General features: G+C 32.6%; 1 protein-coding gene across 1 annotated transcript; it reads right to left on the reverse strand.

The window, feature by feature from the left end:
• Positions 1-8,348: 8,348 nt before the first annotated feature.
• On the reverse strand, positions 8,349-43,891 carry LOC136222526 (fatty acyl-CoA reductase 3-like). Its single transcript, XM_066010300.1, has 10 exons — positions 43,807-43,891; positions 42,702-42,805; positions 39,704-39,906; positions 31,757-31,857; positions 30,288-30,480; positions 25,727-25,888; positions 13,647-13,728; positions 11,616-11,885; positions 10,294-10,421; positions 8,349-8,502 (listed from the first exon to the last, which is right to left on the reverse strand). The coding sequence occupies exons 1-10, from the start codon at positions 43,883-43,885 to the stop codon at positions 8,349-8,351; spliced, it is 1,476 nt and encodes a 491-aa protein (XP_065866372.1). The 5' UTR covers positions 43,886-43,891.
• Between the last annotated feature and the right edge of the window lie 28,198 nt (positions 43,892-72,089).

The raw sequence follows: 72,089 nt of genomic DNA on the forward strand, positions 1-72,089 counted from the left end.
ATATCAAATTCCACCAGGTATGAATATCGTCACAAATTCAATTTGCTGACGAAATTCCGTAAATATAATGTTTTTTAGTATTAAATAATGCATTTAAATGAATATTAGTGTATGATTAGTGTTTTTAAAAAACCGATTAAATAGTTAACTGACCGAATCAACCTTAATGAACTGGTTAATCCACTATATGCACCCCTAATCAAAACCTCTCTCATTTTGGCACATCAATTTATGAAATCTCCGATTATTAATGTTGCTTTTCTTACTCATTATATGTAATATAATAAATATTAATTTTTATTATAAATAATGTTTTTTAAAGAATTTTTACAATTTTTTTTATTTTAGTGTTAAAAATTAAATTTCTTATATTTATTTTATAAACCCATGCCTATATATGTTTGGTTTTATTTTTATTTTTTTTAAATCAGTTTTATTTAATATTTGAGATAAAATAAAATTGTAAAATTATTTTTTCCATTGTGACGGAATGGAAAACGTCTCAAAAAACGTCACCACATTGTGACGGAATAATTTTCGTCGCACATTCCGTCACGCATGACCGCACGAATTCTCCCGCCAATTCGTTGTGAAGAAAAATTTCATTCCGTCTTAAATTCCCCTCAAGCTTTGACGGAACAGTTAGTGACGGAAATCCGTTTGAAATTTGTGACGGAAATAATTCCGTCATAATATTCCATCACAGTTCTGCAATTTTCTATTAGTGGGTTAATCTAACTTGATTAATATATGATAGACGATACATTTCTCTAAGTTTGTTCAAAACGATCCAATGTTACTTTTGTAATACAAATTTAGCTTAATTTTGAGAAGTTTTACATTTGTACCTAAAAATTGGTTATGTATCACTTAGATGGTAACATGTATATATATACGAAAAAAATTGAGCAAGTTCGATTTAGCATTTTTTTACGCATACATGTATACAATTAGCATCCCAATAGACCAATCCTGTATTTTCTCCACTAAAATTAATTTTCGAAGGAACTATTACATAATTACACGGGTGAAAACACAGTTTAATAAGTTAGCTCTTATAGTGCATATTACAATTGAGTAGTAATGGAAGAAATGAACCACGATTTGATATTACTCGTCACACATCACGACGTATATAAAACTTTTTATACCGCTGTCACAGGGGACAATTTTCATTTGTTCAATCAATTGTTGTATTTGGGGATAAATATCAATGTTAAGAGTAACATCTTTAGACATTGGGCTATCTATATGCTTGCAGTTGCGCATATTGAATCGCTTGCATACGAAAAGTAAAAAGTTTGATTCCGCAAAGGTAAGGGAGAACTGAAAGTTTGTTGGCGTATGTCTATTAAGACAAAGCCAACATTTTTTTTAGAACGATTTGATCTTTTGAAATCTTAACTCTAAGAATATATGTTGCTTCACCCATATCTTTCATTTCAAAACTTGAGATAAGTCAAGATTTGACTTGATTTACATATCCAACGTCGTTTCTAGCTATGAGAATTTGATCAACACAATGACAAAATGACAAACTTACTTCTAGAGCGTTTTGTATAGATACAATAGTCTTCCTCAATTAGATTGAAGTTGTATGATATCATTGCATTTTGAACTCAAATATAGCATTGTTTCGAAAACTGTTTACGGCCGTAAATTAATTTGATCAACTTGCAAGCCTTTTGTTCGTATCCTTATTTGATGAAACCTACATGTTGTTCCATGTAGATTTCTTCGACTAATTTTCGACTGAGAAAAACACTCTTTACATCCATTTGATGTAGTTGTAGGTCTAAACTTGCCACAATAGCTAGAATTAGTCTAATTGATGTAAATCTCACAACATCTTAGAAAGTTTCCTCGAAATCTATCCTTTCATGTTTTGTATAGCCTTTAGCGACTCGGTGAGCTTTATAAGGATCCACTTGCTCCCAATTTCTTTTCATCCCTCTGAGATATATACTAGTTACCAAACTTGATCGATCTCATAGAAGATATTTCTTTTTTCCATTGCTTTAATCAAATTGTCCTTGTTAAGACACAAGAGTGCCTCTTGGATGTTTATAAGCTTTATGTTATATTGAGGAGATACTAAAAAAGTCGGGCCTTCAATATTGAATCGTCTATGTTTTAATTTTTACCTTTTAGTACGACATGATCCCGAATCTTCATAAACAAATTCTATATATTCGTTGTAGTTCAGAATACACCCTCACAGACCATGTTCCATATTCTCATTCGAGTGAGAAATCATACTCCCACTTAAGATAGGATATCTAGATCATTTAAATCGTTTTAAAGTACTTAAATATTTTCTTGTTCCTCAAAATTTATCCTGCTCAAATGGAAAGAGTCGTTTGAATCTAGTTTTCAATTAAAATGAGATTACAGTAAACGTCACCTAATTGGGGGAACTCGTTCTCCTAGAAGATAATGTCTCATGATTTGAATTGATACTCTTCCTTCTTCATTTTCACCCACTAGATTATATCATTTTGATAAGTCGGGGTATCTTATAAAGATACTATTTTTTACCTCTAAAGTCTAGTTTCCCAAAATTACTCGAGGTATCATAAGAAAAAACGGTGCAACCCTGAGGTTTAACATGACTTAAATTGGGTTTACAACCTATCCATAACTCATATGGAGTAGAAGTTAAAGATACGAAGGGTACTCAGTTAACGAATACAGAAATGTGTAAAAAAAATAAAACTGGGATAAAAAGAATAAAGTTAGATAAATTTGAGACCTGCATTAGCAGTCTTGTTAAGATAAATTTTATCAATGTTGACGACCGTCTCCCAAAATACAATAAATTACGTAAGTGAACTCTTATCATGCGTAAATTCGTTATCTCTGAAGTAAAAAAAAACAGGGATAATATGAACGTACAAAGAGTATAAGAGTATTTTGTTTTCAATCTATGAAAATTGATAGCTCCATTCTGTATAAATAAAACTCGAATAGACACGATTGTTCATAAACGGACACGACTGTTAATAAAGAGAGGTGTCTGTTGGAGTTTAAATTAATTTCATATATATATATATATATATATATATATATATATATATTCCAACAAATCTTGTTAAACTAGGTTTAAATTAACATTAATCTAATAGTGTAAAATTTGATCCAACACGCTATGTAGATATTGTCCGTTTCAGTCTAAATTCAACACTATAAATTTCACGGCTTTAAAACGCGTCTACATATATTTGAAACACACCACACTAACAAGGGTTCGCCACTCTCTTGATTTCTGATGTTATTTTCAATTTATTCTTGCCCTATTGCAATCTCTCAGCGCTACCACTCCTTGCATAGTCACCCGTCAAAGCCATCACTCCTTACTCAAATATTCCACCAGCGCCACCCACTCCACACTAGATCGTTACAAACCCACTAGTATCCGTCTAGTTTATGCCTGAACCAGGGGCGTAGACAAGGGGGCACGGGTCCCTCCGGCCGCCCGAACCACCTTGACCCTGGATAGTTTCGGCTCCCCTATCTCAAATTTTTTTATCGGGGTGTTGAACTAGCTCCCCAAGATGGCCCATTAAGTATTAGGCTTGTCCAAAATTCAAATTTTTTATATTTTGGGCCTATTAGGTACTCCCAAAATTTAAATTTCTAATTTTTTGAGTCTGTTAGGCCTCTTTAAATTCAAATTTCTAATTTTTTTAGCCTGTTAGGCCTCTGAAAATCTAAAATTCTAATTTTTTTAGCTTGTTAGATCCTCCTTAAATCCAAATTATTATTTTTTTTGGCCTGGTAGACCCTCTCAAATAAAAAATTTTAATTTTTTTTTACCTATTCAGCCCCTCCCTAAATCCAATTTTTTTTACATGTTAGAAATCTTAAACAAAATCTATCTTAGTTTTGAGAAATTGTGTATTAATACGTAAAATTTGGTTCTTGACCACTCAAATTATAACACGAATATGTACAAAAAAAAAAAAAATTGAGCAAGTTCGATTTAGCAAAATTTTTTTTTTTTTGCTGACGCACGTATAAAATCGGCCCTCCAACCAAGTAATCATGTATTCGCCACTGCCCTGAACTACATGGTACGTAGAGAACCCGATTCTGATACTAATTTGCAACAGTTTGATCCAACGTCATGCATATACTGTTCGTTTTCGCCCAAATTCAATTTATTGGAACACACGGTTTCAAATATGTATTGGAAACATAATACAACAATAAGTTCCAGTCTCTCTATTTCTTACCTCGAATTCAATTCATTCTTATTCTATCGCCATCCTTTAAATCCCTTATTTTTTCAAGTCTTATATTCCAACTCCACCCACTCCGAACCGGTCCTTGGAGATAATATTATTAGGAAAGAGTGGAACTATATAATTATCCAAAATCTAGAAGTTAGAAAAGAAGACAGGAAAATACCAGCTGTGGTTTTGATATATGTCCGATGATGTTGACATATTGACAAATAGAAAAAGACATTTTATTTGCTCAAATTTCCACACAATAATCACGTTTTAAATAAGGCAGGCAATATTTCTTAGGTGTATCTTGCTGTAATTGGCTAAATACTAAGCTTTTATAGTGGTCTATTCATTAATAGCCACTAAATTATACTTTTCAATATCTAAATGATGTAAACTCCATTTAAAAGTAGGGGAGTGATACATATTATATTACTTAGACCATTTTCTTTTAAAAACATGTTATAAAATTAATTATTTAATCTATTCGTCCATAAATTTTATAGAAAATAACAAATTATTTTTTTACATTAATTAATTAAGTCTTATCTAATTTTATTTATTATTTTTTGATAGAAATTGTGACGAGACAGAACTTGGGCAGGGTGAGCGCCCGTGGCCCAAGAACTGACAAACCCGCAATATAAAAAGGAAGTTTATTTATTATATTAATTAAGAATAAAATAATTTTATTTATTATATTAATTAATAATAAAAATAATATTAGTAATAAAATTATATGATTATTTAATATATTTTAAATAAAAATAGATAATTAATTTTATTATAATTTAAATATATCTTTTTATATAATATCTATTTTACATATTATTGGGTTTTTAATTTATTAAATAAAATATAAGTTAAATAGTTATTAATGTTTTCTTTAACTAAAGATAAAATTTATGAAATATTTACTAATTAATTTTATTACACACTATTTTAGTAAAAAATATGTTTTTTATATAATTTATCTGATTGCTCAGTTCAAGATTCGTTTGACACCCTTTAGGTGGATTCTCTTCCAATTATTTTCTATTACATATACTAAGGCTCAAACTCGAGATAGTTTAAGCGACTTGGGTACCAATCAATTTAATATTAACTGATTTAGTAAACATAGTTAAATACAACATTAATTTTTTTTTATATATTGATGTATCGAACATTTTGTTTATAATTATTATTAAAATAATTTTAATTATTGATATAAATAAAATTTGATAAAACTTAATTAAACATAAATGAAAGTTAATTAGTGATAGAAAGGAAAACTTATCATTTTCTACAAAATTTATGGATGGAGGAACTAGGTAGTTAGTTTTGTCAAAATTTAGAGATATTATAGCGTGTTTCTAAAAAAAATGGACTAAATAGCGTAATATGCAAAAACTTAAGGACTAATAAATTATTTACCCTTATTAATATATATATATATATATATATATATATATATATATATATATATATATATATATATATAGGCTTAATACATCCCCAACACGTCCAAATTGTCAAAAATTTGCAACTGACCCCATAAACTTTAAAATGTTACAACTAACTTCTTCAGTTTGTTTATTTGGATCGGATAACTCATTAAATAGGTCAATATCTGTGATTTCGAAAGTTCTTTTTTCTTCTTTTATTAATGTATCAACAGATTAATTAGATGCAACAGCAAATATTTTGGATATATTTTATTTTTGTTATAATGTTATGTTGAATGGTTTTTGGGTTTCAGGGTTATTTGTTCCAAATATGCAACTTGAGGAGTTATTTGTTCCAATTAAGCAAGTTGAGAGGGTTAGTGGTAACATTTTAAAGTTCAGGGAGCCAGTTGCAGTTTTTGGACAACTTTGGAGGGTGTGGATGTATTAGGCCTATATATATAATCTTTTATAAAAAAATAGGATAAATAATTTAGTAGTGTCTATATTTTCACCTAACACATTTTTAGTCCTCATATTTTAATAATACATCGTTTAGTCATTAACTTCTGTCTTTTTAACAATTTAGTTCATTATAGAGGGACTAAACTGTTTAATAATTTAAATATTTAAGGGACTAAATTGTTGAATAAAACAAAAGTTAAGGACTAAACAATGTATTTTTCAATAGTCATCATATTATTTTCATAATACGTTGTTTATCCTTAATTTTTGTTTTATTAAACAGTTAAGTCCCTTATGAGACTAAACGGTTTAATAATTAAAATATTTAAGGACTAAATTGTTGAATAAAATAAAAGTTAAGGCCCAATCAACATATTATTAACATACTAAAATTAAACAGTGTGTTAGATAAAAATGTAGCGATTAATAAATTATTTACACAAAAAAAACTAACTTTTTTCACAGAAATATTATTGTATCACATTTTTTCTAAATATATTTCATCAGCAGCATATTTTTGATTAAATATTATAAATGTTAGTGACAGAGCTAGAGAACTATGGATCAGGGTTTATGAGTGTTAAATTAATATACAGATTCTTTTAAAACAAAAAATGTCTGTAATTCAGAAGTATTTAATTTTTTTTATTATTTTATGGATAGAAGTTGGATTTTTAGTAAATGTTTTTTAAATAAAAACCTGAAAGGTCCAACCCAACCCAACTCATGAACAGGGGTGGAGAGAGCTCGAGGGCTCCGGCCCTCTGATCGTTGGCTCTATCTTTCAATAGTATAGGTTCGGCACTTGATAGTTCCTAATTTTTGTTTATATTGGCGTTTGTTTATTGTAATTTCAATATTTTAAGATGACTGAGTTGGTTAAGAGACATGTTTTATTATATGAGGTATGAGTTCAAACCCATTAAATCTCTTTTTTATTTATAATTGTTAAAAAATTAGTGTTAGATTTATAAAACATTTAATATATCTACTTCTTTTAGACTGAGCATTTTTAATTTTTTTAGCATTCAATATACCAAAACTTTGGGTATTGGAGGCAGTGGCGGAACCAGGACCCCGGATGACCCGGGGCTCAAACATATCATTAAAAAAATTTCAAAACGTAAAAAAAATTCGAAATTAACTGTGCGGTTGACGGTAAATTTTCAAAATCTACCCCGTTAGGGCTGGACAAATTTTTTTTAGCCTCCAACGCATTAAAACTGTAAAAATATTATGATTTTTTTTAGAAACTAGTCTTGAACTAATAGAAAATTAAACATGTTTACTTTTTTTTAATGGTAAAGACATAATAAAAATAAATATTCAATATGCTTACTTTTTTTTAATGGTAAAGTCATAATAAAAATGAATTCAAAAGTGTTATCAAAATAAAAATAAAGAGTCCATTTAAATTAATTAATAATGGTAACATGTTTTTATAATTATTGAAAAATAAAATTAAAATAAATAATTTTTTTTAAAAGAAATTGAGGTTAAAAGGAGTAGAACATATGACATCTCAAATAGAAGTAAGCATCTTTAACCATCTCATATATCTTTAACCATTGAAATAATACTACATAGAGTCAATATAATTCTTTCCAAAATATTACCAGACACCATTACTAATTTTTTTTTTCTCAATTCTCCGGCCGCCTGCCGGGGCTCGAGCCACAACCCCTCTTGGTTCCGCCCCTGATTGGAGTCCAATTTTTTTTTGTTCATAACGGGTTAGACTTCAGAAAATTCCCCCAACTACATAAATCGACTCTACCACCGGTCCCACGGCTAAAATGAACCCCATATATAAATTTAGGGTTAAGGTGTAAAAACACCCTAACGTTTTGGGTCAGGAGCAATTTTATCCCTAACGTTTAAAATGGTGCAATTTTACCCCTAAAACGTTATGAACAGACAAAATTTGAACCTTAACGTTTTAGGTATTTTTGCACCTTAACCCATAAATTTATGATTCCGCCACTACTCATGAACAGACAATTAATTTAAAGATTTATTAGTCGTAAATAGTACAAACTTTTATATAGAGAATTGTAAGTAGTAATTTGGATTTTATTAAATCCTTTAATTACTACATAAATTATTTGCAAATTACAATTTAGAAAGTATAAAACTTCTTCAACACAAAGAATTCTAGAGAAATAAAGTTTACAAAGTTCAGCAAATAAACTATTCTGGATGTCTATAGAAAACACATCACGATTCACACCATGACATATTCTAAAAGTCCGGGAATATGCGTATTCACGAAGTAATCATCCCAATCGATACATTTCACATCAAAGTAAAATGTATCAATTTTCACACCATTTCCTTTTGTTGATTTAAGTAATTTGTTTATATTGGAGTCATCAAACCTGAGAAATTCAATATTAATCTCACATAAATAATAATAAAAAAATAGAAAAAAACATCTTTAAGTTTTTATATTTTCGATTTTTGTTTATTCGGACCATAATTTTGCAATTTGATTCATCTGAATTCTCGATTAATTATAATCGCACATATTAAGTCACCATTTACAAAATTAGGTAGATATAAACATATATAATTTAGTTAAACGAATGCCACTTACTTCATTTGCGTCTGAAATTGTATAATCTATAGTTCTAAAATAAATTTTTACAGTGTTTGAAAGCAGAAAATCCAATAAAGAAAGAGAGAAAGCGGTTCGTATTATGTATAACTACATTAAACATAAAAGGTAAAAGGCTTTATTAGGTCTTTGCTTTTTCATTAAGCCTTTAACTTTTATTTGGATACATTAAGTCATGATGACAAAAAAAAAAAAGTTTTGAACATAAAATTCGGTTAACATAGTGTTTTTCATTTCACGTGCCATTGAAATTTGTACTTTTCATAGTTTGAAAACAGTTTTTAATACATGTAATATGGCAATAGGAAAACTGTTATAAGATATAATTTCAAACACATATAAAATGAATAATATCTTTTTAATTGAACTAAATGTTCACAACTAACTAATTCCGTAAGCAAAGGCTTTAATGTAACAAAAAATAAATGTTCAGATGCTTAATGTGTCCAAATAAATGTTAAGGGCTTAATGAACTAAAAAATAAAATATTAGAGACCCAATGATGCTTTTTGCCTAAAAAACTCGGAAATTTCGAATATAGAAAAAATGAATAATGTTTTGTTAACCAAATTTTATATTTTAAACTGACTTTCATGGTCACGAAAAGTTTGATGTATACAATTATAATTAATCTAGAATTCAATGCGTAAAATTGAAACATCAATAACTTAACTTGATCAATAAAAATAGAAAAAAAGTTGAATTTCAAAAGGCCTTTTTCCCTTAAAAAAAGGTTAATTATATATAGATATCATGTGGTTTCGTCGATATGCAGATATGTACTTGTGATATTTTTTATACAAATGCAACCGTATGGTTTGCAAAATTTTACATTTGGGTTCATTTTGTCATAATTTGACCGATAACAACCTCGAAATGAAAAATTTCAAGAGTTAAATAACTTTAATTCTTTAACTTTTTAGGTTTGAGGTCATTTAAGTGTTGTTTTTTTATGAGAGAGAAATTTAATGTTTAGAGAGAGAAAACTCCAAAAATGATGATTTTAAAAAATTAAAAATATGGCTCTGTAGTAAATATGATACTAAACAACTTTAATTCTTGAATTTTTTTATTTTATTTTGAGGTCGTTATCGGTCAAATTTGGCAAAGTAAAAAAAAAATACAAAATTTTGAAAACCATAGGATTGCGTTTGAAAAAAAATACCACAGATAGCCATTTGTAAATTCGCGAAACCACAAGACATCTATATGTAATTAACCTAAACATTAATATAAATATGTGTAAATAATTTATTAGTCCTATATTTTTACCTAACATACTGTTTAGTCCTTAGCTTTTGTTCCATTCAAAAGTCTAGTCCCTCAAATATTTGAATTATTAAACAGTTTAATCTCTGTATAAGAGACTAAACTATTGAATAAAATAAAAATTAAAGACTAAATATTGTGGTATTAAAATACCAGGACTAAACTGTATATTAAGTAAAAATATATGATTAAAAAAATAAAAACACAGAGAGTAATAAATTATTTACCCTATATATATTAAAATAGAAATTTTGAAACAATTTAAGCAATTAAATTAACATACCTTCCATGGAAAAATAAGTATGGACTGTAGAGGTCAACTAATCTTATCACAAATTTGATCTTTTTATCCAATGTCTTGTACATGTTTTCAAATTGATGGCAGAATATTCTGTTCACCAATTTCAGACCCTGTATTAAAAAATAATATTTTAATAAATAATCAGTAATTGATTGTTTCTTTGGATTTTCAAAGTGTCTCGAACTTTCAAAGTGTCCTGAACTTTCAAACTTGTCGAAAACTTCAATTGTCCTCCGAACTTTCAAAAGTTCTAAATAACCCCATATTCTTGTCCCATTGTATTAAACAAGTCCATATTACTCAATAGAATTTACTGGATGCAGAAATTAGAGTCACGCTCCATCACATGTCAAAGTGGTCACCACGTATCAAACAAAGCATACCAAATAGACAAATAATTAAAAACTTATGAAAATTCAAGGGTCAGTTGAAGTTTTAGGGTTATTGAATCCAATTTGACAAAAATATGAGGTTATTGAATATAATATGACAAGAATATGAAGTTATTCAATGCAATTAAATAAAAATAGAGGGTTATTGAATACAATTGGACAAGAATTGAGAATCATTTAAAACTTTTAAAAGTTCAATAGGACAATTAAAATTTTAAGTCACGTACAGGAAGTGACAAATGTATTAAGCCTTTATTTATGAAAAAATAAATAAAGGAGACAATTATGACAAACCACACGCAGTGTGGGATTTCTTCGCAGCCAAAGAGACATGTCTGCCACCAACCTACTCTAACCTTTGCTGTTTTGCCATCCACTATATTACTATCTCGCCATTGAGTCCTAATTACTGATCTGTCATTAGTTTTCTTTCTTCCCATGTTACCTCTATTATATAAATATAGTTTGTAACCCTAGTAAGAGCTTTTAGGTCTTTCGCTATCTAATTGCGGGAGGTATTTAAGCTCATAGTTTTGTAAGGATGAACAACTTTTATCAATCAAAACTCAAAATTTCTTTGGAAGCAAGGTTTCTAACCTTTTATTTGGGATTAACTCCTACTACTTTATCTAGTGAAGAAATATTTTTATTGGTTTACGATTAAAATCAATTCTATTATCACGAATCTGTATCACTATTGAATGTAATTAGATAAAAATATGGAATTATTCAATAATTGAATAAGAATGTGGGGTTATTGAATGTAATTGGACAAGAATTGAAAGTCATTTAAAACTTTAAAAAAACTCAGTAGAATAATTAAAGTTTTAAGTCAAGTACAGGAAGCAACAGATGTATTAGGCCTTTATCTATAAAAATAAATAAATTGTAAAACATGAGTTAGAGAAATACCTTCAACAATGGCATGTAGTGGATTGCCAAATATCTATGAAATCTAGCTTTGCTATTCAATATGATAGGTTTAGAAAACTTGATTGGCTTCCCATTTTTCCCCAAACATGGTTTGTTTGTGAAGTAATGATAGGTATAGTCTTTAAGATCACAATATCTAACTGGATTTCTTGATGATGATCCCACATGATAAATTCCATTGCTATAAGGTTTATTTGCATTAGCTACCATTGCCACAACTATGGCATTCACCACCATATCAACTGGTATCTGCAAACATTAGCTATTAACACAATTTTTTTTAGGGTAATGTTAAAAAAATAATAATGTGATTTCATGTTTTGTTAAACATATGACTTAGCTTTTTTTATGACATTGAAAGTCTGTTTGGTCCAACTGTTAGCTAATAGATGTTGCAGTTGCTATTAGCTATTCGCGATTGCAGTAAGCTGTTTACTGTTGCTATTAACTGTTTGTTATTAGCTGTTTAATTATTAATGTTTGGTAAAATTATATTGAACTGTTGTTGTTAGTATTTAAAATGTCTAGTATGGACATGTTTTAAATTAATCAACAAATTAATTATAAATTATAAATAAAAAATGTATTACACAAATTAATAAAAATAAAAAAATAAAAAAATATTGAACGCGAAAAAACTATCTTTCGGTAATGATATTATAAAAATAAAATAATGTTAAAGAAGAAACAAATTTTGTAAAAACAATTGTTCATTAAAAACTCCAAAAAGAAGCTTTTCGTGAAATATTCCAACATGCTGTAGTTTCCATAAAAAAATGCTAAATATTGTTGTTATATAAGTCTAACCAAACGTTATATTTTCTGCATTTCGAGTGAAACGCTAAACGCTCATCCGAAAAGCTAAAACAAAACCCCCTAAAATTTTTCGCTTTTCTAAAAAAAGAACCTCAAGATTAAACTGAGCGCTAACGATCTCGAAATTGAAAAATTCAAAGACTTTATGTTATTCTAAAAAATTTTAATTCTTCAACTTTTTAATTTTAATGTCAGTTAGGTGTTGTTTGGTGAGGAGAGAGAAAGTGAATGTTTAGAGAGAGAAATCTTCGAAAATTATGATTTTGGAAAAATAAAAAATATGGTTCCAGATTAAATGTGGTACTAAACAATTTTAATTCTTGGAATTTTCTATTTTGAGGTCATTAATGATCATTTTATAGTGTCAAAATAAAAGATCATCGTTTTTAGCAAAACGAAAACCTCAGTCTCCATTTAGTAAACAAAATAATTTCACAGGTACCTATTTATCAAAACATGAAAATGCAAGTTTTTTTTTTGTAGACTTTATCCTTTTAAGCATATACTACTAGAGCTATTCATAGGTCGAGTGGAACTGGATTCGGGCTGAGTTTCACATACTTACATTTAAAACACTCAGTCGGAACTCATTCTAATCGACTATCAATTTAAACGCTTTTTCGATAAAGCCAGGTAGGATTTAAAAATCAAAATTTGAAGCAAAATTTAGGAGGCTCGTGATGTGTTAAGGCTAAAATAATTTATCTTCCCTTAATAATTCTTTTCCTAAAACTTTATTTTTCATGCCAAATTTCTTTTCTTCTTCTTTTTTTTAAAGGGAGTGGATTTTTCTTAATCTTTAATTAATATGATTATGTGTTGTTTAGTTAGTAAAGAGAGAGAAAATAAATATTTAGAGAGAGAAAGCTCTAAAATAATGATTTTGGAAAATAAAAAAATTTGGTTCCATTTCCAGATTGTGAAACGATCATTTTTATAGTATCAAACTAAAAAATTTGGTTGTTACTTTTTCTCCTCCCGTTTGCCTTTTCAGCTTAAAAGTGAGAGTTTTAGATGTTTGATTAGAAATTCATATTTGCTTTTTATAGTTGAAAAATGATTTTTTTGTTTTTTTTTTTTTTTATAAAAGCAGGGAATCCCCGCTTTTTAGAAAAGCAACATTTTCCAACAATAAACCCTAACAGCAAACAATAAACAATAGCATAATAAAAAATGGAGAGATTTCTTAATTACCACATCAACAATTGCTGCAAGATCAATGGCTACAAATTTCATTTTTCCCTTACCAACACCCACAATAAATGCATCAATAGTCCTGCAATAATAATAATAAATAAATAGTTATTAGTAATTATAATAATAGTTTTAATAAGTAAATTATAAAAATTTGTTATTACTCTCTCTCTATTATTATTATTATTATTATTATTATTATTATTATTATTATTATTATTATTATTATTGTTTTAACTTTATCAAGATATTCATTTTTTACATAACGTTTTGTATTATCTTAATGGAGATTATCTCATAATTAAACTATAATAATTAAGATTTTTTTTTATAGAAAGTAGAATTTTAAAAGAAAAATGTTTGTGTTGTCCCTTGAGTTAAGGCTTAGGCTTTTGTCTGTATGGCTGCACCACCTATTTTCACTCGGCCTAGTCGATTGTCGTCGGTGCCTTCAGACAGGAATGACCAGACTGCTGGGATGAAACCTGCATCTTCGAAGAAACTTGAAAGGACATCACAAAAGCGAAAGGTTTGCTTGTAACGCCTAGGGTCAGAAACGATCCTAACTTGAAAAAGAGTTAGTTATTCCTTGAGAGAATTCCTTGATTGCCAAGCTATTAGGGCATAACCTTGGCTATGTTGCATTGGAACATCAAGCGTCTGAACTTGATATGATGGACTTAGGACACGGTTTGCATTTGGTTCAATTTGAAAATGACATTAACCATGATCATTTGATTAATGATGGATCCTAGCTTATTAAAGGGAATTATTTAATTGTTCGAAGATGGGATGTCGCTTTTTATCCGATTGATGCCTCTATCGATACAACAATGGTATGGACCTAATTCCCTGAGTTTCCCATGTATTGGTATAATGAAGATGTTCTCATTGCGATTGTTGAAGCAGTCGGCAGACCTCTTAGAGTTGATGAAAATATGACCCAGGTTGTCAGGGAAAATTTTTCTCGTGTCTGTGTAGAAATCAACTTGAGTAAGCCAGCTCAGTTTGAGTTGGATGGTCATCAACAAAAGGTTGAGTACGAAGGTCTTCACGTTGCTTGCACTAACTCAGGGCCGACTCATGATCGTCTGAGGCCCTATGCGAGATATGAATTGTAGACTCTTTTTATATAAATACAATTCTAAAACAACACATATATATATAATTTTAATTTGTAAAAAAAAATGTATCTTTTATGGCTATTTTTGCTTTTTATAGTCTTTTTCTACCCTTCGTGAATCATGTATTCGCTCTTAGTTTGTACTTGTATGCAGTTTTATTTCTTATCATTTTCTTGCTTTAGTTGTACTTTTTTTATTTAATGGAATGATATAAGCATTTTGAAAAAAAATCACAAAAAAATACTTTATAACTTTGGTATTTGGAAGAAAAATAGAGGATACATTTCGGTTCCTTGGATTTCCTATCCCAATTTTAAAGGATAAGATGTAAAAATACTTTTAACGTTCACAATCAGGAGCAATTTTATCGGTAACGTTTAAAATGATGTAATTTTACCGATAATATTGGTAGATAAGAGCAACTTTACCCCTAACATTGACAAGTTGGGCCAATTTGAGAAATAGTTCATCAAACTGTTTTCTCAGTCATGAAATTGACCAAACTTGCCAACGTTAGGGGTAAAGTTGCTCTTTAGTGCCACGGTTAAAAGTAAAATTACACCATTTTAGACATTAAGGGTAAAATTGCTCCCGGTTCTAAATGTTGACGATATTTTTGCACCTTATCCCAAATTTTAAAGATGTTCTCAATACTCGCTTGCATGGGTCTGACTTCATCATCGAAGATTTTCAGAGTTTAGCAGGTGCACTTCAAGACGGGAATGAGGCTTCATTTGGCAATATTTTCTTTCAAAAAAGCATATCTATGCTCCTATTTTTGGTGTACAAAAGAATTTAGAAAGCCGAGAGATAAATGGGTTTCTAAAGCTGTAGCGTAAGCTACTTGTGGAGTTGAATGATATTCTTTGTCAAGAAGATTTACGAGCTACAACCCGTATGAATCGAAGATCCTCATTGGTAAAAGGAATGAACCCTAACTCAAAGAGAAAGATAATAATTTGATTAATAAAAAAAAGTTGAGTCTTACAAATGAAATGGATGAATTTATATGATCTCTAATCCAAAAGACGAAATTACATAAAAGGGTAAATACATATAACTAAATATAAAAAGCTTAAAGGGTAAAAAGGTGGCATGAGTTGTAAATAAGGGGTGACATGCGTTGTAAATAAGGGGTGGTAAAGTTGTAATTAGAAGGGAGATGGAGTGAGGGGCAAGATTAATCTTGCAAGGCATTTTAAACGTACATACGACGTGTGAGCTTTTAATTCGAAATTTAACTGGTCAGTTTGTAGGCAACACGATGTGTCGGCTTGCTTCAGACTCTCTGATGTTTATTTCAGCAATCCACACAGTGTGTGGGATCTATTTTCACACAAATAGCCTTTCGTTTGCCTTGGTTTCCCCTTTGACCCGACTTTTTCCACTATTCATCCCCTCTCGTCTAGTCAACTGGATGCCCACATCATACACTCCCTCTTGAAAAAGCATTTGACCTCAAATTACTTTTTGAGTATGGAAGAAACTCGTTAATCTTCAGCGGATTCAAAACTCTCAAATCGAACCAAGGTGTTGTTCGAAATAAGTTCAATAAGCACATTCCACAAGCTTCCGGATTCACCTTCTTCACACGAACTTCACCCTATATTTCAACTTGTGACTTGCCCCAATTCTCCTCCTCATTGACATTCGTCTTCCACTTTCTACCGGTATCAAATGGGATATCTCAGCGAAGCTTGTTGAATCACTCCCTAACAAGATCTTACATTCTCTTCGAACTTCCCACGACATGTCGAACGAACTAGCCCCGGACCTTCTCGGTCTCCATTTCAATAGCTTAAAGATTAGCCACCAATTTTCTCCGTTTATAGCCGACCTCAAATGGAATGTCCTAGCGAAACATATCAACCCAATTCGGAGTGATCCATTGAGCACTCTTCAAAACCCCAACATGCCTTTGAGTTGAATATTCCCAGACTTTTCTATACCTCATGTCATCAACCCGAATGCTATGCTCAACCTCTACTTGTCCATGGCCGACATCAAATGGAATATCCCAGTGGCACTTGTCAACCCACTTCATAGTGATTCCAAGAACACTCGTACTCTCATCTTGAGTTAATAATCTTGGGGCTTCTAGATTCATTTATTCACTAACTTGGGCATTATCCTGCAACTCTAGAATATACCCCATTATCTCTACATCACTTGGGATGTCATTTCCATTCACCAAACACTCCATTACGCCCACACTCTTCACCATAATTTTACATCCCCTAATAGGGTGGATTCTTCCTTAACAAACACAACACAACCCCCAACATATACATTTTAACAAAACATAAAATAATAAGTTCAAGTTTTACCAAGTGGGCGACTTGATTAATTTGCATCATGCATGTACTAGGAGTATTGGTTCTTTCAAGAGGCGTCATAAGGTACCCTTTATCATCCTTCTTAGATCTTAATTTACCACGTGTAAGAATAGGTGTACTATCCCGTGGATCCCATGCTATGTCACATGGTAGCCTTCCTAAAGGTGGGAAGCCCTCGAGGTTGCTCTTTGAAGGATATGTCTTTGTCATCTACGGATATTGGCTCCACTTCCTCCTTTTCAAACTTGCTTTTCCCCTTCTCAACCTTATTCTTCTTTTTGGATCCAACTTCATCATAAGGAAGGCTAGGTAAATAATACCCGGGATCCCATACAATGTCACGCAGTATTTTCTAAAGGTGGAATCCTTCAAGGTGGCTCATTGAAAGACACGTTCTTACTATCCTTGGACATTGGTCCCACTTCATCACTTCCACACTTGCTCCTCAACTTCATTTTTGCCTTCGGAGTGTACTCCATCATGAGAGAGGCTAGATATATGATCCCCCAGATCCAAGTAAATGTGATGCAATGTCTTTTCCCAAGGTGGCAGCTTTTGAGGTTTCTCTTGTAAGGTAGCTTCCTTGTCATATTCGTACATTGGTTCAACTCCCATTGGCTTAATCTCCACCATTTTACCGATGCACCTATTCAAATTCAACTCCCAAGTTGGACAAGCACTCAAGGTTGCCTTCTTTTTCTTAATACAGGAACTCTTCTAGGGTGTAAGAATGTACTTGAATCCATCTTTACATATGGGATATGTGTTTCTTCTTCCTGCATGGGAGGCATGTAATATCCCGCATTTTTGCATTTAAAAAATATATATATATGTAAAAAAAAAGTTTAAAGTTATTATTTTATATATATATATATATATATACTTTTGAGAGATGGTGGTAAATATCAATCTTTTATTAGTTAATAAATGTTTGTTGCTTATGAAATTTTTGACTTTGAAATTAATGATATTATACATATATAGATAAGTACGAAAATGTGAATAGTTAGGTTATTTAATTTTAACTATATTCTATTTATAAAATGAATCCACCAAACTTAAATAACTCATATATTTAAGTTTCAGTTTTCTATTACAATTCTTTAAAAAAAAACCGATTATTTTTTTTAATAATGTAAAGTTAGGTTTATTTTGTACCATCTTCCATCAAACTTTTTGGCAGCCACCGTCCGGAGAAAGAGCTTTTTACATACTGGTTTTCATGGTAATTTATTTATTAGTTATAAATCCACTTACTTTGATCCCTTAATAGTTTAATTTGACTCAGTTTATGATAGAAAATTTTGGAATAATTTTAGTGGGATATGTTGATCGAATAGGAATTTCAACGGTGTTCGAATGGATTGGGAAGATTGATAGATAAGTTTTGGATCTGGCTATTATTCGGAGTTCGAGGTGAGTGGTAATTATGGTTCATGACACTATTTGTTTGATTTTGAAATATCTGGCATGAAATCTGTTTGATAAAGTATTTTGTTTAAAATATCTTTCGGTCCTTTGGTGATTAATATTAAAAAGTTTGATAAAAAAATAGTTCGATCCGATTTTTAAATTTATCTCCTATTTTCGTTCCTTTAAGACAGTTCTGATGAACTTTTCTAAAAATGTTATTTGTTCAAAATAGTGCCTATTCTTTTTAAATGATAAAAGACTTTCTTGAGCTTAAATTTATTTGTCAAATATTCTCTGCATTAGAGCATAGGCTTCTGGGAACAGGCCCTTGGTACATTAGTTTGTCTAATATCATTTATCTTATTTGGAAGTAAAAGTTCTTTGAGATTTTACTTAATTCTGTTAATCGATTGATTTTATCTGTTACTGTTTGTATTGAAAATCTGAAATTTTATTCGAATTCTGTCGTCTGGATATTTAAGAAATTTTATTCGAATTCTGCCGTCTGGATATTTAAGTTATTTGAAAAATATCATGAGATATAAATTATACACTTTGAAACCGGTACATGTGCTCAGTATTATCTGTATCTGTTTTCATGTCTCACTGACCTTCATATTAGGCTTGCATTATTTGTCATTGTTTTATCTGTGTATGTGTTTGTCTTTGTGTCAGTTGTATTAGAATCATGCATAAGGTCGGTGAAGACATTCTGTATCTGAATCTGGTAGCGCTACCATCTGTATCTGTTATCTGGCCTTTGGTGATGTGGAATATCATCACTCTGATGTTACTGTACCGTGGTTTTGATAATTTCTGTAATTTATTATTATTATTCGATTTACTTGATTTGAGTAATTATCGCAATATTATTTGATTTCTCTGCACCATTATGTTTGATAAATTCTGAAAACAAATTTGAAACTTATCTGCATATCTACCTGTTCCCCGTCTGTTGTGCTATGATTATCACTCACTGAGATTTTCGCTCGTATAGACGGAAATCTCATACCACGTTGATTTTATATTTTTCAGATTAAGATCTCTATAGCTGCGCAGACATTTGGGTTCGATATTGAAGGAGGATATTGTTAGCTAGATATTATTATTGTACGTATTTGGAGACTTTTGGATATTTTGTGGTATATATTTTTGTACAGTTTAAGATGTTTAATCATGTTAGAAGGTTTTACTAGTTAGATAAGTATTGTTTTGAAATTAAATTCAAGGCTAGCATAGGTTAAGGTAATCTTAATTTATGCGCCGGTCATGGCCAGGTTCGGGTCGTGACAAGGCATCACAATCAAATTGTCATGGCCTTCCTAAGAGCATGTGACAAGCATCCATCTCTACAACATCACACATAACTTCATCTTGATAAGCCTCAATGGCGAAAGGAACCTTACACCGATGAGTAACTTGCAGCTTCTCCACCTTATTGACCTAACCAATATGAAAGGGCCTAGGATATGGCTCGGGAACCAAACCAAACTTGCTCAAGGCAACTCGACTAATGACATTCACTTGGCTTCCTCCGTCGATTATCACCTCACATTTCTTTCCAAGAACTAAGTACCGAGTTCTAAATAATTGATGTCATGGGTCACACTCTTCTTCACTAGACATTAGCACCCTCATCACAAAATACACAACTTGCTCCTCTCCATCATCACCACCTTCATAGGTATCTCCGTTTTGGCTCCACTCAATGTTCTTTGACTCATCTTCATAATGGAATCTATCTTCATCATCATCTTCATAAGTAGCCCCGTGTTGATTCCACTCAATGTTCTGAAGCTCACTCTTATCATGATAGACCCCATCTTCATCATATTCCGATGCTCATTCTTAATATGGTAAACTCATTGTTAAGCGATTTTCGCAAGTGCACGGTTTCGCTTATAGTAATAAAAAGATATCGAACCCACATGGAATGCTTTTTAACGAAAACTTATTTTAATTCAGTTTGATTCACGTTTTAGGTTTATAATAGGGAAAATCATTTAATTGGATTTGGTTTTGAGATTGAATTAATAAGAGTTAGATTAGAATATGTAGAATGTTTAGAAATCAATTCTGTTTGAATATGAATTACAAAACAGAAACGTTTAGTGTTTAGAAAAAGAGAATAAATGTATTCGTTTTCATTAAGCAAAGAAAACAACTTTAAACTTTGTATAAATTATAAAAATGTAATAACGTAAATTCCTTCAATTGAAAGGCTTTGAACCGCAGACAATCCTCCTACGGTCGGTTTAGATTGCTACCTTAACCAAATTCATTCTTACTTCCGATAAGCCGACTTAACGATACGATCATATCGATTGTAAGAATGAATTTTCCCAAGTGTTCAACAAAGATTCCTTGTAAAGATATTGAATTCAACTACATTTTAATGAAAACACCAGAACTCACTTCGGATCAATTATAGAAGTGCTACATAAAAATCTATTGAATTGCATAAACTTTATTAGATGAAGTATGAATTTGATACAAGTTTACAGAGAACAAGAAGCATGGAAGCTTTCGACGACTTTCAAGTGAACGGATCGTCAATCCTTTCCTTGAACCTCGTTTAGAGTTTGTCAGGCTCCTGGGGCGAATCCTCTACTTAATCTTCTCGCTGAATCTTCGGAATAGAGACTAGTCTATCTACTACCAAAATGTAAACTAATATAAACTGATCTTAATCTAAATCTAAATGCTATTGAGTTTGTAATTATTTGATAAACAACTTGTGTACGGCAAGATGCCTTTTACAAAATCGAACTCTAATCTCTGACTCATTTCTGAGTCAGAGTTTCTGCATAAACTCTGCACTAATCTTACAAATCTCACTCTCTCTTCCAACCCTGAAATCAATACTTTATTTATAGATGTTGAAGAGTCATGATTGAAGGGTCGTATCCGTTGTGAAGAGTCATATCCGCTGGGAAGAGACGTTTCTATCCACCCGAACGAATGCGTTTCTTGGATTTTAAACAAGTGAATGTGGTGCTGCAAGGATTTCTGATCTTACCGAGAATGGAAATTCTCGGCCGAGAATGAGGGAGCAGTTTTTGGTATTCGAAACGAAGGAGAGAGGCGCCGAACTTTAGCATGTCACGACCGAGAATTTAGGATTCTCGGTCGCGACCCATAATTCTCTACCGAGAATTTTGGATTCTCTACCGAAAATTTGGAATATTCTCCCGTTTCTGACTTTGTTCTCGTCTTCCTCGTATCGGTGTGCTGATTTCTTCGTCTTTTGGCTCCTAACTTAGGGGTTTTCCTTCGTTTTTGACCTCTTTTCGTTCCTATTTGGATTTTACCAAATATTTAGGTACCTTGCATGAAAGAAACATATTCGGACATAAAAGTACTCTAAATAGATATAAACAACACGATTTCATAGCAAAACTGATGTAAATATTAATGATAATTTAGGTATATTTTGGGCTTAACACTCATCTTCATCATAATTAGATTCATTCACATTATGATAAAATTCACCATCCTGACATAGCTCATCCTCGAAATCGTTTTCTCTCTCTTCAGCCCTATTCCCGAAATCACTCTCATCCTAGTCAAGTTCATCATTTTTTTCTATCTCATTCTCGGGTTGGTTCTCCTCTTCACCAATCTCCTCTATAGGTTCATCTTCTTCATGATAATATTCAAATTCATTACCCTCTTTGTCAACAACCCATTCTTTCCCACGACTCTCGTTTCCTTCCACTCCTCCCCATAGTTCAAACCGGCCAATCAATTTAACAAGTTACCCAACTCAAATGACATACTACATCCCAATATGCTTGAACCACCAACATCTCTCCCATCACATATAGCCATCAACCTCCACACTATAATTGATTTCCTATTCTCCTCAAAAAAATTATCATCCCAAAGTCACGCTCCCCTTCTTCAAGATAAATACCCTCACTTTCCTCAAGCATACAAATGAAGTTATGCCTAAGGGGCATTTTATTAAACATATGGGGAGCACCCTTTTTAACATGAGTCTCCCCAATATCCTCACATACAAACATTCCTTCCTCCTCATTCATACATGAACTCAAATTCGCATTCACAATTTCATTATCAACAAACTCACAATGTGAATATAATTCACCATCAACATTATAAACACCCAACTTGTCACTAGTAATTTGAATACCTATAACTTCAACATGAGAAGGTGAAAATTTATGATTTACCTCTTGAATGTGTAATGGAGAAAAGATTGGTGATGAATCTTCAGGACGTATCATTGGGTCTCTTTCATTTCTTCGTTAAGGACCCCCAAAGCATTGTTCCATGACGTTTCAGGTTTCTAGCTTGAAGCTCTCCATAGAGGCTCTCAACTTTCTCATCTCCTTGGCACGCGCCCAATTTTGCTCCATAAGAGTCTATCTAAGCCCTTTTATGCTAGCTTCCACATCCTCAAAATGTTTATCTATGGATTCCATCACTTCTTGGGGTAGTCGAGGTTGAACCATTGCCAAAAAGAAGTCTCCAGGAAGGAAAATGATTCGACTTAGATACCAATTGATACAGTTAATAACGAGTGAGTTAGTTTTGATTGTAAACTAACAAAGAGATTCTTCTCTAGCTAAACTAGAATGAGCAACAAGATTTACGACCTAAACCCCGTAGGAATCAAAGATCCCCATTGATAAAAAGGATGAACACTAACACTTCTCAAAGAGAAAGATGATAATTTGATTGAGTAAAAAAGTCGAGTCTTACAAATGAAAGAGATGAATTTCTATCATCTCTAAACCTAAAGATGAAATTACATAAAAGGGTAAATACATATAACTAAATATATAAAGTTTAAAGGGTAAATAGGGTAGGGGTAAAGGGGTGGCATGAGTTATAAATAAGGGATGGTATGGATTGTAAATAGGAGGTGGAAAAGTTGTAATTAGAAGGGATTTGGAGTGAGATTCAAGATTGATCTTGTAAGGAATTTTAAAAGTCTACACGACTTGTGAGCTTTTAATTCGAAATTTAGCTGGTCATTTTTATAGGCCACATAACGTGTGGAGTTTCCACACAACGTGTGGGCTTGGTCCTAACTCTCTGATGTTTATTTAAGCAATGCTTGTGACGTGTGGGATCTACACAAATGGCCTTTCCTTTGCCTTGGTGTATTTCCTCTTCGACTTGGTTTCTTCCACCACTAATCCCCTCTCGTCTAGTTGACTGGATGCCCAAGGAAGGAGGTTGTACTCATAAGAAGGTTAGGCTTGGCCCACGCTTATTTTTGGATGCTCTTTCCCTATTGTATCATATTTGATGGAAGGAGGTTGTACTCATAAGAAGGTTAGGCTTGGCCCACGCTTATTTTTGGATGCTCTTTCTCTATTGTATCATATTTGATGTTGGCATAGTCGGGTTCACAATTTATAGTAGAGGAACTTAAGAGTGAATTTTTTTTTTGCAATGGCCCCATCTAAAGCTTAATGACTAGATGGGTTCAGTAAGTGTTCTATCAATGATTTTGGAGTACTGTGGGAACGATTGTTTGATCATGCGTGTTACGTGCCATAAATGACGATATCTTTAAGGATCACCTTAACCAACCTTTATTACTTTGATTCCTTAGCTGCAAAATCCTTAGCATTTATCTCATTTTCGTCCAATTAGCCTCTGCAATGTTTTTTATAAAGTTATAACTAAATGCATCATGATCCATCTCAAGTACTTTCTGCCAGACATTATTGGCCTAACAGAGTAATTTCATGCCAGGTCATCAAATTACTGAGAATATTATTCTTTTCTAGGAAGTTTTTTCTCTCTCTCAAGAATAAGAAGGGCCTAAAGGTAGCATGATTCTGAATAAAGACTTGGAGAAGGTGTATGATAGGATTAGTTTGAGCTTTATACAATACACATTAAGGGTCATGTACCTACCTCCGCATTTGATAAATGTTATTATAACCTGTGTTTATCTCGGGTTTTTTTCAACTAATACGCTAAACCTAATTTGTCTACAAACTTGTTCTGATCTTGACATGCCTAGCTTAATTGGGATAACATGTGTATGGAGAAAGAGTGTGGAGGTCTTGGCGTGTGCTGAGCTTAGGGTTATAACCTTGCTTTCGTCTCAAAATTATGTTGATGGATGAGTACTGAACCAGATGAGTACACTAGGTAATTGTATTGTTGAGTTAAACGATATCAATATCAGATATGAAACATATGACATCAATATTTGAACTCTAGTTTCACTTGATCAAATAGTTTCCGTAACTTTCTTTTAGTTGCAAGAATATTTACACTAGGTAATTGTATCACCAAGTTAAGTGATCAATATCAGATATCAGACATATGACATCAATATTTGAAACTCCAGTGTCACTTGATTAAATATTTTTCGTAACTTTCTTAGTTGCAAGAACATTTTACACTAGGTAATTGTATCACTGCGTTATGTGATCAATATCATATATCAGACATATGACATCAATATTTGAAACTCTAGTGTCATTTGATTAAATAGTTTCCGTAACTTTCTTAGTTGCAAGAATATTTGACACTATGTAATTGTATAACCGAGTTAAGTGATCAATATCAGATATCAGACATATGACATCAATATTTGAAACTCTAATGTCATTTGATTAAATAGTTTCCATAACTTTCTTAGTTACAAGAATATCTTACACTAGGTAATTGTATCACCAAGTTAAGCAATCGATATTTGAAACTCCAGTGTCTTTTGATTAACTAGTTTCCGTAACTTTTTTAGTTACAAGAATATCTTACACTAAGTAATTGTATCACCAAGTTAAGTGATCAGTATCAGATATGAGACATATGACATCAATATTTGAAACTCTAGTGTCACTAGATTAAATAGTTTCTGTAACTTTCTTAGTTGCAGGAATATTTTACAATAGATAATTGTATCACGGAGTTAAGCGATCAATATCAGATATCAAACATATGACACTGATATTTGAAACTCTAGTGTTAATTGATTAAACAGTTTCTGTAACTTTCTTGGTTTCAAGAATATTTTACACTGAATCCAATGATTTAACCATTATGTTTTTTCTTTTGAAGCCAGTGTTTTGAATACTTATTTCATATGTATTTTAACAACCAAGACAAAAACATTTAGCCCAAAGTTTTCTAACAGAATCTTAGTTAAAGAAAGTTTCTTAAAAAAATCATGTTTGTGAGAAAAATATCCATAACGTATAAATATGTTACTCACCTCAAACCCTCAGTCCAACCTGGAAAAGGTTCTTTGTAAGTACTAGAAATAATGGTGGGACGAATGATGATAACTGGCAGGTTTTCTTTCAAATATTGAATGATCATTTCTCCCATAAATTTAGTAAATACATAAGTGTTTGGCCATCCATATTTTTCCGCCCTATTAATAATATGAAACCAAAGAAAAAATGTTAATTTAATAAGAAAATAAACAGGTATAGCAACTATATAAATGATTTATTTATAAAAAAACTATATAAATGATTCATCAACACAATACAAAATTAACACGAATTTAATAGATTAGTTGATGCGTTTAATTTTATATACCTAAATCCACATTTATTTAGCCTTATTTAGTGACTATTTGAGCCAAAGAGCTTAAATTAATTAGTTCTTATGTTTATTTCCCTTAGTTGTTGTTAAAAGAAGACGAAGAGAAGTGTTGAAAGCTTTTAGGGGCAATTTGGGAAGAAAAATGGAAGAATTGGCGCTACGGACATGCACATGCTACTGCCAGTTGGAACTGTACACGTGGGTGAGGGAATATGCTGTTTTTGATGCCATTGTGTGGTAGTTTTGTATTCCATCTGTTCCATAATATTTGCCTTTAAAAGTTAAGACACAAAAATTAAGAAATGTAATTAATATTAACTAAAAGATTTTGTTACCCTTATATTAATTACATCTATTAATTAATTTTTTTATCTATTTTTAAAGTAAAAAGGAAACTTAAATAGGGGTATATTAGGTAAAGCATCAATTAATGTACATGGAATGAATCAAAACGTCAAACATTATGAAACAAAAAAGTTTCTCTACAAAGACAAATATTATGGAACAGATGGAGTAATTAATTAAGCACTTTTTGATTCTTTAGTCTTTTAGATGCTTTATGGTTTTATTAAGACGTGACACATGTCCTTTAGGATAGCTTTAGCTTTTTGGAGGTGATATTAAAACTTATTTTTTCTAGACAGATTTAGGGGACACAATCCGTGGGCACATTTCTAAAAAAAAAGTCATTTTTGTTTCTATCTTCTTCTCTCTTCGTTTTTCATTTTTTCGGAGACATTTATGAGTTATAGAGATTGTTGATGTGTCCTAGTTCATAGACATTGGTTCTTGTAAAAATGTACTGGTGTCACATTAATAAATACATTAATCTAGTTCATTTATATCTTGTGCTATAATACTTGTGAAATAGAGAGGGAAAGTGAGTGTGTTTAGAGAGAATGAAAATAAATTAAAGAGAGATGTGAGATAAGGAGGAGATGGTGAATTTGATATTTTATTTTTGTTTTGAGATTTGTTTATGATAATTAGATAATAAGGAGGTTAATTTATGAAATAAGTAAATATAAAAATAAAAATAGATCTTTTTTTTTTAAACCACGTAGTTTATGTTTGAAAACGACGCAACCCACATAAGAAACAGATATAAAAGTCATCGCCAATTATATTAGTAACATTTAATTTGAAAAATCCTGAAAATAATGAAATTATCGATGAAAGATTTATGTTTAGCACGAAAGTCTCCATCGATTTTGTTATTTTTCCTCGGAGCGAGGGGTCGACAGTGTTGGATATTTTGAATGGGTCACTGTTAATGGGACCCGACTCATTTATATTATTATAAGTAGATAAGAGGTTGAATGAAAATATAACTTTTCATTCTCTGCAAAAAGAAAAGATACGTTCTTTCCTTTTCTTTTTGTAAAAAACTAAAAGAAACAAAATGTATATTGTCCGTTTTCTCAGATTTCGTTCTTCGTTATTTTTGTCTGACTCGAAGTAACCAAAGTAACATACTTGGAATTCTAAAAGAGGTATTTATACCGTGAAAACCTTTACATAGTTCGTCAATGTGATTATGTTGTTTAATTCATGTTTAACGATATTGGGTATGATGCATTTCAATCATTGTTAAATCAACATATAGACCCTTTGAAACCCCCCTCTAGTTCTGTCTTTGGGTTGAATAAGGTTAGCCTACTAATCTGAGTAATAACTTGAATATTTTAAATTATTCCTATATTCTGTGATATTATATTTACATCTCATCATTAACATTAATAGTAAAATTGCATGCAATTCGCGAGCACGACACATACTATATTGGATTGACTTAATTATGTTATGAATGTGTTGAGTTGGTTTTAGGTTTACTCATTAAACATAAATCCAATAATCGACATGATACATGTGTGGAGGGGGGGGGGGGGAGGGAGTTTGGCCATAGGCAAACTGAACCCCAATCATTAGTAAAGCTACGAGAAGACTTCGATAAGGAGTGGGGAATGGAACATATCATTATACGTTGACGGTGGTGGCCAAGTTGGTATATGAAACACTATAAGGGACATGGATATCCTGGTGTCGAATCTCCCCCAACCCTAGGCTAGTTGTCGGTATTAGTTTAAGTGATCCACTGTCACACCCGACCCTAAATGGCATCGGGTATGAACGGAAAACATGATAACAAACTTCTAGCAGTCTAAAAGCTAAACTTATTTTCTAATAGATAATAATTTATTCGGACTACCTAACGTTTATTTAGTTATTTGGCTTGGACTTGATAAGTCTATCAAGATTCCTACGTATCCTGAACGTCTTTTAATATTTAAACCGGGAATCAAAGCCACGTAGTTCTACCTATTTTAGGTAGTTCTCTTAAGTTAGATAGTACTCTTAATTTATTGACACGTTGATTGACACGCTAATCATTTAATTGTACAATTTACTTTATTATACTATATAAATATATAGATAAATCATTTTATCAAAACGAATCAAATCGAATAAACATTTTATCAAACTCGCTTATGAACAAATAACCGTTTTATCAAACCAACTCGTAATCAAATAAATCGCTTTAACAAACCAACTCGTAATCAAACAAATGTAAAATATCAAATCATCCAGCATTTTAAAAAGATAATATAACATTTGTGTATGTGTATCCATCCTCGAATTCCACCCGTGTAGCTTATCATAACATCAATCATATCAATAATCGAGATATCTCATTCATATTTCGTTCCTTGCCTAACGTTAGGACTACCAGCCGTGCACTCTGGCCATACCGCCATTAGGTATGGTCTTACAACTTACAACTCCTACTTAATCCTAGATGGACAAAACCATTTTATCTTTCTCTCAAAATATCGCAACATAAAAATCATATTTGGACTTCAATCCAAGTCACAGAAATAATAACAATAACAACAGCAACATCTTTCTCAATCCAAAAACAATTCGCATAAAATAGTCAAATTCATTTTCCAACCCAATTTTCAAAATACCACGATAATAAATAATTATTCTTCAAATAATCAGAATTAAAAGTAAACAATATATTTTAAACAATTTAATAAAACGTATTTAAAGCCACTTAAATAATTTAAGACTAAAACTTATTTTTATTTGTCATTGGAATAGTTACGTATAACATTAAACCGATATCGCTGATTGAAGGTTCAATTAGACTCGTGACACTGTTATGAGTCTATCCGTATAGATTTTTTTATTTTCAATTTCTGTATATTATTATTTTTCATTATATATAAATATTTAGACGGGAACAATTTAATAATTAACTAGCGTCAAATCTTTTCCGTGACAGAAACCTCTAATTAGTCATCTATATAACTGTCTAATTAAAACCTATTAAAGAGAAAAATAATTATCTCTAATAGACGGCTAACAAAAGTTCTCAGATGCACCAAACGATAGTATCTAGTCTGCCGATTCGAGACCTTTTACTCTAATTCAAAAGCTTCTTTATACTTATTCAATACGAAATTGTAATCCGAAAGTTGTGCCTTTAAAACAAAGTGTTACCTTTACTTAATAAAGTGCCACGTTTTTTTTCCTAATTTCTTCTTTTTTTTTCTTTTTTATTTATTTATTTATTGTTTAATGAAACAAATCTTTTGTAACATAATAGATATTAATTCCTATATCTTTATATTAGTATATAGCTGGATTGTATATAGTAAAATATTAATTTTAATCCTTTTAATATATAACGCTTTATAAAACTTAATCAAAATTTTTAATTTACACCTAAAAATATTAAATTAAACCCGAAAACATACTTAAAATTTATAATTAATTAACACTATATATTTTAAAGATAACTATTAGAAATTTTAGATACAGACGTGACATCCACTCTAGTCCACTAGGGACTAGGAGAGTCGAGCATCCGACCTTCGTGAAGGAAGGCAGATGTATCCATAAGGTGGAACCCTTGTGAACACTTTGGGCTCTGGAGTTAGCCCATAGTGTATGTTTTTTACAAGACGAGGATTAAACAGATAGAGACCCTCCGGAATGGAATGCTGATAAATGATTTAACGAGATGCTTGAGGCTTAAAGGGGGAAGATCGCTTTGGTAGGGATTAGTTGGTGGGGGATTTGAAGAAATCTCGGCGCTACATGGGGCATGGCTTCAACCTGGTCCCATGACAATACGCACACGACCCTTTTACATGTATTAAAATCTATAAAGTTAAAGGAAATTAAATCATTTTAACATAGTAATTTTCTATTACCTTTTCATTCCCAATTCTTTCATAGCATCTCTACTCTCTGCTTCAGTAACTTTTTGAGCCCTTAGTTCTTCAACTTTCTTATCAATTAGGTCATTTTCTTCGTTAATGTCTAATCCAGAAATACCATTATGTGGCTCGTTCAGGTTGTAAGGACTTTCTTGAATTAATCCTGATTTTACTCCACAAACATATGCTGAAACATACACATATTAATTAAATAAGGCTTAATATATAACTATATGCTTAATACATTAGGTCGTCCGGTCTTAACCTTTTAAAGAAATTTTTGAACCGGTTACTTTAAATCTTAAAAATTAGAGTGGAGGAGACGAAGTTGAAGCAAAATTTTGCACGTTGCCTTCAAAATGATCGGTAATTGCTTTCATTTTTTTAGGATAAAGTCTAAATTTGCCTATATTGTTTTGAGGGAAGTGCAAATTATACCCCTATCTGACAGAAAATTTGAAAAAGACTAGCTTAACCGTTAATTGAATGTCGCATCGAACTTTTCAAATAAATTTGTCAATAAATTGTAGTAGTTTCTTGCATTTTTTCAGATCGTTTGTAGCCGCATTAATTAATATGTTATGTAGTTTTTTATGATTAATTTATATATTACAAGTGTAATTTTTGACATTTTGAGAGGTTCGCAACTCTTTGTAACATAGTAAACATAATTGATGTTTAGAATGTATGATGCAATAGTTAAATAGTGAGTTAAATTACGTAAATTAATTTGTTTAAATTTTCTATTAGGTCCAAGTAAAATTGATCCTAGTTAGAAATAATAGGGGAAGTTTTCTAACATTTTATACGTAAGAAGTGTATGTATATTTCTTTAAACACAATAGAGGCAAATTTGGACCTTATCCCTCTTTTTCTTTTAAGAATTTGGACACCCTTAGTGGAGGATCTCCGAGTGATCACCCCTTAATTGAGGGCCCTTTACTTATCCAAATTATCTGATTGGTCTCCTAAACTTTAAATATATCTCATTAATCAACTATAATATACGTCAATCAATGATCATTTGAACAATGATGACCTCCTAAACTAGTGTGATTTATTGATATCTGACTTGATCAACCAATATTTACACTGATAATAATTATTTGGACTTTTATGTTATTATATGTTAAAGTTTAAAAACGTTTATGTGTATTACAAAGTTCAAGTGTTATCATATTAGTAACAATCTTTGGTGATCACCTGGACCTAAATGATCAAATGAACTTAGTCATTCACCATTAGATCTGGTGTATTAAAATCCTATGATATAAATTCAAAATATTCTAAAACTTAAATTTAATAAACTCAGATCTAAAGGTGAATAACCAAATTCATTTTGATCATTCAAGACCAGATGAACAACACTGTAATAACTACCATGGAAAAAGACTATTTTACCCTTACACATTGCAAAAATGGAAAAGAAAATGTTGCAAAAAAATTATAATAATTACACTAACCCGTAGATAAGTAGACAAGCAACTTCAATTTTGGGCAAGTTTTAGCAAAGCACACAACGTTCTTAGCTCCCATTGTATTGGTACCAAATGCAACATCGTACCTGCATGTAAATTTAAGTATGGTTGTCAAAATGGACCGGCCACAGAACCGAAAAAGATAAAGCGTCAATGATTAAAGGTTCAACCGGGATTTAATCTGGATTCATAAAATCCAATAAAAAATAATATTTTTTATTCACAATTAATCTTATAATATAGTAAAATATTTTATTTTTTAAGAAAATAGTAAGATATTAACATTAGTATAATAATAAAAATATTTCTCTAATATCAATTAATAGTTTTTAGAGATATCAAATTTATAAATTAAAAATATGATACAATAATTCATATAACAATTTTAAAATATAAAATATATATTTAATCGTTATTATCCATATTATTTACATGTAAATATAATAAAATAATAGACTACAACTCAACTTAAATTATATAATTTATTAGAATTTTAAATTTTATATTATATATATATTATAAGCTAATTAAATTTTACTAATATTAGAAAAATAAAATAATTTTTAAAAATAATTATCAAAACATAAACTAGAAAAAATAGTATTAAATGATAATTTTAAATTTTAGTTTGTAAATATTATTATATATTCATTAATTGTGGATAAATATCATAAGTTGTGTATTAGTTTGGTGGTTGAGAAGTATGATTAGGATTAGTAGGTCATGTGTTTAAGTCCTTTTGTCTTCACAATTTTTTTAATTGGAGATTAGACCCTGTTTTTTTTAAGTAAAGGTTGGGTTACAGGCTAAGATCGGAATGCAAAGATCCCAACTAGGTTGGCATCTTCACAAAACCAAACAAAAACCTAGACCCGAATTTTATTAAAATGAGGAAAAAATACAGGAGAAAAATTAAGAGAAACGAAATTGTTCTAAACAATACATATCATCAGAAATAAATCTATTGCAAAAAGCGGGTGCAGAATTCCACCAAACAATATGATCTGTTGTGACACCAAATTTAGCCAATGCATCAGCCGTTCTATTTCCTTCGCGAAAAATATGAGTAACATTTAGATCCATAAAAGAACAATGCCGGAGACAAGTAATCCAATCCTGTCGCAACGCCCATGGAACAACTAAAGAGCGCTTCCTAAGCAAATTTACCACATAAACAGAGTCGCATTCCACCCAGAATTTGTGCCATCCTTTTTCCCAAGAAATCTGAATAGCAAAAATAACGGCTTTCAATTCGGAAATATGCGCAGAAGGGGTATCCACTCGAAACGCAAAACAACCCCGAGCAAATCCTCGAGTAGTGCGAAACACCCCCCCTGCTCCCCCCATTCCTGTATTAATATTTACAGAACCATCTGTGTTAACTTTGAGCCATCCCGGTGGAGGACGAACCCAAGTAACACTCACTATATTAGGAGCTCGAGGGGGTCTAAGGGGAATGTGTAATTGCCTAAGAACACGAAGCTCATCAACATTGTTTTTCATATGACCTTTATTACCAATACCGCCTTCACGAATCATAATCCAAAGCCTACGAAGCACAAGATGAATTGATGGTGTTTCATTCTCAAATATCGCTTTATTTCTAGTGTACCACAAAATCCAAATCAAACTAACAACTCCAATTGACCATAACAAACCCACTTGAGAACTGAAGCTATGATTTAAACAATTCAAGATAAGAGTAACTAGAGAATCCGTCAATATGATATGTTTACCAAAAAGAGAGCCCAACGCTCTCCAAGCAGTTTGAGAAAAGGGACAATGAACCAGAATATGTTCAATTGGTTCCGATGCCGCTTTGCATAACATACAACGGGAAACAATAGGTATGCCACGCTTCTGCAATTGGTCATGCGTGGGCATGTAACCCAATAAAGCCCTCCAGCAAACGATCGAACGAGAAGGAGGAATGACTTCAGACCAGATAAACTTGCACCATTGAACCTTTGCTGCATTATTACCTAATGAAAAATAGAAATCATTGACAGTAAAAATACCTGAAGAAGAATATGTCCAGACGCAGAAATCCTCATCATCACCGCCACGCCTAATCTCCATAATATGTTGTTGTAAAACCTGTGGAAGCTGCTGCAGATTTATCCATGAATCTCCATCAAGATATTCCTCAACGCTATTAAATCGAGTACGTTGGATATTACGGGGCAGATTTAATTGTTCACCCACCGAGGGCTTAATCCACAATTCACTCCAGAAATTCACCTTTGAATTATTACCTATCCACCAATGAGATTGATCCCTAAGAATATAGTAGACCTCTCGGATTGATGGCCAAATCGAAGAATTAGAAATTACAGCTTTCGGGAGCCCAGAAAGCGTAAGAAAACGCTGTTTTAAAAGAATTGAAACTAAAGAGCTCCCAGTAAGTAATTCCCACGCCATCTTGCCAAGAAGAGCCTTATTAAATCGAAGCAAATCTTTTATGCCTAGACCTCCATTCTCAATTGGACTACAACAAACTTTCCACGGAATAGTAACAAGTTTTCTTGTGTCAATATAGCCAGTCCACAGAAAATTCCTAATACAATTATTCACCCTTTTCAAAAGCGCCATTGGCCACTTGTAAATAATGAAGGAATGAACAAAAGCCCCTGTCAACACTAACTTGATCAAAGTTAACCGACCCGCAAATGAAAGAGAAGTTCCTTTCCATTTACTCAAATTAGCCAGGAACCTATCCGCAAGAGGCTGTAAATGGCAATGCCTAGGAGCTCCGATAAAAAGTGGGACGCCAAGATAAGAGAAAGGCAACCCCTGCAGCCGAATGCCAATTAAATTCGCCAAAAAAGCAGCACGTTGGGCTGAAGTATGCTTTCCAAAATACACAGCCGACTTTCCCCAATTAACAATTTGCCCTGAAAGAAGACCGTAAAACTCAAAAAGTTTTTTAATAGTGTGCATATTACGGACGGTAGCTTTGCCAAAAAGCAATATATCATCAGCATATAACAGATGTGAAGGAAAACAAACCCCACGGGCAAACAACATGTTATCAAACTCACCACTTGCTTCTAATTTAGTGATCCAACGACTAAAGAAATCCTCAGCAAGACCAAATAAAATAGGAGATAGAGGATCTCCTTGACGAACCCCACATGAGCAACTAAAATAGCCCCGAGAACAGCCCCCAACAAGAATCGAGACTCGAGAAGAAGAAAGGATATTAAGGATCCAGTCTCTAAACTGCAATGAAAAAACGAAAGCATCTAAGACTGCAAGCAAAAAACTCCAATCCAGTGTATCAAACGCCTTTTGAATGTCAATTTTCAAAGCCATATTACCGCCAAAACAACGTTTGTCTAAAGAATTAATCCCTTCTGAAGCTGCAGAAATACAGTGGTGGATACTTCGATTTTTAATGAACCCGAACTGGTTTTCAGAAACAATGCGAGAAGCAATAATTGCAAGTCTGTCTACGAGAATTTTAGAAATAATTTTAAAACTAAAATTACTCATAACAATTGGTCGATACTGATCTACTCGGCTGGCACCCTCGACTTTAGGAATTAAAACCATGAGATTAGAATTCATACCAGGAAGAATATGACCGTTGTTAAAAAAACTTTTAACCATATTACAGACATCAGAACCAACAATGTCCCAAAAAGTTTGAAAAAAAAACCCTGTGAAACAATCAGGCCCAGGTGCACTGTCTTTATCCATACTAAAAACTGAAATTCGAATTTCCTCATTTGAAGGACATCTCGCCAAAGCAATATTGTCTTCTGTTGTGACAGAATGGGGCATAACATCCGCAACTACTCCTAAATCCACTGAAGTGCTACGACTAGTAAAAAGTTGGGAGAAATAATTCACCACATGTGAAGAAATAGCTTCCATTGAGTTCGTAATTTCTCCATTAATTTCCATAACATCAATTCCAACCCGCAATTTTTTTTATAGCAGCAACGCGGTGGAAGAAAGACGTGTTTCGATCCCCATCTTTTAACCATTTAACCCTGCTCCGCTCTTTATAGAAAGATTCTTTCCTCTGAAGCTCTAATTCAAGGCTAGCGTGAGCTAAAAGCTCTTGCTCATGGAGATCTGACTGGAATCCCACATCTTCAAGCTGATATTGAACCGCAGCTAATTTCTCACTTGCAACACGAATATTTTCATCAAGCAACCCAAAAACATTACGATTCCAAATTCTAAGAATGGGACGTAAGGTACGCAATTTATGGCATAGAAGTTGCGCAGGAGGTAACGAGGTTTGTGCATCAGCCCAATGTTGAGAAATTACCCCATGTAGAAGAGGATGAGTAACCCACATAGAAAGGAATTGGAAGCGAGAAACATGAGGATCACCATGAGAACAGGAAAATAGAAGAGGATTATGATCCGATAAATGTCGCGGAAGCGCAACACAAGAAATTGAATCCCAAAAATCCATAAAACCTGCCGAGACCATTGATCGATCCAAACGGCACTCAACCCTTGCAGAACCTAATCTACCATTACACCAAGTGTACTTTGCACCAACTGTATCGACATTAAAAAACCCGCACATGTCAATGAATGACCGAAAATCAACACAAGACGAACTAACCGGTAAGGCACCTGTCTTCTCATGTGCTCCGACGATTGCATTAAAATCTCCTATAATTAACCAACTATTTGGAGATGAATCGCAAAGGCCAATAACATCTGACCAAAGAGATAAACGACGAGAAATTAAATTGCTGGCATAGACAAAGGTCAGACGCTGCACAGAACCCGAAATACTATAATCCACTGTGATATGCTGCTCATGCTCACGAATAATGGTGACCTGATGAGAGATTCTTGCAAATAGCCACAAAGAGGGAAAGTTTCCAACATTCCTGGCAATCAACTTCAACCCCAGACTACTCCAAAGTCTAGTCGGAATACTATCGAACTGAACCATTGGCTCAGCAATACAAACGAAATCAGGTTTATTTTGTGAACAATAAAGAGTAAGAGCTCGCTGTGTACTAGGGTTATTCAAACCCCGACAATTCCAATAAAGGACAATCATGGATAATATCTTCCCGGTTTCTTGCGCTCTCTTTTAGGGCGCATTGATTTAGAGGAATTAATCTCAATTGACCGATGATTTAAATCCGAAGAAACAACCTCATCTTCATCTGCCCATGAAACACGCTTTGAATTCTGAAATTCTGAGTTTGAAGGTGATAACTCTGAAATAATAATTTCATTGTTTGTGCTCCCATCCATGTTGGATAAAAGATCAAATCTATTAGGAGATAAAATGTCAGCTTTCTGTGGCGAGTCCGGAAAAATAATACTCACCGGACGAGGGACATTAACATTATAACGTTTACTAATTGGTGGTAACCAGTTGGTTATCGTTTTAATACCACTTCCCATCCCAGCTTCATCCTCCAAATCAGATGATGAAGAGCTATTAATTTCTTCAACAATAACGTATTTTCCTGAAACATGGTCACGGACTCCTTGAGGTACCGACTGTTTAAGGGCATCAGTAATATTTTTAAGAATACCAGAGACAGGAATGTCATCATTACTTTGATCACGAACTTTTTTCCAAATTTTAATGTTGTCCGGTTCTCCTGAATTATTCCTAGGAGTATTAGATTTTTGTCCATCATAAGTATCTGATTCCGATTTAGATTGAGCCGTGGAACGTTTACGGGACACAATTAAGCGTTTAAATTTTGATGTAATAGAGACTACGGCTGTATCATTCTGATTTGAAACGTTATTATCAGAGATTTGTTTGCATTGATATGCAACATGCCCTATAGTCGAACATTGTTTACAAAATTTTGGCAAATCTTCGTATACAATCTGAATCCATAGTTTTTTGCCATCTCTTTCAATCCCAACCTGTGTCTGTAATTTACTCGCCATATCAACATCCAGCAATATCCTAGCAAAATATCCATAATCTCCTTCTAAAGTAGCTCGATCAATTTTAATAAGACCACCAAGACAACGAGCAATGTCCGAGAGGATCATAGGGTCCCAGTAAACCCAAGGAAGATTGTAAAGTCTTACCCATATCTGAGCAGTAGTTGTTTTTTGAGATAACGGGTGAAAATCTGGGGTCCGTAGTTGAATGCGGAAAACTCCTGGTTTGAGTCCAATGATTCCACGACTGCGAACCAGTTGTTTAGCTTCTTCAGAGGGAAGTAAAACATGATAAAAACCCTTTCCTAAAGAGATCAAACGCCATGGGACAGAAATTCCCCATGCTTTCGTTAGATTTGAACGAAGATCATCAAGTTTCCATGGTGTTTCTCCTTTATTCAAGTTTAATCGTCCAATTAAAGAGTGATTACATAACTGTATCCGTTTTTCAAAAGCCTTCTGATTAATCTTCACAGACTTGTATTCCCCGTCATCAGAAATCACAACTTCAGAGACCGGAGGGACAAGTGAAGATGAAGCAACCACAGAAGCAAAAGATTTATGATTCATAACAGAACTAGAACGTTTTTTATAATCAGCAAACATTTTTCTAATTCTATGATCAACTACAGGTCGAAGAACGGGTGAAACCGGCCCAGCCATGGTGGCCGGGACGACGAGGGAAAACTTCGATCTTAATATCAGATTTAAATAAATCTAAAGTCAGATATGTTGTTTGAATTGCAATCACACAACAACAAGAAGATGATCTTTACTTTCTTCCTGTTTTTCTCAAACCAGTAATACACATATATGTCGACATAACAGATCCGCGAGCGAACCGGCGACGGTACAGATCCGCGAACCACAGAGATCCGAAACAGCGGCAGGAGGAACGTCAACGAAGAGAGGAAGGGGGCGGTGGCGGAGAAGATCCAAAACCCAAACCATATCCGATACAACAGAAGACGGCGGCACTGCGACGGAGCTGGCGGAAGGCAACGAGTCGATGGCAGTGAGCGGACGACGACGAAGACGGCGGTGACGCAGATCGGCGACGGACCGGTGGTTCGAGGGATGACGCGACACTGCAAAGTCCAACGGCGGTTTCAGATCGGCAAAGGTCGCGTATTTCTTTCAGAGAGAAAGAGACGCTCCCTCTTCCTTCGCCTTAATTTGTTATAATTTAAATTATAATCGGAGTTAGACCCTGTTCTTTTTTGTTGAAATTAAATTAAATTATAACTGAACTAAACTAAACTAAATTAAAGTGAATGCTACTGAACTTAACTTAAGTGAACTGAATTGAATGTTTAACCTAACTTAACTTAACTTAACGGAATCCTTAACTTAACTTAACTATATAATGATAAATAATATATTATATATAAATAATTATAATTATAATAAAAATGATAAATTATATATATATATAATAAATTATAGATTATATATATAATAAATTATAGATTATATATAAGAACTTAGAATTATAATAAATAATAATGGATTATATTTAAATAATACTAAATTATATATATATATATATATATATATATAATTTTTTAGTTGGCTGATTCGAGTTGGGTTTGTAATTTGATTTTAAGTAAGAATGTGGCTAAATTAATATCGTGTTGGGCTAGACAGGAATTGAGCCGAGCATTTATAGGTAAAAACCCGTTGGATCCCGTCTGAGTCCAATCTAGCTCATCCCGACGACTCATGAATATGTCTTAAAATTTTAAGGGAATTTGTTCCTAGGTTTCTTTGGTAGTTTTTAATAAAAGGATAAAATTGAACTATATATTTTTATTATATATATAAAATTGTTTCATAAAAAAATATTTATAGTATTGAACTAAAATTTCTACTATTTTTTATTATATATATAAAATTTATAGATGGACGAACTAAGTAGTTAGTTTTGTCAAAACTCAAACGCTTTATAATACATTTGTAAAAACAAAATAAAAACTAACGAGTATAATATGTATAAATTCAGTGACTAATAGTTTTTTTTTCTAGATTATAATTTACCTTTCATCAAACTTGGTGGTAGCAGCAAAATTAAGAACAAAGTCTAATTCATTCTTCATTTCTTCCTTCAAGGATGAGTCTTTTATTCCCAAATCTTCAGAACCAACATCACCACAAATAATCTTAATCTTTTTGGTGAAAATAGAGCTTAGATTTTCTCCCAATTTTTCCTTTACCACTCTAAACAATTCCATATTCATTACCTATATTTAATAGAATTTCCATCATATATAAATAAAAGCGTTGCTCGTAATATTATTAGATATATTAAGTGATTAATATACAATTAATTATGTCCAAAATCATAAAACATGAATCAAACATCATAATCACATCAACCTAATGATAAAGAAAATTAGTTTCACATATAAATACCTCTTGTAGGATACGTAGAAACACTGATTGTCAATCATAAAGAAGAAATTTGAGAGATTAGAGGAGTAGTTTTTTGTTTCTTAGTATTACTATAACTAACATTTAAAAACAACGTTTCTTTTTCTTTATATACAAAATGAAAAATCATGATTAAAAGTTAGAGAAAATAACACCGAAATTCGTCTTTTAAAAACTATTTATAACTATGTCAAATCATAATTTTAGATTATGTCAAACTAATAAAATCAATACTTTTAATATATTTTAAATATTAAAATTTATAAATTAGAAGTTTAGAATATATTTTCTAGGGTTTATGATTTATGAATTGGAGTCTGAAAATTTTAAATTATAGTGTAAAATCATAATATATAGAGAATAATAACGTATTAAGAATTAAGTTTGGTGATATGACTTAATTGTAATTTTGTACTTAATAATGATATTCATGTATTTGACCCTAAAAGTTATGTCTTTTTATTTAATCGGGCCAGATTCAATTAGGCCAGATTTCATCAAGGATGACCCACCCAGAATATCCAACAATTAGAAAAGTTCAATTTTATTTCATTATATAAAACAACCTAATTTTATCTATATTATGGTATAAATTTTAACTCAATTTTACTCGATTTTAGATAAACAACAAGAAGATTAGCGAGAGAATTCCTTAGTAAATTTTTTTTTTTGAACAATCCTTAGTAAAATTTGAATTGACATTTTTATCATAAAACAACTTTTTATTTTTTTACTACGATAGTAAAATTGAACTTTTTCAATAATGTTAGAACTAAATTTGACTTATTGTTAAATAAAATAAAGGGAAAAGTTACAAATTTGGCTCTTTGTTTATTGATTTGGCTTCCACGTATAAAGTAATGCAATCTAAATATAATGTTTAACAGACGATACAAATTCAAGCCTTATTAATGGAAATTGAGTTATTATTATTATTATTGTTATTAGGCTAAATAATTTATTGGTCATCTCATTTTTACTTAACACACTCTTTAGTCCTTATATTTTGAAAAGCTCATTATAAGGTCTCTATCATTTGCCACTGTTAATCTTTTGGTCATTCTATGTATCATTTTACATTTTTAATCGTTATATTAGGTATAAACAGACAAACAGAAAATAACAGAGTAACAAATCCATTTTGTATCACACTATAACTTTCCTGAAAGCTAAGATAATTTTGGTTAAAAGTCTAAAAAAAAAAAATAAAATTACCAAAGGGTTAATAAGGGCAAAAAAAAAAATAAAGACTTTATAATTTGTTCTAAACAGTGTGTTACATCAAAGACGAGGACTAATAAACTATTTATCCTAAATAATTTATTAGTTTCTACATATTTACCTAATAAACTTTTTAGTCCCCGCATTTTAATAATAAATTGTTTAGTCTTTAACTTTTGGTTTAACTATAAGTTTAGTCCTTTATATAGGGTTAATAATTTAAATATTTGAGGGACTAAATTGCTCTATAGAGTATAACTTAAAGACTAAACAAATGTATTATTAAAATACGAAGCTAAACAGTATGTTAGGTAAAAATATAATGACTAATATATTATTTACTCTTGTTATTAAGAGAATGCGGTCAATTTCAAATCTATTGGATGACCAGAACAGTGGAGGTAGGTTGCAGAGTGGTCGAAACATGAAATTGCATATGAAAAAAAATAGGTCAAATACATGAATATCATAATTAAGTATAAAATTACAACTAAGTCATATTATCAAACTTAATTCCTGATATGTCATTATTTTCTATATATTATGTTTTTACACCATAATTTAACAATTCTAGACTCTAATTCATAAATCATAAACGCTAGAAAATATATTCTAGACTCCTAATTTATAAATTCCAATCCTTAAAATATATTAAAACTACTAATTTTACTAGTTTGACATAATTTAAAATCATTACTTGACATAACTGTAGATAGTTTTTTTAAAAATGAATTTATATATAAATTTCCCAAAAAAAAATCATCTTTCATCAACTAGACTTGAAATTGCACATGTCGGGTAAACGTTAGGCTTATGATTGCATTATTTTTCACATAATTTATTCTTTCCGAATGTTGGAAAAATTGAATAAAATTATATAATTAATTTATATACCAACAAATACCTCCTTTCATGAACAACCATATCCATCATGAATAGTCGTGTCTGTCCATGTACAGTTATGTTCGTTCGTGAAAAGACATGTCATTTCGAGTTCTATATAAATAGAATGGAATTGTCAAATTCAGTGACTAGAGTCTTGATGGTTAGAAAAAATATTCTCTGAAATTTTTCATGCTCTCTGTCTGTTCATAATGTTCTTGCTTTCCTATTCCAGTGATAACGAGCCTACACACGGTTTGAGTTCGCTTGCGTAATCTGTTGTATTCTGGGAAACGATCGTCAATAGCGACGACATCGTCTTAAGGAAACAGCTAATACATGCCTCAGATTTGTATAACTCTTTTCTTTTAATTTCTAGTTTTATTGTTCGTATATTTTTCTGTATTTGATTTGTTTTTGTGTTAATCACATCCACACCGAATAACCACATGACTGAATTTATACATATCGAAAAGAAATAAAAAAATATAAAAACTATTACCTCATTATGAAAACGTTCACTTGCAGAAATATCGTCAGAAGCTCTTAAAAGAAGATAAAGCTTCTTCACATTTGGTTGAACTCTCAATATTTTCTCTATAAATACTGCATCATTAATTAAACACAAAATTAATTAATAATTCTAATCAACAATTTTTCATATGTAAATGGTATTAAAATTGATATGATAATCAATATAATTGTTTGAGCAAACTATAATACAACATATTTTGCTAGCTATCACTAGGGGCTAGAGGACAGAGTGTCACGAAGGTTCGGTCGATCTCCGTTTTCGGGAAGAAATAAAACACACTTTTCGTCAATTAGGTTTAAAATTACACTGACTAGTAAACATTAAACTTAAGATTGCACTATTTTCTATGTGTAGACTACATTCGGTGTCCCTCAATAACCTTGTCCTTATATTTCCATTCATTAACCCCGATAGGCTATAAATGAGTCGGTGTTCGGCTAGATAAAATCTTGACCATATCTGGCTCGATTTATAAACTAGTTGAGCTTGAGAATGATATTGAGTCCCGATTTGTAGATGAGTTGAGCTTTAGCACGGTGAAACTCAACTCAAAAGTTTGTGACCAGGATCGGGTATAGGTTCGTGAATAAGCTCATAAACAAACTTGATTATAATGTTTATGAACAGTTCGATTATTATAATATTTCTATAAGAAATAAAAATGTAAAACAACGTAGTTTTCTATGAAATTTTAGTTTTGTAAAGCTGCCTAATTTATGAACATAATTAATGAGTTACTTGAGCAAAACATGTGATAAACAAATAAACAATCTACTTGCGAGCAGCTTACGATCAAATATTTTTTAATGAATCAAATTTGAACTTGAGCTCGACCTTATCCATTAATTTCTACCAATCCAAGTATGAGCAAGCCAAAACTCCGCCCGACTCGGCCAGATTACAGCCCTAACCCTCGATTTTTTTTTCCGACTCTACCACACTCACAATCACCGACCTAACTTTCCGATGATCATGTGTTCTTCGATGAATTCTACATCAATCAACGCTACATGGTTGAATATTTTACCGACGTATGTATTTTTGTCAGACAAAAAGAAAAAAACGACAGTACCTTTGGCAAGAAAACCAGTTACTCCGGTGACTAAAATGGCCTTATTCTCAAGAAACTGAACAATGTTTTCAAACTCCATTTCTGCAAAAACAAATCGGAAGTTGGAGATGGTAAACATATGAAAATCAAGTTGATTTATAACATTTATGTCAATAAATGAATGAAAAACGAAATGACATTATTATAATTTAATATGTGTATATAGTAAATAAATGGCTCATCATACTATACTTTAATGACTCGTCTATTTTCTAGGGTTTAGGCAATCGTAAGTCTAATATATATTGTGGGAGGATTGTACATGGATTTTAAGATATTGAATTGAATTGAATATTCGAAGAAACAGATGAAGAAAAAGATTTAGGATTGAAATGTTCCAAGATAAAGATTTAGGATTGTACACGGATTTTAGATATATTGAATTGAATTGAATATTTGAAAAAAAAAATTAGGGTTGTACACTGATTTTAGAGAGATTGAACCGGACCGAACTCGATAGAAATTTAACTAGAAGTATACCAATAACCAAATTGAATTGGATTGAACCGGATAACATGTCAATTTTTTGGTATGTAATTCGGGTTTTTCGGTTCAGATGCACACCCCTATAGTCAGGAATAATCTATCCATAACATTTAAAATTGTGCAATTTTCTCCCAAGCATTGGCAGCCATTAGCAATTTTATTCCTAACGATGACAAGTTGGGTTAATTTCAGACATTTTTGTAAAACACATATATTTTGTTTCTTATTCTGTACCAATTGTATATCGGCTGGTTCTAAAAAATATTTCATATTTTATATGACTTAATAATAGAATTGGTGATTAATATTTATAAATTTGTCGAAATATTTAAATTTTTTTTATCCAACTCGTACAAAAGACATGTTACTAAAAATTCATGTCTAATCGTATTTTTGTGATATGTTACTGATGAGTGATAAAATGACGCACATGTGAAGCATAGATGATAAGATTCATGACCGAGAAGACAGTTTGATGAATTATTTCTTAAATCGACCGAACTTGTCAACGTTATGGGTAAAATTACTCTTAGCTACCAATATTAAAGGTAAAACTACACCATTTTAAACATTAAAAGTAAAATTGTTCCTAACTATAAACATTAAGAGTACTTTTTTACACCTTCCATAAAAAAAAAATATATATTTTTACACTTTATCCCATTTTAAATATATAGTTACACATTAAAATTTATTCTCTCTATAATTCCATAAGTTTAATTTAAATGATAGTATTGTATACTTTTATTTTTATTTTTATTTATATAATCAATTTTAAAGTGCTTTAATACTAAATCTTAACTAGATAACACAATGAATAAAAGAAAGATCCTGTAATTTTCTTTGGCCTAATTCTCCTCCAGCCCCCTTAACTTGTTTAAATTGGTCATTTTACCCCTCCGACTCATCGAATGTCCTATTTACTCCCTTAACTCCATAGAAATGGTATTTCCTACCCCCTAAACTTGTACAAATTAGTCATTTTACCCCTCCTCAACTCATCGAATGTCCTATTTACCACCTTAACTCCATAAAAGTGGCATTTCTCACCCCTTAGGATCATATTTACCCGCTTAACTCCATAAAAGTGGTATTTCTTACCCCTTTATAATGCAAAATTAATAGCATTTATTCAAATGAGTTTGAAAATATATATTTTTAATATCATCTTTTTTATTTTGTTTTAATTTGATAATTATATCGATCCTTCATGTATTCATTATAATAATATTGTATTACAATAATTAGATAATCAAAATTTAACTAGCAAAAAAAGTTGAAAAGAGAAAGAATGAATAAAAGATACAAATAACAAGAACATTTTTTTTTGATAAAAAAAACAAGAACATTAATATAAACAAGGGCCTAATGCATACCCAGCCCCCTAAAGTTGTCCATTTTGTTCATTTAACCCCCTCACCTCACGGGACAACCCTTTAACCCCCTAAACTCCAAAAAAACGCTACTTTTAACCCCATATTTTAGACTGCCGAGATATAATATTGTCCGTGTGTATCACGCGCGTGATACGTGTGTATCCCGCATTACCCAGCCCCCTAAAGTTGTCCATTTTGTTCATTTAACCCCCTCACCTCACGGGACAACCCTTTAACCCCCTAAACTCCAAAAAAAACGCTACTTTTAACCCCATATTTTAGACTGCTGAGATATAATGTTGTCCGTGTGTATCACGCGCATGACACGTGTGTATCCCGCATTACCCAGCCCCCTAAAGTTGACCACAATGGGGTTAAAAGTAGCGTTTTTTTTGGAGTTTAGGTGGTTAAAGGGTTGTCCCATAAGGTGAGGGGGTTAAATGAACAAAACAGACAACTTTAGGGGGCTGGGTATGCATTAAGCCTATAAACAAGTTAAAGACATTATATGTAGGGAAAATGTACCAAAATAGGCCTATGATTTTGGGGAAGTATCAATTTAGGTTCCACGTACAAAATAGCACCAATATAGGTTTAACGTTTAAAAAATATATCAATTTAGGTCTCGATGGCAGATTGTAAGGGGTGAGAAATACCACTTTTATGGAGTTAAGAGGGTAAATAGGACATTCTATGAGTTGGAAAGGGGGTAAATGGACAAGTTGAGGGGGTGAGAAATACCATTTTTATGAAGTTAAGGGGGTAAATTGGATATTCTATGAGTTGGGAAGATAAATGGATAAGTTGAGGGGGTGAGAAATACCACTTTTATGGAGTTAAGGGGGTAAATAGGATATTCGATAAATTGAGAGGGTAAAATGACCAATTTGGACAAGTTAAGGGGGCTGGAGGAGTATTAGGCCTTTTTTAAATAAAAAAACTAGTTTTGAAACTTAGAAAACTGTAATTTACATTTCTCCATTATCGAAATACTGTTATAAAAAATAATGGAATAACGAACGTGTTCGTGAATAGTCGAGAATGCTCACGAGCTATCGAGCCGAGTTTCGTCGTGCTCAAACTCAGCTCATTTATAAACCGAGCCAAATAAAGCTTTTATCGAGTCGAATGTTGAACCGCTCAATTCATTTACAGTTCTAAATACTATCTGAAAAAATGATACTTTTTTCTTTATGCTCATCCATAAAGATTTAAAGTGCAACCTATATATTATCTATCAATAAGGGCTCATCGACTAGGAATAGAATAGCTATTCCTAGTCTATTTCTATTCCAACATTTGGTTGGTCTTTTGGCCGCAGAATAGCTATTCCATGGATTATCTATTCCACAAAAATAGGGAATAGCTATTGTTCAATTTTTTCGTTTGTAAGGAATAACTATTCCTAACACTCTATTCTTATAATTTACAATCCTACCATCCACTTAAATCTCTATTCTTCTACTTATATAAAGCGGTGACATTAAAGAAATATTCTTTGTTTTTGTTGTTTTTCGAGTTTTTACTTATATGAACGTGGATCATTATTTTGCGTTTTTTTTTGTTTTTTGTGTTTTTAATATTCTCCACATCTTTTTCCATTTTTCCATTTTTACAATTTTTTCGTGTTTTTACCGTTTTTCGTTTTTAATATTTTATCTATTTTTCGTGTTTTTCGTCTTTCATATTTTACATTTTTCTGTTTTTTATATAGTTTTTTTAAAATAATATATTAAATATTTGAATAATTTATAGTAGTAATTAAAATTTTAAAATAAATAAAAAATTACATTTAAGGGCAATATTGTCTTTTAAATAAAAAGATTATCAATTCCATTTTTTCTTATTCCACCAACCAAACATAGGAATAACTATTCTAAAAGAATATCTATTCTATTCTTTTCTATTCTATTCTTTTGGAATAGCTATTCCAAAACATTCTATTCCATTCCACGAACCAAACGACATCTAAGGGCTAAATTTTGAGGAATGAGAGAGCATCTTGAAGAGACTATTAGTTCATTCTCTATAAATAATATAAACAATTGACTCTTAGTTATTTGAGGAGTGACTAATACATCTCATTTCCAACAATACTCGTAATATTGACTCCTTATTTTTTTTATCAATAAATTTAGTAATATATTATTATATTTACCAACAGTGAGAGAAGAGAGAGTGTTCAATAATAAATTATTAATAAAATAATAATTTTAAGGAGTCACTAAGAGTGGAGAGAGACTCCTAAAAAGCGAGGAGCAAAATGAGACTCTTAGTGATTTGAAAAGCCATTAGAAGGGTGTTAGAATTTGTTTTTAAATCTCACTCCTTAGATTTTAACTTCAGGTATTATTTTGTTAGAGAGGAAGCTCTGAAAAAAGTGATTTTTCAAAATAAAAAATGTATACAACTTTAAATTTTAAAATTTTCCATTAGTTTACTTTCATAGGAGACTTTTACGTTAGAAAGTAGGAATGACAACGAGTAGTGTTAATCCCAAATCATTACCTGTTTATTTTTTCATTACCTATACCCGTCCCATTATCCTAACGGGTATATTTCATGGATCTCATACTTGTCCCATTTCAATCGTGGATACCCTTACCCGTTAAGGACCAATACATAAAACAAAAAATATTACAACTTTAATAAAAGATAAAATTAATAGACCATCCATAATTAATTCATCTACAAATTTAACAAATATTCCAAATTCAAAAAATTTAAATCAATCTTATGACTCGTTTGGTTTACCTGTTGTTTGCTATTTCTGTTTGGTATTTGCTATTGTTGTTTGGTGTTTGCTGTTGCGGTTGGAAAAAACTGTTTTTTCAAAGGCCTAATGCTTCTCCAGCCCCCTTAACTTGTCCAAATTGTTCATTTTACCTCCTCAACTCATCGAATGTCCTATTTACCCCCCTTAACTCCATAAAAATGGTATTTATCACCCCCTCAACTTGTCCATTTATCCCTCCAACTCATAGAATGTTCTATTTACCCCCCTTAACTCCATAAAAGTGGTATTTTTCACCCCTTACAATCCGTTATCGAAGCCTAAATTGATAATTTTTTTTAAACGTTAAACCTATATTTATGCTATTTTGTAAGTGGAACCTAAATTAATACTTCCCCAAAAATCATAGGCCTATTTTGATACATTAGAAATACCACTTTTATGGAGTTAAGGGGGTAAATAGGATATTCGATGAGTTGAGAATTGGTAAAATGACAAATTTGGACAAGTTAAAGGGGGTGATAAATACCATTTTTATGGAGTTAAGGGGGTAAATAGAACATTCAATGAGTTGGATAGATAAAATGACGAATTTGGACAAGTTAAGGAGGTTGGAGAAGCATTAAGCCTTATTCAAAAAACATGAGTTCTCTGTTTTTTTTTTAAAGCTGCTTTACAGCTATGAAAAGCAAATAAGATGTGTTTAACCAAACACTTAAAAATCTCGCTTTTGGAGTGAAAAGACAAATAAAAGAAGAAAATTGAATGTCCAAACACTCTTTAATCAATAATAATAAATTGGTTTACTAATAAACATCAACGGATGAAAGTCAAGTATATGACGGATATCCAGTAACAGGTATTCTAAGAGGTATTTTCATATTTATCACAGGTAATTATTTTGAGTTAATATCTGTATCATACCTTACAAACAATCTCATTAAAATTAGATAGTTGTCAGAATTTATGAATAGCGTACTGTTACATCCCAATTAGAATGAAAAAAGTGAGATATTTCTATTGAATATATTAATTAATGTCGATACATTAATTAATTAATTATATATTAATTGATTAATGTATCAGCATCTACCATTGGAGCTTTAACTTGTGCTTGTAAGGTCACTTTACTAGTTATAGATAGGTACACCGTCTTTATTTAAGGATATTAAAATGGATTGATATTTTTTTTATAAAAAACTAGTACAGTGTTTAGGGTTAGACTCTACTTACTTTGTTTTTGATAAAGTAGACTTTATTTTATTTTTTTCATCATTGAAAGACACCCCATATTAAACCTTCATTTAATAAATGGCTTAATAGGCACCCAACCCCCTAAACTTGTAATATTTTTTCACCTGGCCCCTTCAACTTAGGGGATAACCTCTCAACCCTCTCAACTCTCCAAAAACATCACATACATCCCCTTACATCCCTATGTTCGGTCAAAATATTGACCCATGTAGAAAACGCGATTGACTGTTGACCACACCAATGTCACATGTCATTTTTTATTAAATTTTTCCATTGAGACCCCTGCTCGGCGAGCAAGCCCATTTGTGCTCGGCGAGCAACTACCAGAGATGGATTTCGATTAGAATTTTTATGGCAGAATGGAAAATTTTAATACAAAAAATGACACGTGACATTGGTGTGGTCAACAGTCAAGCGCGTTTTCTACACGAGTCAATATTTTGACCGAACATAGGGGTGTAAGGGGCTGTTTGTGATGTTTTTGGAGAGTTAAGGGGGTTGAGAGGCTGTCCCCTAAGTTTAGGGGGCCAGGTGAAAAAAAGTTACAAATTTAGGGGGCTGAGTGCCTATTAAGCCATAATAAATTTGTACCTTTTTTCTTTTTGCAAAGCGAAAATTATCCTTTAATTATAAAATAGTAAAAAGTAAAATCAATTTTAACTTAAGCGTAAGATGATGGTTTAACCGAATTGTAAAGACAAACCACGTAGTTTAAGAGTTTGCAAACATGGATCTGTATTTTTTATAGTTTACAAACTAGTCATTTCTTTAAAAATTGTTGTCGTGACTATTTATCCCAAAATAGAGTGATTTGGAACAATTAAAAAGACTGACTTTGCAAATTATCCAAAATTCAAGGTGTAGCTTTGAAAATTAACTAAATCACAAGTATTGTTTGGTCGAAAAATTAACTCACATATCATTTAATTGCAAAATTTACAAAGTACAAACCCTTGTTTGTAAATTTTTAAACCGCGAGGATTGTTTTTACGAATCGATCAAGCCATAATTTTTATTTTTGCAATTTTCCATAAAGTTAAACAATTTCGTGCATTTTGGTAGTTATTATAACTACATTAATAACACAATAAATATTTAGACAATAATTTTTCATCAATAACTCATATATAATAGAATTAGTTGTTGGCGTTTTGATAGATTATTTTTAACTGTATTATTAACACAATAAATATTTTAGACATCGATTTTTGGAAGATCCGAAGTGACAAATGATAAATTAGTCTATTCAAGTTTTTGTTGTATAGTATGAGAGATAAAATTTTACATTTCGTAAATTAAAAGTAAATATGTACTTCTCCAAAAATATTATTTTGTGTATTTTTCACAAAATACTGTATCACTTTTTTTTATTAAAAAAGTTAATTTCATAGAAATTTGCCGTGGTTACACTGATTTGTGAATAAAGGTTTTTGTCAAAATGAGGATTGTGTTTGTCCTCAAAATCAAGGATTTTGAGTTGCCACAACAATTTGACCATTAATAATATCAAAATAGAAAATACCAAGAACTTATAATATTCTAAGTAATTTTAATTTTTCAACGTTTAATTCCTCAAAATTGAAAGTCAATGTTTAGAAAGAGAAAGATTTAAAAATGATAATTTTGGAAAATAAAAAATGTGGTTCGATAGTAAATGTGATGGTTTAAAGTGTTAATTAGCTCCTGACCTATTGAAAATTTTATTATTTGGCACCTGGCTTATTAGGAATTTTCTGTGGACTGGCTGTATTGACACAAGCAAACTTGTTACTGTTCCGTGGAAAGTTTGTTGTAGTCCAATTGAGAATGGAGCTCTAGGCATAAAAGATTTGCTTCGATTTAATAAGGCTCTTCTTGGCAAGATGGCGTGGGAATTACTTATTGGGAGCTCTTTAGTTTCAATTCTTTTAAAACAGCGTTTTCTTACGCTTTCTGGGCTCCCGAAAGCTGTAATTTCTAATTCTTCGATTTGGCCATCAATCCGAGAGGTCTACTATATTCTTAGGGATCAATCTCATTGGTGGATAGGTAATAATGCAGCAAATGTTCAATGGTGCAAATTTATCTTGTTTGAAGTCATTCCTCCTTCTCGTTCGATCGTTTGCTGGAGGGCTTTATTGGTTTACATGCCCACGCATGACCAATTGCAGAAGCGTGGCATACCTATTGTTTCCCGTTGTATGTTATGCAAAGCGGCATCGGAATCAATTGAACATATTCTGGTTCATTGTCCCTTTTCTCAAACTGCTTGGAGAGCGTTGGGCTCTCTTTTTGGTAAACATATCATATTGACGGATTCTCTAGTTACTCTTATCTTGAATTGTTTAAATCATAGCTTCAGTTCTCAAGTGGGTTTGTTATGGTCAATTGGAGTTGTTAGTTTGATTTGGATTTTGTGGTACACTAAAAATAAAGCGATATTTGAGAATGAAACACCATCAATTTATCTTGTGCTTTGTAGGCTTTGGATTATGATTCGTGAAGGCGGTATTGGTAATAAAGGTCATATGAAAAACAATGTTGATGAGCTTCGTGTTCTTAGGCAGTTACACATTCCCCTTAGACCCCCTCGAGCTCCTAATATAGTGAGTGTTACTTGGGTTCGTCCTCCACCGGGATGGCTCAAAGTTAACACAGATGGTTCTGCAAATATTAATACAGGAATGGGGGGAGCCGGGGGGCTGTTTCGCACTACTCGAGGATTTGCTCGGGGTTGTTTTGCGTTTCGAGTGGATACCCCTTCTGCGCATATTTCCGAATTGAAAGCCGTTATTTTTGCTATTCAGATTGCTTGGGAAAAAGGATGGCACAAATTATGGGTGGAATGCGACACTGTTTATGTGGTAAATTTGCTTAGGAAGCGCTCTTTAGTTGTTCCATGGGCGTTGCGACAGGATTGGATTACTTGTCTCCGACATTGTTCTTTTATGGATCTAAATGTTACTCATATTTTTCGCGAAGGAAATAGACGGCTGATGCATTGGCTAAATTTGGCGTCACAACAGATCATATTGTTTGGTGGAATTCTGCACCAGCTTTTTGCAATAGATTTATTTCTGATGATATGTATTGTTTAGAACAATTTCGTTTCTCTTAATTTTTGTCCTGTATTTTTTCCTCATTTTAATAAAATTCGGGTCTAGGTTTTTGTTTGGTTTTGTGAAGATGCCAACCTAGTTGGGATCTTTGCATTCCGATCTTAGCCTGTAACCCAACCTTTACTTAAAAAAACCTGACTTATTATTCTGCTATATTTGATCGTTGAACTATATCAATTGGTGAAATTTTACTCAATTTGAATGGAAACTTGATAAAATTGTTACCCTTGATATGTGATGATATTTTGACATATAGACTTGACATATCACATGTCTTAAAGTTTAATTGACATATAGATTTTTGTACGTGAAAATAATTAATTAGATTAAAAAGAGAAAAAAACAAATAAAAAATAAATTTCTAAACTAAAATTTATCAACTCGAAGTGTCAAAATATGGTCATATATATAATAATTATTTTAAGTCTCCATTTAAATTGGACGAAATTTCAACAATTGGGATAGATAAAGGGCTAAATGTAACTAAGTAATAGGTTATGAGCCAAATAATAAAATTTTGAATGAATCGAGAGTCAACCAGTAGTTTAAGCCTAAATATGTTCTTAAAAAATTTATCGTTTACGAATTAAAGTCATAATATTAACCTAAAAATCATTGATTTTACAAACAACTTACTTTATCAAAAACAAAGTAAGCATAGTCTAACCCTTAATTTGGTGCCTTAATATGGATGTCTTTGAACTTGTCGAAAAAAACTTAATTGATTTTTTTGAATATTTAAAGTGTTTCATTAACCCCTAATTTGCTTAAAATGTTCGGATAACCCCAACTTGAAAATGTAATTAATTAATCACTCGGTTGTAAAGAAATAAATTGCATGCAGAAGTGGTGTTGCACGCGTCTTGAAAAAAAAAATCTTACTTCCTCAACTGTAAAACCGGTTCTCTCTGATATTAGAACCACGTACCATAAACTTGGTCGTTTGAACTTTTTAAAGCGCGTGTACCACACCTTTCACATGATACTTACTTCTTTGTAACCAGGTGATTAATATACTACATTTTAAACAAGTTGAGGGAGCTATCCAAATACTCTAGGCAAGTTGAGAAGACTATTAGAACACTTTAAAAGTTCATGGAGTCTGAATTTTTTTAGCGGGGGAATGATGTATGAAGCCTTAAATCTACCGTAAAATTTTGGCAAAAAGCATCATTAGCCCTGTCTTTGATTTTTTGGTTCATTAAGTCATTGCTTTTTTATTTAAATACATTAAACCCTTGATGACCAAAAAAATCGATTTTGAACATAAAACTTGGTTAACATAATGTTATTCATTGTACATGCATTCGAAATTTATATTTTTTCACTGTTTGAAAGCAGTTTTGGATATATAATGTGATTATAGGAGAACTGTAAAACTTTAATTCAAACTATAATTTTTTTTTTTATAATTTCAAATACAAATAAATTAATAATGTCATTTTAACAGAATTAGATGTTCATAATTTACTAATTTAGTACGCAAAGGTTTAATGGGACCAAAGATAAAAGACCTGATGCTTAAAGTATCCAAATAGCATATTAAGAGCTTAAACCAAAGAATGAAAGATTAGTGACCTAATGATGCTTTTTGCCTAAAATTTTGGGTAAATAATTTATTAGTCCTCTCATTTCGACAAACAATTTATAAGGTCTCTATCAATTGTCACTGTTAACCTTTTGGTCATTCTGTCTATTTTTTTAGAATGTTAACCATTATATTCGGCATAAACAAGAAGACAAAAAATAATAAAGTAATATGACCATTTTGTATCGCACTATATGACGATCCTGAAAGCTAAGATATGCTTAGTTAAAAATCTAAAAAAAAAAATTGACAAAATGATTAAAGGGTTAACGATGACAAAAGATAGAGATCTTATAATGAGTTTTTCAAAACAAATGGATTAAACTGTGTTACGTAAAAATGTATGGACTAATAAATTATTGAGAAAAATACAAAAATAAAAGTTTGCAAAGAGGGGTCTATACTTTGTCAATTTTACAATTAAATGATATGTGAGTCCATTTTTCGACCAAAAGTTAATTTGTAAAATTAAACCTTAAATTTTAGATAATTTATAAAATCAGTCTTTTTAATTGTTCAAAATCACTGCTTTTTAGGGTAAATACCAACGACAACAATTTTTAAAATAATAATTAAGTTTATAAATTGCACAAATTCCGATTTAGAAAAATTTAAACCATGTGAATTGTTTTTACAACTAGATACAACACAATTTATTATTTTTTACTTTTCCATAAATTATTTATCCTAAATTTTTCTCATCCAATCCAATAGAAGAGAGAGGTAACTAGATTTCTACACCACGTTGAAATTGTGATGAACAAAAAGTGAATTGGGACAGAAATGAATGGTGGTGTTGGCTAGTGGGCTAACAACTATCCACTAATAGACACATTACATCAAAATTCACTAATGTTACACCATCACATTAATAGAAATAGAGACCACCACATTAATGGAAATAGTTAGGATAGCAATAGCTAGTGTACCCACGGTTACCCGATACTATCTGATCCTAATAGGACTATTTGTATTATGTATAAAAAGTATGAGATGAGTATGAGATCAAAACCATTACCCGTGACCACTGTTCAAAACGAAGGCCGCATCGACTTCCTAGGCCCCGTCGAGGCGCTCGAAATCGAGAATCCGTCACAATTTTCTTTGATTACTCCCTCTGGGCGTTTTTTGGCCCCTGGACGATTTTAAGCTGCTTGGGCTCCGCCTAGACGCTTTCTAAGCGATGACAAGAAAAGAATTTTTTTTATTGTGAATTTGTTTTTTTCTTTATTATAATTCATTTTTGAGTTGTTTTAATGATATTGTTGTTAAAATGTTGATGTTTGTATGTTCCAAATATACGTGTTTTTCTATGTTAAATAATTTTATATTATTGTTTTAGATAATATAATACATATTTTAATTGAATTTATATAATAATTTGTTGATTAACAAATAAAAAATAAAAAAATACAAATCCGATTAATCCCCGAGGGTCCTATCCGCCCGACTAGCGCCTAGCGTTTTTTACAACCTTACCCGTGACGGGTATGAGAATACCCCTAGGGTACTTGTTACCCGTCATTGAGTGATATCATTGAACTATTTTATTCTTATTAATTAAGGTTCAATTTGTTCAATTTTTAAATTGATGATTTATTAAATTTATACTTTGTTAAATTTGTAATATTTTTTTTGTTTTATATATTGATTCTTAACTAGTATTTGGCCCGTGCGATGCACGGATTCATCTTAACATATAAATATTAACAAAAATAGAATTTAATAATTACAATTAATGATATAAAAGTACTATATAAATTAAATATTATTATTTTATTTTCACATTTACTTTAAATAATCTTTTTATAGATAAATATAATAATATCATTAAAATTAATATTTTTTATCACTAAAAAATAAGAAGTGACACCTCAGCTCCATCGTTACTGTTTTATTATATTATGTATAGATATGCAGAGAATTAGAGAGATTTTAGGTATTAATTTAAATTCGTAGAACTCTTAGATATAGTACAGGTAAAATAATCTTTTTATAGATAAATATAATAATATAATTAAAATTAAAATATTATATATTATATTATATTTTTTATCAGTAAAAAAGAGAAAGTGATACCTCGGCTCCATCGTTACTGTTTTATATTATATATATAGATAGATATGCAGAGAATTTGAGAGATTTTAGAGATTAATTTAAATTTTATAGAACTCTTGGATATATTACGGATAAAATAATCTTTTTATAGATAAATATAATAATATAATTAAAATTAATATATTATAATATATATTATATTATATTTTTTATCACTAAAAAAGGAGGAAGTGACACCTCATCTCCATTGTTACTATTTTATATTATATATAGATAGATTATGGGCCCGTTTGGTTGTTTGCTGTTTGCTGTTGCTGATTATTGTTTGCTGTTGCTCATTGCTGTTTACTATTTGCTGTTGCTGTTTGTTGTTTGCTGTTTGATTATTAGTGTTTGGTAAAATTACGATTGCCTGTTGCTGTTAGCATGTAAAATGACTAATATGGACATGTCTTAAATAAATAAATTTAATTCAATAATATGCAAAAGTATTCCTAACATTGACAGTTAAAAACAATTTTACTCATAATATTTAAAATTATACAATTTTACTCCTAATGTTGACAACCAAAAACAATTTTACACCTAATATTAATAAATTGGATTAATTTTGAAAAATAATTCCTTAATTATTCCACTTCCATTCTAAGATAAAAATGAAATGCATAAAAAGTGAAAAATATAAATATATATAAATATAAAGCCTACCAATAAAGACCCTAACACTTTTTAAACAGTGGAATTTTTGACCATTAATTAAATAGACCTGTGTGACTGATGAGAAGTAAAAATGGTAGATTTGCAATTTGTAAAAACAAAACTACTATTTATGGCTGATCATGAAAGGGTATCTAAGTCATAAAACGTAAAACGCAGATTTGGAAAGGCAACAGTAGCATTTTGCTGCTTTTATAAACAGCAGCCTTTTTCTTTCCAAACAGTAATCAGGAGCTATTTTTTAATTTTAACCAAACAGCATTCTATCTCCTTTTAGACGAGAAACAACAAACATGAGCTAAAAAGTGGAGAAACAAACACCCTCTATATATAGATATGCAGAAAATTAGAGAGATTTTAGAGATTAATTTAAATTCTATAGAACTCTTAGATATAGTACGGATAAAATAATATTTTTATAGATAAATACAATAATATAATTAAAATTAATATATTATATATTATATAATATTTTTTATCAGTAAAAAAAGAGGAAGTGACACCCTAGCTTCATCGTTATTGTTTTATATTATATATAGATATTCAGAGGATTAGAGAGATTTTAGCGATTAATTTAAATTCTATTAAACTCTTAGATATAGTACGGATAAAATAATATTTTTATAGATAAATATAATAATATAATTAAAATTAATATATTATATATTATATTATATTTTTATCAGTAAAAAAGGAGGAAGTGACACCTCGGCTCCATCGTTACTGTTTTATATTATATATATAGATAGATTAGCAGAGAATCGGAGAGATTTTAGAGATCAATTTAAATTCTATAGAACTCTTAGATATAGTACGGATAAAATAATCTTTTTTATAGATAAATATAATAATATAATATAATTAAAATTAATATATTATATATTATATTATATTTTTTATCACTAAAGAAGGAGGAAGTGACACCTCAGCTCCATCGTTACTGTTTTATATTATATATAGATAGATATGCAGAGAATTAGAAATATTTTAGAGATTAATTTAAATTCTGTAGAACTCTTAGATATAGTACGGATAAAATCGTCTCTTTATAGATAAATACAATAATATAATTAAAATTAATTTATTATATATTATATTATATTTTTATCAGTAAAAAAGGAGGAAGTGACACCTTAGCTCCACCGTTACTGTTTTATATTATATATAGATGGAGAAGGGTACCCGTGAATTAAATGGGACAGTTATGAGATACAAAAAGTATACCTGTTAAGATAATGGGATGAATACAAATAATTAACAAATAAACGGATAAAAGGTAGTCCCGTTGCCTTCCCTAAAAATAGTGACCAATCTAGCCTTTAAACTTGATTAGAGACCCTTTTCTATTAAAAGTATGTTAGGTACATATAAATTTTTTTATCAGGATACCCATGTCGTTTTAGAAGTGTAGATTTATAGTACGAAAAGATGCAATTTTATTGCTAGCTAGTGTTGCTAAAGCAAGATTACTTTTACTTATACCTAATAGAAAATCTGAATTGAATGATTTGATTAGACTACCACATTAGATCTTTTAAATAGATTTGTCAATAAACTGAAGCAGTTTTTTATATTCTGACAAGTTATTTATAATTGCTTTAATAACGATAATAAATATGTTTTGTAGTTTTTTTTTTGTGTGATGAACTTCTATATGCCAGACTTAAATATTACAATTTGACAAGTTGTTTATATATGCGTTAGTAACAGAATAAATATTTTAGAAATAATTGAAGTTTGAAAGGTACAATTTGACAGTTAAATAACAAATCAAATAAAAATAGACCAATCTATTTAAATTTTCTGATAGGTAGGAGTCTAATTGATCTTAGTTGGAAACATTAGGAATAAAATTGTATCATTTCTTATGTTAGAGGTAAATATGAACGTTCACAAAAATGATAGGGAGAAAATTTGGACCTTAGTCCCAAAAAATCTGAAAGGAAATAAGAATACACAGACAAGCCAATCGGTCCAGAAGGAGCCCAATGAAGAACAATAGAGTGAGATTCTAGTTGGACGGACAAGATCCTCAAGGATTAATCGAATTTGTATTTTTTATAGGGTAAATTACACCCATGGCCACTGAACTATACCCGTTTTCACATTGTGGCTACTGAACTTTAATTCTTCCCGATATGGCCATTGAACTTTAGACTTTGTTACATTGGTGGCCACTGTAACCGTTGACCGTCATTTGTGATCTTTGACTATCATTTATGATCTATTATTTCTCTCTCCTTTCCCTTTTAAAACCTAAAATACCTAATTTACCCTCCCTTCTCCGTCTTCATCCCTTTCTTTCTTTCTCTCACTATCTTTCTCTCTCTTCATCTCTCTCTGTCTTCTCTATCTATCATTCTCTCTAATTTCCCATTGTGACAATAAGCTTAGCATCAGTAGCTTCAGCTTGTTTCCTAATTGTGTTCTTGTTCTTGCTCAGTATATTGGTCGCCAAGTAGAAATTGTTGCCCTCCGCTGATGCTGTCCCCGAGTTCTTGGCCAATACTAGAGTTTCCCATCAAGGGCAAAGCATTGTTATGTACCATCAGAGGAAAAGAAAAAGGATTATTAGCAATCAAACATTGTTGGGTCAAATAGGTTGGGGTTTGCAATTGGGTAGGAAGCAAAAGCTTATGCTGATTAAGTTGTTCTTTGAAGAGAGAAAATTTGTTTGGATTTCTAGTGGCCATTATAGCATTTTGAAGTCAATTTGAAATTATAAATTAGAAATTAATGGATGAATATGATGATCAGGAAATTAAGATTAAGAAATTAATGGATGAGTCATTAATGTTGTGTTTGATCCTTGCTGTGCAGAATGTTTCTTCATTACCTGAAAAATATATTACTGAATAAACATACAATGGAATCGAACATATGCACTTCTAGCTAAAATAAAGAAGCATTACCACTTCTCCACTTTGCTATAACTGTTTATATTTAAAACGTAATTAATTTATTATATTAATTTCGTTATTAATTATATAACACAGAAATCCTAAAAATACACAACCACCACAATTTATTTCATGGAAAAATTAAAAAAATTGGGTTAAATAGGAGGCTCATTTACATATTTAACCCATTTATTCAACCTACTACATATCTAGACTCATTTTGTGTGACTTTTCAAAATACCCTTAATTTTTCATCTTCCCTCTTCCCCTTTCTCTTCCTTGTCGCACGATTTCTCTTCCCCAAAAGATTTCCAGACCTTTGATCTTCCTCTCTTCCTCTATATTGCAAAATATGCACCATTTCTCTTCATCACCATGTCTTTCTCTTCTTCCTCTCTCGATTCTTCATCTTCCTACTGCTAGAAAAAGAAGCCATGGTTCTTCATCTTCCTGTTTCTGCTCGTCTCTTGGTTTCTTTCTTCTTGTGCGGATTGAAGAAATCGCTGTTCTACGTTATTTTCATCGTTTTTTCCAGTTTATCATATGGTTATCGATGATTTTAATGGTGAAATGCGGGAAAAATGTAAGTATCTACTATTTTCTCTTTGTTTTTCTAGAAAATCACTTCGCGTAATCTGGTTTCGCGAAGGTCTGCGAGGAGAAAGAGCCTGAAATGTGACGATTTGACTTCGCAAAAACGGATTACGCGAAGTCTGCGAAGAGAAATCCTCTTTTCTCGAAGTAAAATCATCCTCTTCCTTGCACATTTCTATTCGCATACTTCGCGAAATCCTCTTTTCGCGAAGCGAATCGTCATTTTTTCTGCCTAACACGATTAAATTTTTCTGAAGGTGGTTGAATACCTAACATCCCTTTCAGGAAGGCGGTGTACTAGGGTGTAGAGGAGATGACTTTCCTTCTAATACAAGGAGAAATTTCCATCAAAATTGGTCACACTGACTTTGAAATGATTTGTTAGGGGTTTATTGTGGCAATCTTGTTGTAAATTTTGATGATGTTATGATTTTAATGTTACAATCCCTTATTGTTATGCCTTTTTTTTTTGTTATATACCACTTCTCAGATTTCGCAATATGTGAAGTCTGTGAAGATAAAAATGCTTAAAAACACGTCTTTTATCTTCGCATATTGCGAAATCTGCGAATATAAATCATCTACTGAACCAAATATTATCTTCGCAGACTTCGCATATTGCGAAATCTGCGAAGTCAGACGGGAGGGAGAAATACGAAAGACTAAAAAATTTCTAAGTGTTATATATATTAAGGGTATTTTAGGAAAGTCACACAAAAATAGTCTAGATATGTAGTATGTTGAGTAAATGGGTCTCCTATTTGACCCAATTTTGTAATTTTCCCTTATTTCATTTGTTCTCCTCAATCTCAAACTTCTTCCACCTCCGTTGCGTTTGCTCTCCTCACCGCCTCTCCTCCACTACATTGACTTGCTCGCCGCCGGCACCGATTGTCCTCCACATTCAATATATTTTTATTTTACATTATATAACTTATTAATTTATGTGTTTCATTCTCCTAAAGGTTGATAAAGGCGACACAAAATGGAGGAAAAATGAAGATTATCAAAACGAAACTATTTATTTTTAGATGGAAGTTTTGTGGATGAATTATTAAATTTATGTGGGATATTTGTTTAATTTTTAAATGGATGTTTTATGAAATTTATGATTTTGTTAAATTTTATAATATTGTGTTATTTTTTGTATTATTTTTTAACAGGTAAGGGTACCCGCGAATTAAATGGGACGGGTATGGGATGTAAAAATGATACCCATTAGGGTCATAGGACGGGTACATGTAATTCAAAGATAAATTGGTAAGGGTATAGGAAGGGCACTACCCACCGGTACCCTACCCATTGCCATGCCTACTTGTGATAAGAGGTTAGAGCTTCGCTGGCCAAATTTGGGCCTCAATAGAAGTCGTTGGGCCATTGTCGTTTGAACTTGCACTGCTGTTGTTTAGACTTGGGATGCTAGTTCCATACATGTCCTTTTAACTCCAAAGAGGTTAGGAACGATGTCATCCACATGATGTTGTTTTACATGATATCAGATGCCCCTCACCCTTTCTAGAATTGTTAGACATTCTTTCAAGATTTATTTCGTAAAAGTTGCTTTGTAGGAAGACTTTTTTGTGATTTAATTCCCTTAAACCATCATCTTGATGCCGTGATGATGATGCCTATTTTAGGCTCTTGCTTTTGCTGACGTGTCCGACTGTGATTGGCTTAGGATCTTGTGTTTTGCGGCTCATTTATGAGATTGTTTCTTTTGATGATGAAAACTCTTTGTTTGCCTTCGAGTCCTTCCATTTTCCAAAACGCTTTTATTCTTTCTTCCCTCCTGTATTTCTTAATCTTCCATCTAGTTATTTCTCTTGCTCTTTGGATTTTTAGGGTTTGGCTCTTGTCTGTTTTCCTCTTACTCCTACTTTTAGGAAGTTGTTGTGTTTCCCCGATTAAAGTAAGTTCATTCTCCTTTTATTCTTCATTTATGCTTTTCATCACTCAATGGTTTGAGCGAGCTCATCTCAGGGTAAGGATATGAAACCATGGGCAAGCAAGAAGAGCAAGTCTCAAAGAAAAAAAAGAATAAAGAGGTTGAAGAGCCTAAGAAACCGAGGATTCCCCATTTGAGGAATTATGAGCAACCATCAACCTTTGATGACCTTATGCTGGCTACGCTAGTGTTTAGGTACCCTAAATTCGCCCATTTAGAAGCTAGGGCTCCTACCTCTGATCAAGTGATAACTGAGGCGCCTGAGGGTCACTTGGGCTTTTATGAGATCTTTCTTGAAAATGGGGTTCATCTCCCCTTCTCCGACAATATTTTGAACGTTTTGAGGGAGCTTGAGATATGTCCTGCCTAACTATCTCCAAATAGCTGGTTGGACCTTTTACGCCTGGTTAAGGTCTGTGAGGATCTAGAATACATGCTGATGGGGCCTCTGCTTCGGCATATCTAGACTCCATACCGAAGGAAAATCAATGATTCTTTGTGGATTTCCAAGCTTTCAACCAATCTACCATCCTTTGTGAATATTAAACCCTCCAACGATAAAAATTTCAAACCTCGTTGGTTCTGGATTTGCCTTCCTAAAGAAGAGAGCGATGAAATTTTGGGGGATACACAATTCGAGAGACATACGCCAGAAAGAGTTGAATGAATGTAATCTTCCATCCCAACTCCTCCAACATACATTCGCCTCGTGTCGCGCCTGTCGCCCAACCGAGGCGCGTGGCTGGCTCACTCTGTCTTTCGTTCCCTTATTTGGTTTTCGAGTCGCCACCAATCATTTCTTTCGTAATGTGCGTGTGGGCATGATTGGTCATCCTGTTTTTTGGAGGTTTAACTCTGTATGATTTGATTTGGTAAAGATGGTCTGTGGAGAGATCTAGGTTCGTTTTTCCAGTTATGTGTAGGGAATAGATATAATCTCATCCTACCTCGCCCGATAAATCGGTATTATCATAATATTATGTGTTTGTCGTTTGTTATGCTTTAAATCATCGATATAAGTCGGGTACTCGTACGTTTTAGGGTTATTGGGCTTAGGTTTGGATTTGTTTTAATTTGAAATTATTCATATAACATACACGTAATTGTACTTATCGATTTAAAATCCTATTTTATTTTACGTATATCACATATACGATAAATAGAATATGACTTTAGTAAGGAATATTTTAGACCCTTCCAATGAACAGATTGATTTGAGCATGCCTGGTTTGGAATCGGTCGAGCCTATTTCTAGTCGGGGTAAATCTATTAATCCCCTCTTTGTCTCTGATGCTAAGGATAAAGGGAGCTTCCAGTCTCACCTTTCTACAGGGGAAGGGTCGAGTAGTAAGGCTGTTTCTCTGAATCCTCCTGTGGATGCTCCTATTGGAAAAGCTATAGGAGTGAGTAAGATGAACATGAAGAAACTTAAAGTGAAACCTAAGAAGAACCTTAATGGGTTAGACTCTTGGGCTAAAAGGGGACCTTCTGGGACTTCCTCTAGGCTCTCAGGAGCCCCGAATAAATACCTGATCTAGGGTTTGGGCTTGTGTTAGTAGTCTTCCTTTCTGATGGATTTCTTTGTTTAGAATGTTAGAGGTGCGGCGAGCAAGGCAACCCGCATTCATGTTAATGATCTTATTAAACAGTTTAACCCCTCCTGTTTTGTTCTTCTAGAGACCAAGGTCAGTGGAGCCAAAGCAGACGAGGTGGTTAGAAAGTTTAAGAATTGGAATTGTGTCAGATCGGAGGCTACTGGCCGGGCTGGGGGGGATTTGGCTCTTTTGGAAGCCAGGTCTTGTTAATATTGATATTGTTAGTATGGACTGTCAGTTCATTCATAGTAAGGTGTGCTACCCTGGTAATAAACCTTTCTTTGTTACCTTTGTTTATGCCGATCCTGTTCTTTCTAATCGTACAAGGTTGTGGGAGATCCTTCATTCTATTAGCTCTAACATGGTGGAGGCTTGGTTGGTGGCCGGGGATTTTAATGATATTGCCCTTTTAAGTGATCAGAGAGGAGGGGGTAATCATTATGTGAACCGGTGCCTTAACCACAAGCGTAGTATGGATCTGTGTGGGCTTTCAGACCTGGGTGTGCTGGCCACAAATTTACCTGGAAAAGAAATAGCTTGTTTGTGAGGTTGGATAAGGTGTATACTAATGTTGCGGCTATCTGTAGGTTTCCTGAGGTCAAGGTGCTGAATCTCCCCTTCCGTCACTCTGACCATTGCCCTATCCTCATTAATTTGGTCAAAAGTAACCGGCTGAAAGGTAACAGACCCTTTAGATATCTTGTGGCTTGGGATTCTCATCCCGACTTTAGGAATTTCGTGAAAACCAATTGGCATCCCCACTCTGATGTTCTCCTCGCTGCTGAGGAATTCAGAAGGAAGGTGGTTGTTTGGAATAAAGACATCTTTGGCCATATTATCAGGAGGAAGAATAAACTCTTGAGGAGGATGGAAGGCGTTCAGCGTTGCTTGGAGGCTCGTTTCGACCATAGCTTAAATGGTCACCTTAGAGCTCTCCAGAACGAGTTGGAAGCTGTGCTTAGACAGGAAGAGCTTCTTTGGTTCCAGAAGTCTAGGAAGGCCTGGATTCAAGACGGGGATCGGAATACCAGGTTTTTTCATCTCTCTACGATCATTAGGAGACAGAGGAATATGATTGATGCTATCAAGGACGCTAGTGGCGAGTGGATTTTTGAGGAGGAAGACATTCGTCGCTCAGCCCTTGATTTCTACAAGGACCTGTTTAGAGAGGAAGCTGTGGACTTGGAGAGTGCCCACTCTGGTATTTCCTTTCCTCGTTTGGGGGAGGATGCTATTAAAGATGCTTTCCATCCTATTGACCTTAAAGAGATTGATCTAGCCTTCTCTAGCATAGGGTCCACTAAGGCTCCTGGGATTGATGGTATCCCCGCTAGTTTCTATCATAAACACTGGGATACTGTTAAGAAGGGCATATACAGTTTTGTGTTAGGTGTTTTTGGTGGCTCTAACGATACCAGGTCGGTTAATAAAACCCTCATTGTCTTGATTCCTAAGGTTGTTAAGCCTTCCTCCTTCCTCCAGATGAGACCCATCAGTCTTTGTAATGTTTTGTATAAAGCTATTACTAAGATTGTGGCTAATAGAATCCGGAAGATCCTTCCGGATATAATTAGCCAGAACCAAGGGAGCTTTGTTCCTGGTAGACAATTGATAGATAACGTTGTTATTGCCCAGGAGGTTGTCCATTCTATGAAGATTAAGAAAGGTAAGAAAGGGATTGTGGCCCTCAAACTGGATCTGGAGAAAGCCTATGATAGATTGAACTGGAGCTTTCTTCTAGATAGTTTAGCCAAAGCTGGCATCCCGGAGAACTGGAGGATTTTGATTGAGAAGTGTATCTCCTCTCCTGTTTTCCAGGTCATGATCAATGGGGACATGTCGGATGAGTTTTCTCCCTCCAGAGGAATTCGTCAAGGAGATCCTATGAGTCCCTTCCTCTTTGTTATTGCCATGGAAAGACTGTCTCACCTGATCCAAGAGGCGGTGTGCAAAGGGACTCTCCACCCTGTTTCTATCAACAGACATTGCCCCCTATTACCCATTTACTCTTTGCTGATGACGTCATGCTTTTCGTTGAGGGTAATGAGGAGCAAATTAAAACAGTTATGGATATCCTTGATTGTTTTTGCGAGGCTTCTGGCCAGAAGGTTAACATCCAAAAGTCCCGTATGCTTTGTTCCAAAAATATGGACAATAGCTTGTGCAGAAGACTGAGTGAGCTCTCTGGCATACCTCTGACGAACTCTTTGGGGAAGTATCTTGGGGTTCCTCTTCACAGTGACAGGGTTTCCAAAGCCTCTTTCAAGGATATTTTGGACAAAACTAATGGTTTGTGTGCTAGCTGGAAAGCTAATTCTCTTTCCATTGCAGGTCGCCTTACCTTGATCCAGTCAGTTAACTGCGCTGCTCCGAACCACATCATGCAGGCCTGTAAGCTTCCTGAGCCTGTCCTTAGTGACCTGGATAAGATAAATCGGCGTTTCCTGTGGGGTGAGTCTGGAGATGGGAGAAAGGTTCACCTGGTCCCGTGGAAGGAAGCTTGCCAGCCTAAAAACAGGGGGGGTCTTGGTATTAGGCAGGCAAAGGACAATAATAAAGTCCTGTTAATGAAACTTCTTTGGAGAATGTGGCAATGCCCCTCCTCCCTTTGGGTCCGTCTCTTGTGCGGGAAGTATCGGAAAGATAGAATCTTTCGTGGCCCGAAGGAGAGGGTTGTTAGCTGTTCCTTCCTCTGAAAAGGGCTCAGTGCCGTGTTTGCTGAATTCTGTACGGGGATTGGCCTGGAGGTGGGTAATGGTAAATCTATTAGCTTCTGGTATGACACCTGGATTGGTGATAAACCGCTGATTGATGTGTGTAATGCCCCTCCGTCGGCTGATCTCCTTTCCTGGAAAATTGCTGATGTGGTGGACTCGGGGGGAGACTGGATCTGGTCAAAGTTCGACTCTTTCTTTAGTCTGGAGACCCTTCTTAACATTAGAGGAGTGAAGATTAGCAATCAAGAGGAGGATAAGGATAGACATTGCTGGGCCTTGACGAATAATGGTACTTATTCTTGTAAATCGGCCTATGAAGCTTTTACCCCTAATAGGGCTGATCCTCCCTTGGAGATTTGGAAGTCCATATGGTCCCTCAAGATCCCTTACCGTATCAGGAGCTTCCTCTGGCTGGGTATCAAAGACAGGCTCCTTACGAATGCGGATAGGCACAGAAGGCACTTGACTGAGTCTAGTGCCTGTAGTAGATGCAGAGGCAATGTGGAAACCTTGTGCCATGCCTTGAGGGATTGCCCAAATAGTAAGATGATCTGGGAAGGGATCCTCCCTTCCTTCATGGCCTTTTCTGAAAGGGACTGGTTCTCTCAAGGAGCCAAGGGGAACTTGCTGGCCAACATGGAGCACGGTGGCATCCTCTTTGCTATTACTTGTCACCAAATCTGGAAGTGGAGGAATGAAGAATTATTTACGGGTAAGGCTGTCCTTATTCCTGATTTACTGTTTTTCTTCTCGAAGAAGCTCTTTGTTATTACTCAAAGCTTTGAAAGAGATTCCCTTGTTCGCCCCTCCCCGGATAAAGAGATCCTGCTAGTTGGCTGGAGTAAGCCTAGAGAAGGGTTTGCTAAGTTGAATACTGATGGCTCCTGCCTTAGCAATGGCAGAATTGTTGCTGGAGGAGTTCTTCGGGATGCTGGTGGCAATTGGATGGCGGGGTTTACCCATAACTTGGGGACGGGCTCCTCCTTTTCTGCGGAGCTCTGGGGTATCTTGTCAGGTATTAAACTCGCCATTCGCATGGGTGTTAAAAAGCTCTCGGTGGAATCTGATAATCTGGAGGCTATTAACAGGATTTCAGATAGCCAGGCTGTTTGTCTGAAGAGCCAGAATCTCATCAAAGCTATTTTGAGGCTTCGTCCTGCCTTTGAGTATCTTAATTTCTCCCATATTTTTAGGGAGCAAAACCGCGTGGCGGATCGCTTAGCAGCTGCTGGGCATGAGAGAATGTTAGGTGTTTCTACCCTCTCTGTTCCTCCTTCTTTTCTTTTGCCTTCTCTCCTAGAGGATAGGATTGGGGTCAGCCTTCCTAGACTGATCCCGGTGTAGGTTTTTTGTTGGTTTTGTTTTTTTTCCTTTCCTTTCTTACCAAAAAAAAAAAAAGTAAGGAATATTTTAAATATATTATTAAATTCAAATGATATTTTCATATCAAATTGCATTAATTTGATTGGTTCAAAATAGCATCCTAAATTGATTTTTTTTTTTTGAAAATACATGTATAATATACGTGTATTTTATCGAATTAAAATCCTATTTTATTTCACATATATCATATATATGTTAAATAAAATGTAAATTTTAACAAAGAGTATTTTAAATATATTATGAATGATTGAATTATTTTAATTAAACTAATATATTGAAATGATGGAAATAATTACTATAAAACTAATCAAAAGGGCTAATTAGTATACACAACTAATCAGTAATCAAATTGAAGCTTAAAATAATAAAAAGTAATGTAATAAAATTGAAATTTTAACTAGTATAAAATGTAACTAATTAATTAAAGGGTAAATTTCAAATAAAACCTCTGTGGTTTCACTAATTTTCAGATAAAGGATTATGGTTTACTTTTTGTCAAAACGAAAATTGAGGTTTTCAACATGAGCAAAATAAGAGCTTTTTCGATTGATACTATTAAAATCACCTTTGACGACTTCAAAAATGACATATTTTAAGAACTACTAATATTCTAAGCAACTTTAATTCTTCAACTTTTTTTATTTTAAGATTAGGCTTAATGTTTCTCCAGCCCTCTTAACTTGTCCAAATTGGTCATTTTACCCCTCCAACTCATCGAATGTCCTATTTACCCCATTAACTCCATAAAAATGGTATTTCTCACCCCCTTAACTTGTCCAAATTTGTCATTTTACCCATTCTCAACTCATGGAATATCCTATTTACACCCTTAACTCCATAAAAGTGGTATTTCTCACCACTTATGATCCTATTTACCCTCTTAACTCCATAAAAATGGTATTTCTTATCTATTTATAATAGTAAAAAAACTTGAAAAGAGAAAGAACGAATAAAAAATACAAATAACAAGAACATTAATATAAACAAGTTAAATACATTATATGTAGGGATAATGTACCAAAATAGGCCTATGATTTTTGGGGAAGTATCAATTTAGGTTCAACTTACAAAATAACATAAATATAGGTTTAACGTTTAAAAAAAGTTATCAATTTAGGCTTCGATAACGGATTGTAAGGAGTGAAAAATACCACTTTTGTGGAGTTAAGGGGGTAAATAGAACATTCTATGAGTTGGGGGGATAAATGGACAAGTTGATGGGGTGAGAAATACCACTTTTATGGAGTTAAGGGGGTAAATAGGACATTCAATGAGTTGAGGAGGTAAAATGACCAATTTGAACAAGTTAAGGGGGCTGGGGAAGAATTAGGCCTTAAGATTATTTAGATGATGTTTAGCAAAGAGAGAGAAAGTTAATGTTTAGAGAGAAAATTCCAAAAAAGATGATTTTCGAAAATCGAAAATGTAGTTCCATAAAAAATATGACATTGAACAACTTTAATTCTTGAAAATTTTCATTTTCAGGACGTTAAAGATGGTTTTAATAGCATTAATCCAAGTGCGAAACCTCGATCATCGTTTTGACAAAAAGTAAACCACAGTCCTTATCTGAAAATTAATGAAACCACAGGAGTTTTATTTGAAATTTACCCTTAATTAAATTATGTTACATATACATATTACACAAATTGATTTAGATAAAAATTAGTGTTAAATTAATTATAAACTAACAAAGTGTATATATGTGCAAAGATGAATAAAATAAGTGGGCTTAGAATACTTACCTGGCCTGTTTAATGTAAGGAGGCCTGGATAAGCTCGGCAAAATACGGCCCAGTGGGCTGAAGCCTTTTAGACCATTAGGCTCATTCTATATATTTGTATTATTCACGAGAGTAGATAGGGATGTAACCGAATCGAGCCGAGCTTTGGACTGTTCAAGCTCGACTCGCTATAAAATTAGCAAACTTGAACCCAAGCCGAACTTTGGTTTGCTCAAGTCGGCTCAGCTCATTACAAAATAAACAAGCTCGAGCCGAGATTCGAGCTTGTTTCGAACCTAAAATCTATATATTTGTATTATTCAATAGAGTAGATAGATTTGTAACCGAGCCAAGCTAAGCCGAGCTTTAGTCTGCTCAAACTTGGCTCACTATAAAATTAACGAGTTCGAGTCCGAGCCGAGCTTTGATCTGCTCAAGCTTGGCTCGCTATAAAATTTAAGAGCTCGAATCCGAGCCGGGGTTTGTCTTGCTCAAGTTCGACTCGGCTCATTAGAAAATAAACGAGCTCGTGCCGAGCTTCGAACTTGTTTCGAGTCCAAAATCCTCTTTGAATTTGGTTCATTAAAAAAATTATCTAACCATGAATTCTTTGTGAGTAAATCGTTAATTATAGTTATCAAGTTTGCTCACAAATAGCTCTTTAATTGTGTACATAAACAAACTCACAAGCAAAAGATCGTAAATAACTAAATAAGATGTTTACAAATAGTTCATCTATTACTCATTTATTATGTTGAACTCATATAATAGCAAATGAAATAATATTAATTTTAGATATTTGTGAATAACACAAAACTATATATAGTTTTCTACAAAACCTAAAATTTGTTCATAAATATTCTAATCGAGTCTACTCGCGAGCTTTCCAGCAGAACTTTGACCTGTTCAAGCTCGACTCGTTTACGAACCGAGCCAGTAAATCGTGCTCACGAGCGGCTCATTTACAAATTGAGTCGAGTCGAAACGAGCTTTTATCGAGCTGACCACCGAGCCGCTTATGAGCGACTCGACTCATTTACAGCCCTAAGCGTAGGGATTAATTGGTTCGAGCCCCGGCAGGCGGCCGGAGAATTGAATTTTTTTTTTTTTTAGGTTTGGTGTCTCGTAATATTTTGGAGAATTATATTGACTCTATGTAATATTATTTCAATGTTTAGAGGTAGCTGGATGTCAAACATATTTAATATTCATTTTTATTATATCTTTACCATTAAAAAAAAGTAAACATGTTTAATTTTCTATTAGTTCAATGTTAATTTCTAAAAAAATGATAACATTTTTACAGTTTTAATGCGTTGGAGGCTAAAAAAATTTTGTCCACCCTTGACGGGTTGGACTTTGAAAATTTACTGTCAACCGCACAGTTAATTTTTTTACTGATATGTTTGAGCCCCAAGTCATTCGGGGTCATGGTTCCACCACTGGTTAACAGACTCATTTTGTATTGTTCTGAAAACTAAAATGTGGTCCATTAAAAATCTAAAAAAAAAAATACAAAATGATCAATGGATTAATGGGTTAACAACAAAAATAGAGATTTTATAATATTTTTTCACAGTATATTACATAGAAAGGACTAAGGGGGCGTTTGGTTCACAACGGGTAAGGGAAAAGGAATCAAGAAAGGGAAACTAAAGGAAAGGAAAGGAATAACCACTAATTCTCCTATGTGTTTGGATATGTTTAGGAAAGGGAATGGGGTAAAGGGAATCCAATTCCTTAGAGGGCATGGGGTAATGGCTTAACCTAAAGTGGGGTAATGGCTTAACCTAAAGTGGGTAAAGAGAATGAGTTTTTTTTGTAAACAAACAAGAACAAAGGGAATGAAACCCTCCCATTCCCATTCCCATTCCTAAAGACCCCAAACCAAACGTCCAAAAAAATATAATACAGAGAGATGAGGATGAGTGATCCTTGAGAGATCGGGTGGTTATTCTGGAATTCTGTTTGCTGATTGGGCCTGTTGGGCTGAGTTCGACCCATTTGGGTTGCTTGGTTGATTTCGGCCCATTTATCTGGACCCGACCCAAATTTAATTCTGGCTCATTTTTTGG

The sequence above is a fragment of the Euphorbia lathyris genome, chromosome 3, assembly GCF_963576675.1.
Source record: "Euphorbia lathyris chromosome 3, ddEupLath1.1, whole genome shotgun sequence".
Taxonomy (NCBI): domain Eukaryota; kingdom Viridiplantae; phylum Streptophyta; class Magnoliopsida; order Malpighiales; family Euphorbiaceae; genus Euphorbia; species Euphorbia lathyris.

What these genes read in the sequence shown, in the direction of transcription:
- LOC136222526 (XM_066010300.1), bottom strand. Translation starts at nt 43,885, where the DNA reads ATGGAGTTTGAAAACATTGTTCAGTTTCTTGAGAATAAGGCCATTTTA. An exon ending in ACCACCAAGTTTGATGAAAG is followed by an intron (nt 31,858 to 39,703) that starts GTAAATTATAAT and finishes ATTTACATGCAG; the next exon opens with GTACGATGTTGCATTTGGTA. An exon ending in TACTTATTTTTCCATGGAAG is followed by an intron (nt 8,503 to 10,293) that starts GTATGTTAATTT and finishes TGAATTTCTCAG; the next exon opens with GTTTGATGACTCCAATATAA.